This window comes from Hakea prostrata, chromosome 8, assembly GCF_041222555.1.
Source record: "Hakea prostrata isolate BN-2017 chromosome 8, UWA_Hpros_2, whole genome shotgun sequence".
Classification (NCBI taxonomy): domain Eukaryota; kingdom Viridiplantae; phylum Streptophyta; class Magnoliopsida; order Proteales; family Proteaceae; genus Hakea; species Hakea prostrata.
The window spans coordinates 17,150,622-17,222,710 of record NC_142607.1 but is presented as its reverse complement, the minus strand read 5'-3'; the positions used below and the strand labels follow the sequence as shown (position 1 = coordinate 17,222,710).

The 72,089-nt window shown below is 39.4% G+C and overlaps 2 protein-coding genes across 4 annotated transcripts; one reads left to right on the top strand and one right to left on the bottom strand.

The window, feature by feature from the left end:
* The first annotated feature begins 25,238 nt into the window (after window positions 1–25,238).
* LOC149007320 (uncharacterized) lies at window positions 25,239–36,191 on the top strand. Its single transcript, XM_089166267.1, has 4 exons — window positions 25,239–26,813; window positions 27,829–28,736; window positions 33,590–33,646; window positions 35,604–36,191. Exons 1-4 carry the CDS (start codon window positions 25,826–25,828, stop codon window positions 35,847–35,849), a joined length of 2,199 nt encoding a protein of 732 aa, XP_089022393.1. The 5' UTR covers window positions 25,239–25,825; the 3' UTR covers window positions 35,850–36,191.
* A 90-nt stretch (window positions 36,192–36,281) lies between these two features.
* Window positions 36,282–55,282, bottom strand: LOC149007319 (uncharacterized). Of its 3 annotated transcripts, none has more exons than XM_089166263.1 (5): window positions 55,009–55,282; window positions 52,176–54,905; window positions 49,600–51,411; window positions 37,428–37,677; window positions 36,282–37,311 (listed from the first exon to the last, which is right to left on the bottom strand). In XM_089166263.1, exons 2-5 carry the CDS (start codon window positions 54,750–54,752, stop codon window positions 36,740–36,742), a joined length of 5,211 nt encoding a protein of 1,736 aa, XP_089022389.1. In that variant the 5' UTR covers window positions 54,753–54,905; window positions 55,009–55,282; the 3' UTR covers window positions 36,282–36,739. The 3 variants fall into 3 exon arrangements, with proteins under 3 accessions (XP_089022389.1, XP_089022391.1, XP_089022392.1); XM_089166265.1 differs by having other exon boundaries at window positions 52,176–54,855; XM_089166266.1 differs by lacking the exon at window positions 55,009–55,282 and having other exon boundaries at window positions 52,176–55,002.
* Between the last annotated feature and the right edge of the window lie 16,807 nt (window positions 55,283–72,089).

The following is a 72,089-nucleotide window of genomic DNA, read 5'->3' as shown; positions in this document are numbered from 1 at the left end:
GGTATAATCAGATCCTTATGAATAAGGAGGATGAGAAGTATACGGCTTTCATGACTAATCGTGAAAGCTATTATTACAAGGTCATGCCTTTTGGCTGAAGAATGCGGGAGCAACATATCGAGAGGGCGTCAACAAGATTTTCAAAGAGCTGATAGGAAAGAATGTTGAAGCATATGTTGACGACATGCTTGTGAAAAGCTTTACAAAAGCAAACCACATTGCAGATTTGGTGAGGTTTTCTCGATCGAGGAAACATCAAATGAAGTTGAACCCAAAAATGTGCCTTTGGAGTCTCCTCGGGCAAATTCTTGGGTTTCATGGTATCACGAGAGGGAATTGAGGCAAATCCTGCCAAAATACAAGCTCTGGTTGATATGGAGGCTCCCAAAACCGTTGGGATGTACAATGTTTGATGAGGGAGAGTTCTTGCCTTAAATCGATTTATCTCCAAGTCGGAGAAAAATGTTTGCCTTTCTTCAAGGCACTTAAAGACTGAAGGGCGATAAGGAAGCAAAGTGGACTGAAGAGTGCCGAGAAAGCTTTTGAGGAATTAAAAGAAGCACTTGGACAACCACCGATCTGTCCGGACAGAGAAGGGGAAATATTACAGCTATATCTAGCGACATCCCTTTCGACGGTCGGTGCGGTACTTGTTCGGGAGAAAGATAAGAAACGTGGCGATTTACTATGTAAGCCGCGTGTTGCTAGATGCGGAGACGAGATATTCGCAGATTGAGAAGCGAGGCTCGGCTCTCATGATGGCCGCCGGGAAGCTAAGGCCATATTTTCGAGCTCATCCAATTGAGGTATTTACAACTTTTCCTCTTAGTAAAGTTCTTAACAAACTGATTTGTCGGAAGGATGGTATCTGGTCGGTTGAGCTAAGTGAGTTCCAAGTGAGTTTTAAGCCCGGAACCGCAATCAAGGCTCGGGCATTAGCCGACTTTGTAGTAGAAACTACTGCACCAGTGGAACATCATTGAGGATCCCATTAACCAACCACTGGGAGGTATATGTGGATGGTTGAGTAATAAAGATGGGGGTGGAATTTTATAAAAGTAGGGTTTATTATTGATATGCTTTAAGATCGCATGATGCAAGTAATCGGCGGAATAGAGGGATAGGGGACCGGTTGTCAAAGGCATTAGCTATTGCAGATGTTACTATTTATAGTGACTCTCGGCATAGTCAACCAAGTCCAGGGAGTATGGCATTAAGGAACCACGCTTGCAAAATATCGGAGATAGTGGGGCATTGAACAATGAATTTGAAGATATCTCGATTTCGAGGAATGAAAATTCGGTGGCGGATGAGCTATGCTAGCAAGCAAGGAAAAGAATCTAGACCCTGGTCTACATTGAAAGTAACTTTTCCAAGTTATCATGAGAAAGAAATTTCTTATATTGAAGCGAACGCTGGATGGATCCAATAATCGAATATCTAAGAGATGACAAGTTCCCGGGATCAGTAGAGGCAAGGTTGATCAAGATTCGATCAACTAGATTTGTCATTGAATGGGAGATATACAAAAGATCTTACTGGACCCCTTATGAGATGTATAGAGAAGGAGCAAAATCAGCTTTGGCGAGTTCATGAAGGAATTTGTGGGCTCACATGGGTGGGAGAGCACAAAACTAAGGCTTGGGTTATATTGGCCTAAGATCAAGAGGTGCTATGGACACGTCGGATGTAGGCGCAAATTCATGCAGAGTCGAGCGGGAAATTAGACTTCAATCTAAACCTATTCCCTTTGCAATGTGGGGAATTGATATCATGGGCAAACACCAAGGCATCGGGCGACGGGAATATCGATAGTAGCAATTGATTACTTCACAAATGGGTAGAAGCCGAGGACAACGAGAAAAAGTGGAGAAATTTGTGCTTGAATCAATCATAATCGCTTGGGATTCCAAAGATAATGTCTGACCATGGTACCGGTCAGCACAATTTGAGCAACGGGAACATATATGATCGAGCATCGATGTCCTCGGTAGCATACCCAAAGAAGGAGGTAGAGGTTACTAACGAAGCTCTTGGAAGGAATAAAGAGAAGACTGAAGGTGACAAAGCTTCTTGGGTGAAGAACACAAATGTCGTGGGCTTATAGAACTACGGTTGAACACCACGGAGAAACTCCATTCAGGTTGGATATGGATCGAAGCATTGGCCTGTGGAGATAATGGCGGGGACGTTACGGGATCGTGAGTTGAGGAAAAAGCAAATGAACAAGCTGTTGATAGTCTTGATTTGTTGGACGAAGTTCGGGCAAAGGAAAGCACGAACTCAACATTATCAAAGAAGGATAGCGTCTCATATAATACCGAGTGAAGAATCGTCGGTACTAGCGGAGATTTGGTGTTGAGAACACAGAGGCACAAAGAAAGTTGGACCTTCTGGGAAGGATTATATGATTGTGAAACCGGTCGGTTAGGAGCTTACAGGTGAAGAACATTGATTCGAAAGAGTTGGATCGTTCGTGGAATGCTAGGCATCTCAAAAAGTTTTATCCTTGAGGATGATTTCGATTTTGTTAGTGATGTAATCATTTCAACCAATCAATGCAATTTTGGTTTTCAACAAACTATCTTTTGATTGGGGGCACAACACCACATCAAGAACAAGATCAACTATAAGGCATGGATGAAAATCGTTGGGTCCTTAACACTTCAACGCTTATGGAAAATTTTGAACTTTCTTAAGTCGGGCATGGATGAAAATCCAGTGAGTTCCTTTGAGGGTCGGTTTGATATCCGAGTGAGTTCCTTGAGACTTATTGAATTTTTGAATTATCCTTAAGTATAAGGCATGGTTTAAAAAGTGAGTTCCTTCTGGACTTATTGTATTTCTAAATCCAAGTATAAGGCAGGTTTAAAGAGTGAGTTCCTTCTGGACTTATTGTATTTCTCCGGAAATCCTAAGTATAAGGCACGGTTTAAAACCGTGAGTTCCTTCTGGACTTATTGTATTTCTGGAAATCCTTAAGTAAAGGCATTGTTTCGGACAACTAAGACCTAATGCACGGCGATTCAAGTGGCTAGCAAAGTTCAAAGATAAAGTAATTTCTTATTTCTTGAAGATCCAAAGAGGCAGTATCAAAATAATTACAAGAGCTGGATACAATCTTTGATCAAAGAAGAAAGTCAAAGTAGTAACAAGTTATACAAGATCGAGACTTTGTAGAACAACATATGAGTCAACCATTGGTGGGGAGTCAAAAAAGAAGAGAAGAAATGAGGATTACAAAAATATTTGATATTAGAAAATCTAATTCAACCTGTCGCGCAGGAGAAGAATGGTCGACCAAACGGGACAGCGCATATGACTTCTTGCGGAGAATAACAGGAGAATCTTCGGATATTGCATAATATCTGGATCGGAAGGTGGAGGATCAATCTTATCCTTGGTCCGGTGGAGGAGAAATACGGTGGTAAAACTCGGGATGGCAAAAGCAGGGAGTGTATCAAAATGAGGATCTTTCCTTAATATTGATTCACCGTTCTCACCATCCCGCCGCAAGTTATAAGCATTCAGCATATCAACAAAGGCTCGTGTAAATAGAAGAGGCTCGGAACATCGTTGAAGGGATTCGGCAAAGGAAGACTTGCCTTTGGGTAATGTTTGAGATCCTTTAGCTCGACTTTCAGGTCGCTCAGGGGATCTTCTCGGCATCATCCAAACCACCAAGCGACAATCATGAATTCTTTTCTACCTCCAGCTAGATGAAGCGAGCAACTCAACATCTTTAGCTTGGAGATTTCGAAGCCTAGAAACTTCATTGCTCAACCCTGAGTCTAGTACGCTTCCACTTGGTTGTGGAAGTTACAGAAGACTGAAACAACTTTCGAGTTAGCGAGGAGCAGAAAAGTAATTTTTCAAAATCGAGAGGATAATGAAGAAAGACTTACATCACAGTGACTTCGTCTCATCGGAAGTTTGGAAAGAACTACGCTCTCGAAGTCATTGAGCGGGACACCACAAGCGTCAAACTCGTTGACACTAATTCAGCAAAGGATGAGAAGGATGAACTACACCAAGCAGGTGAGCTTCATCACTTGTCACCCCGGTTCGGTGGCAAAATCTCACTCAGGAAGAGGAGGATGCCAAACAAGCACTAGAGTTAGAAATAGGAGAGCACGGGGACCACACTTCATCACGCCAACATAGTTGCCTGGATAAGAGTCTTCTTCGGGGTGACAAGAGCTCACGAAGATTGCGGAGCACCATCGGCACGGGTGATCAAGATTTCCGGGAAAGAGTCACGCAAAGGAGGCGCGGGACGCATCAACGAAGCTGCGGAATCGACTTGAAGATTCACGGCGCGCCTTACGCTTGGAGGATTCACTAGCTGAAACCAGAACCACCAGCGGAACGCTATTCTTACGAGATTTTGCTCGATAAAGTTCGGGTTGATCTTGGGAGCCACTATGCAAAAAACAAAAAACAGCCGTATCGGATAGAAATAAACGGAACAATGGGGAAACCTAGTTTTCTAAAGCCGACGGACCACAAACTAAACCCCAAGTATAACTCGTGTTACTTTGGGGGGAAGGGGAAAGAGATGAGAAATCAAAAAACTCACTTGTTCGGAAATGGATAGAGCGTCGTTGGAGTACGAGGAATACGGAGGCGGGCCGAAGGACGAAAGGTTGCTTTGGCACTTTAGCAAATCTATCTTGCGAAGTCGGGATAGATGGAGAGTACCCACGAAGGCTTTAAATAGCCTCGGGTATAAGACGACGGTTGAAGGCTAAGGACAACCGACGACCAGATTGAAACGACGCTTCGAAATCCGCAAAAAGCAAGATCAACGGTCGAAGGGATGCCACATGGAAACATGTGGAAGCGAGCACCTGATGCAAAGAAACCTCCAATCGTCGCATTGCCATTAAAATAATGGATGTATTTCCGATTCATTGGAAACGAGTGAATGGTACACAAAAGCGGAAAACGTTTGAACTTCGCAGAAGGGAAATGTGCGGACTTTGCAATAAATGAAGTAGTGGGGAAGATTAACGTATCTTCCCGAAACGCATCTTCACAATATTTCTATAAGATCATTATTCGGCGAGGAATGAAAAGTTAAGTGATAAGTTTTATCATTAATACTTTGATATTCAAGGCAATACTTCGCAGGAGACGGGGAAATTTTGAGGCCAACATGAATAAAGAAATGTCTATTCATTATATTGAGGGTACATCTTTACAAAAGAACAACTCCCTAAGCCTTTTTTTCATTGTTGCCCGAGGGGGCCCCGGTCGGGAGGACTTTTCTCGGGACCATGAGAAGAGCCTTCCTCAAGAGTGGCATCGGCTGAATCCTCTACAACAACAACTTGAGACTCAGCTTGTGATTTCTCCTCTGGAAGTGCCGGCTCGTCATCTAGATATGCCTCATATTGAGGGTCAGCTGGAAAAGGATCATCTACTCCCCGAGCCCGGCCGGAAGATCCATACCAACTTTCCCGAAGACCTCCGGGTGGCATACCTCACGAAAAGGAGCAAGTGTCGAAGTCGGGATCGTTCCAAGGATCTGCTCCCAAACGTCGTTACGCCCCATGCGATAAGCCCTGAATGTTGTAAAAACCTAGCAATTCGGAGAAAGGTACGCGTCGGGTATTTCCGAATGCACTCCTTCCGAAGGTCCGGCTTTATATGCTCGGGCTTGCTAGGGATTGCCAACCGGATGTTCTTGAGCTCCCTACTTTTGATTTCAAGGCGTCACCAAACAACGTGGCAGTGCCTTTGCTTCCCGGCCTCGTGCTCGGCAGCGAGACACGAATTCTCGAAGCTTCAAGAGTTTCCTTGAGGGAGATCACTTCTTCCTCATGCTCTGCAGCTCCACGGTAGCGCGCAGACTGGTCTATTTGAATTGGCCTTGGCCAATTTCTCTTCACAAGTTTCAAGAAGCAGGTGCGACCAACCCGGCTCAATGCTTCCATGTGTTGATAAAAGCTCAACATAGCATTCCCGGGAAGACGGAAGATATCGAAGAAGTCATAAGAAATTATGAAAACATAAGTAAGCAAGAAGACCGTTACCTTGTAGATTGACTAACAAGGGAGGTGTCATCCAGGGCTTCAAACTCCGGCGATCGAAGGAGCAAGACTAAGGGAGCTCCACTGCAGCTTCTCGGATCCCGAGTGACCCCGTCGGTCATCTTCGTGGTCCACCGGGGGATGAAGACTTCCTCACCATCCGTCGAAGCTTTAGATTTTTTGTTGGAGGGAGCATCAATTGTGTCATGCCTCCTCTTGGTTCGGACGGAGGAGGAGACGTTAGCCCTCTCCACCATTGGTTTCTTCCCTTTACCCGAAGCATCGGCTATAGGCCTGATATTCCCGATACCCCCGTAAGAGGGGTCGGGAGAGGGAAGAGAAGCCTCTTGATCTGCAGCAAGACCCCGGGCGATCGTTGCTCGGGTCACAACAGCCCTAGTGGCCTCACCCGAGCTTTCGTGGTCGTTCGGGGAGGCACCGCAAAGAAGAAGGACAAGAATCGAATTCAAGACATATCACTTTAGTCAAATCAAAGGATGATGGTTAGAAGCTCACAATGAGCCAAGCCCCATCAAGGATGGAGTTATACTCCATTCATACCATGTATCTCTTGATACCACGGAATGAATTCCATCTTCCCGATGGCCGCCTCGCTTCTCTGGATAAGGGAAGGCCCCGGTTACTTGGACGAAGAAGTAAACTTCCTCCAAGTGGTCGGGAAGTTAAGATCTGATGGAGGCGCCGACGGAAAAAGTATCGTTCGTGCCATCTTTTGTGATTAGAAGGGCAAGTTCCTTTGACAAGGATGCTGCCCCTCCAATCAAGTTCACCTTATTGCGTTTGAAAAGAAAGACCCATCCGGGAGGATGGGAGATAGAAAGAACATGAAAATGTACAAAAAGAGAAAGAGATGGCATGATGCCAAGCTCAAAACACAAACCCAGAAGCCGACGATGAGACGCCAGCTATTGGGGAGGAGCATTCCGGGACAAATGTTCCAGTGATTCAAAACTGCGGAGAATAAAGGATTAAAAAGGGAAAGCGAACCCCGCTTCCGGTGCATCTATGTACAGAGAAAATTCACCCGAAAGGGATGAATCAACCCTCTCATCGGGGTGGGGAGCCCTAACCGATATGAGGAAGGAAGGTCAAAATCTTGGACAGCTGAAAGAAGGGTTTCTCCATTATAAATGGAAGGAACAGAGCCGGCCCACCATTGGACCCGGAGGTTTGAGGCTGCCTAGAAGACTCGACGATCTTGGAAGACCCGGATCGACAAGGACAGGGGAAGTTTTGGTTTTTCTTTCAAAACCTTTTTGAGAAACCAGCGAACTCCCCGCAGAGGACGGTTAGGGTTTTGTTATCACTATCCGACTGTTCGGGAGCAGGAGAAGCAAAAACATCACGCTATCACCAACATGGGGTACTAAAGAAGCCCTATTGTCCGCCATTACTCGTTTCATAAACTACAAAAAGAAAAGACCAAGAAACTTACCGATTCGGTGAGACGGAAGCTTGAGAGCGGGAAGGCGCAAGGCAGACAACAAAGGTTCAAATTCCAGACGGGAAGAATGAAACCTACGAAGACAACGAACCGTTTAAAACTCCCGCACGAGTGTTCGGGAATCGAACGATCGAGATTGATTCAAAATCAATGATCATGATTCGAGACGTTTTGAAAGTTTGAACTCACGAATCCGAAATAGACGTTCGGAAACCGTCGCTTGGATGACGTGAGCCACGCGGATCAACCGCAACGAAGACATGTGGCCTTACACTCACAACGCTCGAGGAAAAGTGACCACCGCATTAAATGTGATATGACATTTAATGAAGCACGCCGAGATCATCACCGACGACGAACCCAATTAAAAACCAAGCCCTCGGGATCGACCGAACGCTGGTCCGGGGGCTCGTGATATGGAGAGTTTATGATCTCGACCGGGTTCATACCTGGTCCGACCCTCGACCCCGGTCGAGACGGAGAAACCGAATCGCTCCCGAGCGAGCCGGAGCGGAAGATGGCTTGTGAAGAAGAAAGATTATTCTGCGCAAGCGTGCCTAATCTTACTTATGGATTAGGGTAATCACCCCGATGACAAGCAGACTCAAACCGACGGCTGCGGATAATCATCATCAAAGGGATAACTATCGCATAACCTAACGGTTATCTCGAGAGTCCTCTACTGGTCCAAACTAGTAGAAGTCTATCGCTCAACGGATCTTATTGATGAGATCCAACGACTACCCGAAGAAGGCTCGAGTGCATCCAACGAAGGAGATTCGAAGGTACACTCTATATAAACCTCACTACCATACAAGGTGAGGGACGGATCAATCGATCAAAAAGAATACTATCTGAGACTCAGGTTCAGATACATACTGATAGATCCAAACTATCAACGTCCTGCTATCTAGATCACCTTTCCCGTTTCTTCATTCATTAGCTCGTGCTTCTAGCGAGCCGTTTGTGATTAAGTTCATCAACCGACTTAGCCTTCGGAGGTGGACTCCCGACCCCAGCGGTCGGGCCACATCTGACGCTTTTGTTTTGCAGGACATCACGTGGAGATCTAAGGGCTGAGCAGATTTTGGACGCATCAATTACAATAACAATGGTCCTAGTGGTGGTGGAGGAGTATAGAAGCGATTACATGTTCCATTATCAGAGACATCATCTCTTAGAGATATACAATGGAGAGACTCAGTACACACATGCCACCCAAGATGACGATCATGGTGGTGAGCTTCATCATGGTCATCCTATGAGCTACACTCTACCAAGGAGGGCGGGAGGGCCATAGGGGGGACCAGAAGCACATGCATGGCTATGATTATAGTGACGATATTCGATCTATGGCTCATATGACCATTTCGATCCGACGGACAGCTTGTCATGAGCAATGGGGTCCACAAGCTTGGAGGAGTCCGTAGGCTCCACATCTACTTATGGTTATGGTCTCTCCTGCTCATGGACACAATGGTTCATACCCATCTTCCAGGAGTTTGCACTACTATGGGTACAATGATGGACCATCCACGAGCTTGGATGACTCTAAAGGCTCCACATGGACCATACCTACTTATGGGGGATAGGATGGTTGGGGTCATCATCATCAAAGTGTCCCAATTATCCCTTCCGGTGGCTAGAGGACAACAGGTATTTTGGAGGCAGTATATGAATATGGTATGCCACCAGACCCACCATTATATGCACCACCACCACCACACCTAGCAGGGTCTCTTGACTCTCTTCTATATCTCTATTCTCATTTCCCTCTTGATGGGAGTAGTTTTCTAACAATAGATGATGCCAATTATAGACATCTCATTTATCTGTATCTCGATAACCATTAGCATGAAATGTCATGGAGTGACTTAAAAAATATGGAGAAGCTCATAGCTGCAACCATTGGGCATTTTGACTTGGCACATGAGTCACAGGACTCATGACAGATGGATCCATCGAGGCATAATACTTGGTATTGACGTTTACAGGTGGTGCCAACACAGGTATATACTTGGTTGTATTTGTGTACTAATATTTTACACTGAAATTTATTGTTCTTGTGCATATTTATTTTCTTTTAATTGTACAGTCGGATATGTTTCGATCAAGAACATCAATTTAGGTGAGGTTTTAGAGGAAACCAGCAATTCTAGTGTATTTATTGGCATCAAATTAAGGTAGACACCAGATTTGAGCTCAAAATGACCTAAAATATCCCTCAAAATGGGGGTCGAAATCTGGCCTAAATTTGGCCATATTTCGGCCGAAACTTCGGCTAATTTCACCAGTTCACCGGGTTTGCCAGAGGGCAAACAGGAAAAAATCGCCAAAGTTTTTGCACTATGTTTACCAACACATTATAGGCAAAATGATAATTTCAATTCTAAATTAATAGAAAAGTTAACAATGGGTGATTTGGAATTTTGAAAAAAAGTGAACTATGGGCAATTTGGAATTTTCTCACTTAAGTGGGCAGTTAAGAATTTAGGCTCAACTTAAGTGAGCACTATGAAAAAAACTCTTTCTTTTTTCATTTTTTTCCTTTTCCATTCTTTATAGAATTTTTTTATTTTTAATTTAAACAAACTCACTCTCCTATACTTGGACTCTATTTATTCAAACTCCCTTACTCAAATATTTACATTTGATGCCCACAAAATCCAAACTCTGACATCTCCTTCTCCCTTAATGTTTTTAAGTACCTTAGTTTCCACACTATTTTTTAAACCTAGTCAAGTTCTCTATTTCGAATTGAGTTGGTTCACTTTATTTGGTTTAAACTTATTACTTGAAAACTAAAAAGGTTCGAAAGGGATTGACCAAAATACCTTCAATTAAAATAAAGACAAATAAAATTACCAGTGCACCCTTACTCATCTATTGAAAATTACAATTATAACCTCATACGGTATTTTCAAAGAGCCACATAGATGAGTCATGGGGAATCCCTTCACACGACTAGGGGTAAAGCTACAATTATACCCCTATATCCTATTTGTTAAAATGATTCAAATGCCCCTTAATTTAGATTCTAGTTGCAAAGTTAATCCTAAACTCTAAAATTATAGTTGTACCCCCATGTTCTCTTCTCAAATAACCATACAAGTGGTTTCTGGCAATGGGGTGGTGGTGGGTGATTTCAACAAGGTGAAAGGGGAATCCCTTAACCCACCTATATGTTTATTTAAGAATAGAATGTGGGGGTATAATTGTAATTTTAGACTTTGAGGCTAACTTTGAAAATAGAATCTAAATAAGGGGCATTTGAGTCATTTTAACATAAAGGATATGGGGTATAATTGTAGTTTTACCCCTAGTTGGGTGAAGGGATTTCCCTTGACCCTCCTATGTGGCTCTTCGAAAATAGGGTAATATTCATAGAGTCCAGATTGTCTCTCTCAACTGAAGCACCACTCTATGCTCCCCTGACAACTGTTGATCACAAATTATAAGGGGGCTCACAAGGTTAGGATGATGGGGTTTATTTTTTTAATGTTTTATTATTTTTCACTTGTGAGCCCCACATAATTTGTGGTTGTAATGCCATCAGGGGAGGTTTGTGCTCCCATGAGGAGAGATGATCCCCACTCATATAAGTAAGGGTGCACTAGGACATTTTTGTATTTCAATTGAGGGTATTATGGTCATTTCTCCTATGATGTTAAATGTGAAATCCCCAAGATTTCTAACCCGTTAGCCCATGATTTCAGGACCGCAAACTCGGGCCTCGAGTCGGCAACAACTGTGGACCATTCGAGTCGAGCCCGAAGGTTCGGAAGAGGACCTAATGATCATGGATGAACCTAGTGATGATTTGATAACTCTTGTGGAGTTTAAAAAAAAAAGAGAAGATTAATCACGATGGTGTTAAAATGTTATTTTGGCACGTCCATAGATTGGCGATGAAGAATCCAATTGACGCAAATAAGGTATCAAATCGAAGATCGTCGAAAGACCTTCCCAACAAGCCAAAAATCACCGAATTCAAAGTCTGTTTGGGGGGTCCAACCATGGGTCGGTCGGTTGGGCCAGTTGGGTGAACCAACCCCCCACCCCATTTTCTATTTAGGGGCAAAAACGGAATTCGAGTTTTTAAGCTCTAATTTATGTTTTAACTCACCCGTAACCGCTTTTCTTTATGCAAGAACAAGTTTGAGGCTGTGGGAAGAGGAGAAACCAAGGAGAAGAGCGGTTCACATCCTTCAGAAGGTGTTTTATGATACAAATCTTCACGAAAACATTAAGAAATGTGAGATTTATTTAATCCTTCTCTTAGACACAAATATGTGGACAACTCTCTTCTCTTTATTCGTGGAATTGTGGTAGTGGGAGTATGTTAAGGTTATTGTTACCTTTGTTTTCTTGTTTTATTATCCCTTTCTAGTATAAGAGTTAATTGTGCAATCCCTTACTAAGCTTGATGCATTTTGACTCTTTAGGTCACCCACGAGTGATTTCGGAGAGCTAATTTGGGGCTTTTTAATCTAGATTAAATTGGACCAAATTAAGGACACCCTTATGATCTCTTTACTGCCAATTAGATTTCCACAAGGTTTCGTTTCATTTTGACTTCAATTCAAGGGCGAAATTATAACTTTTAGCCGATTTAGGTTAAAAAGGAGAGTTAAAACCTAGTTTTTTGTTTGGGTTTTAATGGGAATATTTTGAGATATTTTTCTAAACTCAAATTAACTTCTATTTTATTTTTGTTAATTCTCTTGCATGATTAGGGTAAATTATCCTTTTGTTATTTTCTTGTGGGAAGAAATTACTGATCTTTGAATAAATGAATCTAGTTGGAAGGTAAAGAATAACTAACCACATTATATTTAATTAATTGTTGTTATTTTATGTCTTCTATTAAATACATAAATTGCTGTAATTTCTGTTTATCTTACTATAATTGTTTGTGACTTTGCACAAAAGGAAGGTAAAACTATTATTTATGATGTTGCTCTTTGCCTTTAAATCTATTATTGTTGTTATGAAATGGAATGTAAATGTATGTGAAGGGAGAGGGAGAATATTATTATTCTTTCTACCTTGTATTTTCCACTAGAGTTGTGGGTTCACCCATTACCCTAGTAACCTTATGTGGTGTCATTAAACCCAATTGCATGATTTATAGGTGTCTAGAAGTGTTGGGCTAGGAATCCTTATAAGTACTATTACCCTTCCGGTAGGGGTATTGAAGCTGGTTAACCTATGATGTTAGTAGTTGGGACTTGTATATCGAGCAGACTCACTATCATCATAGAGAGGTAGGGTTGCATATAATAGATAAGGGCTCTTGAGCGCTCAAGATCAGTAACCAACCCGTGAGAAGACATGGAGAGCATCTTGTCCATTTGGTGTGGATGACTGCAGGAATGATATCCAACATATGTCTCCCGTTGAGAATTCCATTCATAGGTGGGAAAGTATTGAACCAATAGAGAACTAGGTGTGAGGGGAGATATCCAGACCATATGTAGTATGAGACTGTATGATTTTGCACTGGGCTTAAGTTTATCCCTGACACACTCCAGATCTTATACCAATGGTGATGTGAGAGAGTGGTGACTTGATCACAACCATGGCTCGATGAGACTTTACCCAACAGTCACGGAGAACCCAACAATCGTGCTTTGGTGCCATGAGGGAAGAGTGATGAGACCGCCCAAAGAAGATTAGTGTATGACTTAATGCGTGTCTACTTTAGGGATTACATTATAGAGTTAGGAACCTCATATCATCACCACGCATTTGTTTATTTATATTATTGAATACATGATTATCTTATGAATTATGATATGGAATATGGATGAATATATGATGTGAATGTTAATTACCTCACTGAGTTCTATGAACCCATTCATTTATTTTTGTTTGCTCTTTAGACTGCTCTATAGGTTATGAGGACCCCACTATCATTGAAGATCCTTTGTCAGGTGATTATTAGGATGGAGTATTTGGAGAAGAAGTTGAGGCACATGACGCTTCTTGTTCGTACCAAGTATGCTCTTATGGAGTTTCTTTTCCTTAGAGTTTCCTTAAGTTATTTCTGCTGTAAACTTTGAACATTCTTTCTTTTATTTAAACTCTGATGTTTAGTTTTTGAAATGAAGTTTTGGATATTGTAATATTTTTCTTTTTTTTTTTCATTCTTGATTATTAAATACTTGAACTGGTTTATTTCTTGTCTATTTAATTTTACTTTATCATGTATTGTATGGAATTGTTATTGAACTTAGATCTTGCAATGTATTACCTCTACGGCTATTCAGATATGACCGGATCCGACTGGGTAGGATGTGACATTAAACCCTTTAAAATCATGCTAGTTTTGAAGTAATAATGTTTACTGTATTTTGATAAAAGATAGAGGAAGAAGAAAGAAAATATAAAATATTAAAAAAATCTCAATATGGATTTTTCAAAGAGGGAGAAAAGGGGGAAAACATAATAAAAATAATTAAAAAATTACTAAAATGGATTAAAGAGATAAAAACAAATGATAATTTATCCATTTTTAAATATCAAAGGGAGAAGAAATGGTAAAAGTTTACTTTTTTAGAATAAAACTTTTGATACGAGAGCAAAATAGTCTCAATAGTCTTCCCAATGCTCTCCTAAGCCATATTCAAGATGATGCAAATGAAAGATTGTAATCTATTTATATCCTCTATACCATATAGTATACAAGTTTCTTGTGCAGAAAAAAAAAAATAAAGACTAAACAGAAAAAGGATATAGAAATTTTTGCAATAAAAAACACAAGCCAAATAAGAACACAACAGCTGTAATGATGGTTGGCCAGGCTGGCTAGCTCTAATAAAGATTTCATAATCTAAGTGTCACTTGCATTTTTTTTTTAAATCTATTCTATTGGGAGAATGCTAAAGCCAAAATCTATTATATATATATATATATATATATATATATATATATATATATATATAGTAAAAAGTAAACTCTAATACATGCTTAGTGTTTAGTAAAACAGTCGTTAACATTCTTTTTTCAAAATTTTTGGAGGTTGAGAAGTTCGAAAAATAACGACTTGGGAAATGGATCCACTTGGCTATGGAATCTTATCCAGAGTACCTGATATTTTATGTGTCAGAAAAAGTCAAGCTCATAATAAAATTAGGTTAAATTAAAAATATTATCCTCCTCTTCTTTTTCGTCGTTATCATTATTATATTATGGATTAGATATCGATTATCGAATAGATAAATATGTGATTCAAAACGCACGCCTAGTTGTACCATCCGGGATTCTTGTGAATCCAATTTTGGAAAACAATTCTTACAAAAAGAAATTCTGAAAGGTAAGAGAACTTGATGAATTGAGCAAGAGGGATTACATTTGGACTAGAACCGTTATGGAATTTGAATTATCTTATTAGGAACTACAAGTAACCCATCAAATGCCTTGTTGGGGGTGTATTTAGGCCGGACAGAATCCAAAGACAAATCTCGATTCGGGAATGAGAAACCCGGGTGTAAACAGATCAAAACGAACACCACAAAAACAGAACGAGGTTAGGGAGGGGTGAAACCGAGATTGAGCCCGCACACCACAAACAGCGTCAAATAGTTTAGGATGTCCAAATCCACAACCAAACATATAATAATTAACCCAAGATTTGAAATTTATAGATTTGAAATCTCTAGATATTTGAAATCTCTAGATATTTGAAATCTCCAGACTCATGTAACCAAACGGGCCCTTAAATAATGGGTAATTTTCATCTGGACCCCCGAGGTTTGATCTATTTCATTTTTAGTCCAAATAATCGGACACTTTGCATCTTCCTCCCCTGAAGTATCCAACAAGATTAATTAAAGACAAATTATAATTTTTATGACTAAAATACCCTTATACATATTCTTTCTTTACCATGTTCTTCTACTCCGATGATCAATTGGAAAAATCCGTTCAAGACCCTTCGTTCCAAACCCTAATCCAAACCTAGATTCAATACCAATGAACAGAACATTTTTACTCCCTGTTACTATATACCTAAAAAGAGAACCTAATGCTTGATAGGAACATCTCTTGGGGTAGTAGTTAAAGCTCTTTGGCTTCAATGTATCATAAGAAGATCAAGAGGTAGATTCAATCAAACCAAGATCGAACTCACTGGAATCCGGCGTTTTTCCAACCAGATTATTAATGACTACTGTTCCTTTCATAGTTAACCGAACGATTTTCCGGTCAACAAGCTGAGTCTGTAAACGGCAGAGCAGCTATTGAACGGTTTATCAACTGGTCATGAGCAGAGTACAATCGGCCGGTCGTGAAATAGGCTTTCAAAAACATTAGGGAGTTGCTCTGCTTTGGGATTTTCTCGATGGTTGAGGTAAATTATAGGTTAGCCGGTTCTTTCGGAGATGTAAAGAAGGGTTTGATCTTTGTCGAACTGAACTTGCCATTGAAGTTGATGGAGAAACCATCGGTGTGAAATAGGCTTTCAGAAACAATAGGGAGTTGCTCTGCTTTGGGATTTTATTGATGGTTGAGGTAAATTAGGCTTTCGAAACAGTAAGGGAGATGCTTTGCTTTGGGATTTTCTCGATGGTTGAGATAAATTCTAGGTTAGACGGTTCTTTCGGAGATGTAAAGAAGGGTTTGATCTTTGTTGAAATAGGCTTTCAGAAACAATAGGGAGTTGCTCTGCTTTGGGATTTTATCGATGGTTGAGGTAAATTAGGCTTTCAGAAACAGTAGGGAGTTGCTCTGCTTTGGGAATTTCTCGATGGTTGAGATAAATTCTAGGTTAGCCGAAGGGTTTGATCTTCGTCGAACTGAACTGGCCATTGAAGTTGATGGAGAAACCATTGGTGAGACGATTCTCTATTCATTGAGTCAATTTATGAGTTTAGAAGGTATAGCGGTGGAGAAGAAGACATCGAAGCCGTAGTACGGCCTGCCAACGGTGGTGAAGACGATGGTTCCTCTGGGCATCATCGTGTTCCTTTGGGCGTCATCAAAATCAATAAATTGTTTTTCCCTTCATCAGGTGGTGCCGGAAGAACACCAGCAACCTTAACGTACGCCGGAGGGGAAGTAATTGGTTTTGGAGAAGCATGGAGTGGATCTCATCATTCGCCGGTGCAAGTTCGAGTTGGACAGCAATGCAGAAAGCTATGATTTGGGAATTTCAGATTGTGGGGTAAAAATGTTCTGCTCATTAGTATTGAATCTAGGTTTGGATTAGGGTCTTCAACGGATTTTTCCAATTGATCACCGGAGTAGAAGAACATGGTAAAGGAATAATATGTATAAGGGTATTTTAGTCATAAAAATTATAATTTGTCCTTAATTAATCTTATTGGATACTTCAGGGGAGGCAGATGCAAAGTGTTCGATTATTTGGACTAAAAGTGAAATAGATCAAACCTCAGGGGGTCCAGATGAAAATTACCCTTAAATAATCCTAGTGAATTGTTATTAGGTCAAATTTAGTCCAAGTGATCGCTACAATGGAATTGATACAACCAGTGGATACATGATCAATATAAGTATGACCGAAGGTTTAGGGGTATCAACGGTGCAGTTTGGAGCGGTTTCAAGATAGGCTTAATTGTTTCGAGCTGAGAAACCCCCAGCCCAAACCGGCCCATTTAAAAGATAACGGTTTCATTAATACGGTTTCAGTGCTGTTTCGGTTTAGTGTGGTTTGGGTTCGGGTTGACTAACGGTTTGGACTAATGGTTTGGATTCGGTTTGGCTAACAATTTGGACTAAATTAAAAATCGATATTGAAATGGGCTGGATTTGATTAGGACTTAGGACCCACATAATGCAATTTCATGTCTCATCCAAATTGAGCTCTTGAATTTTTTATTTTATTTTTTTAATTATCTTCTCCACTTCATTATGGAGATCTCTTGAGAATCCAACACAGCCTCGTGAATCTTTTGAAAATGAAAGGAGTGGAAGAGGAATTAGAGGGTGAAGGGAGTGTTAACAGATGTATGCATATATCAAACTATCAAAGATGTGCTTTTGAACATAACACACGAAAAGGCCAAAACCAAAATATATAAGACCCACATAGAAAACAATCAAAACATCAATGAAGTTTTCAAAATCGTTAGAAGTAAAGTAGCAAACCATCACACTCAGATTCTCAGTGAACGACACAAACAGAATTATGAGTTAATATGAAAACTAAAATTCATGTTTTCTATTTAAGGTTTATGACCCTCAAGGCAACATCGACACACAGAAGTTCCCAATTTCCCATGATGGGTTGTGAATCTATGAGCGTTTGCAAGAAGAACCTTACCTAGAATAGCCGAAGAGATGAAGAGCGAGAGAAAATATGTTGAAGACTGAAGAGTAATCAAGCACAATCGTCGCTGCTATAGAATCGCAGTTAATGGACAAGGAGATGAAGGGCGAGCAAACATAAATCAAGAAGATGCAGACTACCAAAGCAATTGAGCAAAGTTGTCGGCGCTGCTTGCTTGCTGCTGTTGCTGGAGTTGTCGTTGCCGAGAAGATGAACATGAGAGAAGTAAAAGAAACAGGGAAAGTGAAACACCCAGTGAAAGTTGAAACCCTGATTTCATTTAATGAAAAGTGAAATAATGAAACTAAAACACCCCATTAAGAGTTAAGAGTTAAGACTTTAAAATAATAAAATTAAATGAAATTTGAAACTTAAAACTAAAAAACGTGTTAAACATTCAAAGTCTCAAACACTGACTGAACTCTGAAGTGACCTGTTGCATTAAATTCAATGAGTCATTAATTTTATTTAATGTTTTAATTTAATTTATGTAAAAGGCTAACGAGTTGTAGTTCAGGCATATTGGTTTAAGCTAGTGGGCCACACATGGGCTGGCCTGGCCCAACCCGAAACCATTCAAGCTAAGAACCATCAGCCCAATTACGGCCCATTAAGGATTGGTTCGGGCTGGTGGGCTATAACATGCCGGTTCAGTCCGGTTTTAACAGTTCGGGTTGAAAATTGACACCCCTAGAAGGCTGACCTAGAAGTGAATATGATGTGCCAACTAATGGATTGAACCCCACTCCCAAGCATATCGTAGGATCTTACTCAAGTCGGGGATCCTTCTCCCAATGGAGTCGGGAGCCAAATAAAGAAAGGGATCCACCATCCAAAGTAGGAAAGAAAAGTCCAATCGACTCCCCAAGGGCACCAAACTCAATACCTAAATCTGAAAAATGATGAAGAAGCTAGCTTGCCTAATCCGACGATCACCCCTTAGAGGTAACATCTATAAATACCCTATGTCCAGATAATCCCTAGGTAATTCAATTCTTCTCAAGCTCAGTATTGAGACTTTGTCCACTATTAGAGTCTCCTAGTGTTGCTTAGCTACTGATTGATTGTCGGAGACATCTTTCTGACCATCTAGGGTCGGCTCGCATTTAACACTGTTTTGCAAGTTGCCCAATTTCAAGTAGTTGAGTATGATCCAGATGCATCAAATGCATATTTGACTTCTCTCTTTAGAGAGAATCTCTCACCCAATGAGTTATAGGATTCAATCACATGTAATATTCTAGTTCAAACACATTCAGTGAATTTATGCCTTTTCTTTTAATTAAAATATTACCTATAACTAAATCCTACAATTTAGTGGACACCCATTTGAAAATCCCTTCTAAAAAGAGGATCCAAACTCTTGTCGATCCAAAAACACACTTCTGTGCAACTTACAAAGATTAAACATTGCAAAAATATATTGAAAAATAAAAATTTGAAGTGTAGACATTATGATTAATTAATTGGAGCCAGTAAAAACTAGAGAAAAAAAAAAGAGACAAAATTAATAGTTAACAATTTTAGGTCTCAAATTTGGAATCGATATGCTTGTTAGTTTGAAACCGCTCTCAATACCATGGACCTTGACCATTAAAAAACCGGCCAATAGCCCAAAGCCCGACCAATTAACACCCCTTAGATTGTACTCTTCAACATTTCCTCATCATATGGGGGAATTTCAAGAATACATCAAGATAATTAATGAGAAAAGTTAGAATTTCGTTTGAGAGAGAATTCTTCCACACTCGGATTGGTGAGTGGGAGATGTATATTAATATTATATGAATTACAATTCAAATATTTGAGTTTAAACTACAACTTGTTTACAATCAAACTCTACAAGTTGTTGATACTTTAACTATAACTCAAAACTCTTCTTGACCAATTGGAGATAAGATCAATCAAGGATAGAGCTGGTTAAGGTGGATTTGAATTTGAATTTGAATTTAGAGACTTATCCTTTACACTCCCCCCACAAGGTCATTGGTTGAGAACAAACAATGAGGTTGGACTTTAAAATTTTGAATCTTGGAGCAGATAAGCCTTTGGTGAGAATGTGCGATTTGGTCTCCTGTGGGAACGAATCGGATTGAAAGATTTTTTGTGGCGACTTGTTCACTAACAAAATGATAGTCAATCTCGATGTGTTTGGTTCGTGCATGAAAGACCGGATTGGCAGCAAGGTAAGTAGCTCCAATATTATCGTAGTATAGAGTTGGTGCAGAAGTGATAACCCCAAGTTCAAGCAGTAGCTGACGTAACCATATCAGCTCAATGGTAGCATTAGCAACCCCTTTGTACTCTGATTCTGTAGAGGAGCGGGCCACAGTGGGTTGTTTCTTGGAACTCCAAGAGATCAAGTTAGGGCCCAAGTAGACACAATAACCACTTGTAGATCGTCGATCAATAGTTGAACCAGCCTAGTCTGCATCACTAAAGGCAGTGAGAGAAAGATTAGTTGTTGGCCGAAATAGAATTCCATGGGATGGGGTCTCTTTTAGATAACGAAGAATTCGCTTAACTGCAGCCCAATCATCAATTGTAGGGCAATGCATATATTGACAAACCCTATTGACAGCAAATGCTATATCAGGGCGTGTGAGAGTCAAATATCGAAGGGCACCCATTGTACTTCTATATTGGGATGGATCATCATAGAGGGGAGGTTCCTCAGTTGTTGCTTTGGTGATGGAGGTCGGGGTTGCCACTGATTTTGCTTCATGCATATTGGTCCTTCGCAAAAGATCTGAAGAATATTTTGACTGGCAAAGATGTAAACCCTGAGATGAGCGAGTGACCTCGACCCCTAAAAAGTAGTTTAAGTCACCAAGATCTTTGATGGCGAATTCCTTGCCAATGGCCATAATGACAAAATTAACCTCAGAAGAACTAGATCCAGTGAGGACAATGTCGTCCACATATACTAGAAGATAGATTGTTTGATGTGCTGAAGTACGAAAATATAGTGCCGTATCAGATGAGGACTGTGAGAATCCCAAAGTGAATAAATAACTGCCAAGTCGATGAGACCATGCCCTAGGGGCCTGTTTTAAACCATATAAAGCTTTCTGAAGGTGACATACATAAGTAGGTCTCTCTGGATCAATGAAACCCTGTGGTTGAACCATGTAAACCTCTTCAGATAATTCACCATTTAAAAATGCATTTTGAACATTCAATTGGCGAAGAGTCCATCCTTGGGCAACTGCTAGCGATAGAATCAAGCGTATGGTAGTAGGTTTGACAACGGCACTAAAAGTGTCAAAATAATCAATTCCTTCACGTTGATGAAATCCCTTGGCAACCAAACGAGCCTTATAACGTGAAATAGAGCCATCACTGTTTCGTTTGATTTTGTAAACTCATTTATTTCCAATCAAATTCATGTGGGGCTGATGAGGAACTAGACTCCAAGTACCATTACGTAAGAGAGCATCAAATTCGTCACTCATAGCAAGCCTCCACTTGGGGTCTTTACTGGCAGTGGTGTATGAGGTGGGTTCTGTTTCAGGATTATCAACAAAAGAGGTGACTAGGAGGTTAAGTTTAGAGATGGGTTTAGGATGACCCGTTTTGGATCGGGTTTGCACATGGTAAGGTTGAGTTGGTTGGGATGGTGCAAATGAGTTATGGGCTAGGGTTTCGGGTGGGCTATGGGCTAAGGTTTCAGGTGCAGGGAGAGGTTGTGATAGAGTTTCCAAAATTTCAAAAGTTGAATTTGAATTTGAATTTTGACTGGGAAAATTCAAAATTTGAATTTGAATTGGAATTTCGGGTGGGATGGGAGATTTCAAATTTTGAATTTGAATTTGAAAAGAGATTATCAGCTGTAATTATGGTGGGAGTGGAGTGAGAGTGGGAAGGGTGGTTAAGAGGTTGAGTTGCAAAGGAGATTTGGTTTCCTCAAAAACTACATGTCTAGAGATGTAGGATCGGCCAAGAGTTGGATCATAACATACATACCCCTTGTGTGAGTTGTTGTATCCAAGAAAAATGCATTGCCTGGAGCGATATTGCAGCTTGTTTTTGTTATAAGGTCATAACCAAGGAAAACATGCACATCCGAATATTCTGTGAAATGAAAGATCTGGATCTTTGTGATATAATACTTGAAATGGAGATTTATTCCCAAGTACCGATGTAGACATTCTGTTGATTAAGAAGACAGCCGTTTCAAAAGCGGCTAGCCAGAAAATAAGGGGGACTTAAAGCACGAGCCATAAGAGCAAGGCCTGTTTCTACCATATGTCTATGCTTCCGTTCCGCTCTCCCATTCTATTCAAAAGTGTGTGGGCATGAATACTGATGAAATATACCATTCTCTTTACAAAAATTATCAAAATATTCATATTCCTTGGTACCATCAGATTGAAAAACTTGAATCTTGGAATTAAAGATATTGGCTTAATAATAGAATTGCTTGAATACTAAAATTGCATCAGAACGACGCACAAGTGGAAAGATCCATGTAAATCTGTTGTAATCATCCAAGAAAAGAAATATAATAACTATAACCTTGCGTAGATGGTGACGGAGAGGGGCCCCAAATATCAGAGTGCAATAATTGGAATGGAGATATTGCCCTTGATTTATTCAACTTGAAAGGCAATTTATGCGATTTTCCCATCTGGCATGGGACACACAAAACTGGTGAAATAGATGAAGGTTGGTGCAGACCAGAACTGCGAAAGAGAGAGTCCAAAGTTCTCTTCGACGGATGCCCTAATCGATCATGCCACACTTCTTGAGACACACGTTCGCTGAGATGAACAGAGGGAGATGCGGATGGTGGATGGAAGCGATAGAGGCCAGCTTCAATTGATCCTTGAAGTAGAACAGTCCTTGTTTTGAGATCCTTCACAAAGCACGAACTTGGATGAAATTCCATATAAACATCATTATCATGTGTAAATTTACTCACAGAGACACAAATACCCCAAATTGTTCCACATAGGAGGTCAGAGTTCGAATCCCCTCAAGGCCAGGGCGAAGCCCCGCTTATATTAATTATATAAAAGCTCCCCTAAGGATATAGTCGTGATGCGCGCAAGACCCGGATGAACCTTGGATCAAAAACAAAACAAAAAACTGTGCCAAATTGGTGATGATAGTTAAAGAATGTTTTACACCATAGTACACTTTGTTGGAGTATATTTCGTTATAAGGAAAAGAAAAATGGAGGGCAAAAAGGAGGAGAAATGAATATTCAACCACCACGTGTAATAGTCTAATTCAAAGACATTCAATGAATTTATACGTTTTCTTTAATCAAAATATTGCACATGGCTGAATCCACAATTTAGTGGACACCCATTTGAAAACCCTTCCGAAAAGAGGATCCAAACTCTGGTCGATCCAAAAACACACTTCTTTGCAACTTACAAAAGGTAAATATTACAAAAATAAATTGAAAAATAATAATTTGAATTATACAAATTATGAGTAATTAATTGGAGGGAGCCAGTAAAGTCAGTAACCATCTCAAAACTCAAATCAGCTCAGAGATTTGAGGACACCCATCAAAATCAGAATTGAATGAAAGGTCGATCAACCTTTTAGACCTAGATTTAGAGTTAGTGGGGATGATGGCTTTAAGTATTCGATCGATCTTCAATTTGCAAAGATATCTCTGTTTTGCTACTATTATGGGATTGTTAGACATGAAGCTCGTCAATGCCTAGTGAAGGATCTTATCAGAAAATGAGGCTTTCCAATTTTCTCACAACTTTTCGAAAGAACTGCAATTCAAATCTGCAATGCCGATTTCAGTTATTGGATGAAGTTTGGAAGCAATTCAAGTAGGCTTCCAAGAGAGCAATTGCAAAAACTTCTTGCTAAATATATTTTGATCAAATCCAAGCTGTTTTTGCCAGCATCTGCGAACTGACACATTACTCTTCCTTCGCACATCCATAAGCTTGTGTCTGATCTCATTGCACTGCCGGAGAGGATACTGATTGGAGATTTGGGGTTCGTGAGATGCATGTCCTTGACGCCACTACTGGATGAAACCCTAATGTTGCACCCATCTTTTCCATGTCAGCCTTTTGACGACAATGCCACTTCTGCCCTATTCATCCAGTCATTGCCCAAATCAGCATCCAGGTATGTTAAGGTCCATTTGGGAACAGAATAATAGACAAGACCAAGAAGGCAACCCTTTAAGCCCAACCCACTCTGTTACTGGGCCAGTAAAATTAACTGAGGAAGCTTGAACTCTATTAAAAATAGTGATCTTATTATGGATGTTGAAAAAGGCCAAATCTCTTACCCATTAAGAAAAATAAAAGGAAAGGAAAAACTAGGCTTGGGACTCGTTGGTTCGTTCTTGATTTGGGTCTGATTCTTGAGACCAAATCAATGGTGAGAGTGGGCCGCCTCTGGGGACGGGGAGCCACCTCCAATGATTAAGTCAGTTTAGGTAGGAAAACTAGATACTCCCCTTGAAGAATAAATGTCAAAGGAAATGAAGAAGATAATGTTCTTCAAGAGTTAATGCAGGAGAATAATGGCTGGAGTATTCCCCTTGTCTTACCGTTACTCGTGTGTAGTGATGTTATATATATAGCTGGTCCATACCTGAATTGATGATGGATCCATTGTAGCCCTTTCGATGAGGATGACTTAGATGAATGGTGGAGATGGCCTACATAACACTCGAGACAGGCTTTGGGCGAATGAGAAGCTTCTGGGCTGTCGATGCTCATTTAATGAAATTCAGTGCATTCAATGCTGAATTAAATGCTAGAGTTTGACATATGGATAAGGATACGTTGAATCTGTTGCTAGCGCTACTTCTACCGAGAAGTGACAGTTGTGTGTTACAATTATACATGATTCTTGGCTTCTCAGCTGATATCTCCTTCGAGAAGCCCCATAATTGAGAACCATAGCGTCAATTAAAATGTTTTGGACCAACCTTGAGCCCTTGGTTTGATTCAAGTGATCTGCTCCGGTTCAGGAATTTGTACCGTAATGACTATATAACAGTTATTTTTATCATTACAGAGTGAAGTTTACTCACCTAGGAAGTTCAAGGCGTGAAGGCGTTCGCTCACTCAATCTCAAGGGCACACCAAATTCTGACATAATTTTAAAGTATTTATATTTTGTCAATTATCTCAGGGTGTTTTAAAAAGTTTTATTCATTTTTTCTGATGCGTGTTTATGTACTTTTGAGTAGTAAATGTTGAATTTTAAATTAAGATTAAATTTTGAACCATTGGATCAGCATATTTTGACACAACTTTCAAGTTACAAGTGTCTAGGTAGGAGAACTCCCTGTCGGATCGGATTCGGTGAGCGACACCGCCCTGCTACAGCGTTCAAAACTTCAAATAGCTGTTCTGCACCTAAGTGCGCACGTTAATAATTATTTTTTGGTAACTATAGGTGCGCACGTTAATAATAACCTTCTTGGTTTTTTTTTCGTTTTGTTGGGACTTGGGAAAGAGTTCAAGTAACTGCTAGTCTATCCACCATGCTCAGAGTCTCAGACACTCACAGAGGGTTCTCTAGTTATGATTTCTTGCTTCGAGACACTGCTCAGATCTATTACTCTGATCTATTAGATTCTCAAATTTGTTAAAGATCGAAGTAATTTGATTCCTTTCTCAGCTGAGTTTTGCTGATCAGCTGTGCTTCCTTACTTGGAATTCTCGAGGAATTAAAGAACCTAAAGAACTGCGGCTGAGTAAGTTTCCATTGCAATTATGATTTTGTGTGTGATCTGCATCGCTTCACTGTTCTTAATCAAGAATGTGAAGAATCTATGTTACAGTGACTTGTTCTGATTTAGTTTTCCGAGTTCATTAATTCAAGTCAGGAGTGCTTTTTGCTGTGGATCCTTTTGAGTTTTCTCATTTAATTAGTCGTTGGTTGCGACATTGATCTTGATTCTGTAGCCAGAAGATTGCTTGACCTTTTGCTTCGTTGGTTATGCGTAACACTTAGTGGCTACTTTTTCTGTGTTTTTGCTGGTTCGACTAACGAATTTGGTTGGATGAATGGTAATGCTAAGTCAATAAGCAAATGGAGGAAATTGACAACAGAGATTTTCAAGGAAATTTCAGTAGGCAAGCATCTTTACGTCAGACCGGGAGCTTGAAATCCACACTTTCAGGGAGATCAACTCCTAAAGGTTCTCCTAAAGGTTCTCCTTCGTTTAGAAGATTGCATTCCAGTCGAACTCCTCGAAGAGAAGCTCGTGTTAGTGGATGGTGTTCACGGTGGATCGGGAGTAACCGTGTGTTGTTGTGGCTATTGTTAATAACTCTCTGGACCTATCTAGGGTTCTATATTCAATCCACATGGGCTCACAATGATAATAGGGAAGGGTTAATAGGTTATAAAAGTAAACGAGGTGGCATTTTCAACATTAAGCGGGATCGTCAACCAGATTTGGTTACAAACAATAATTCTTTGACGGCTGAAAATGCTTCTACTGAGAATAAAGATGGAACAAATGATCTATCACATTTGAAGAGACTCAATGTGTCTTTGGCCAAAAATGGGAATCACCTTCCATCCCGTAGGAAGAGGAGGAGTAAGAAAAAAACTACTGATAGGAAGATGCGTAGTAAGACAACTGAAATACAAACCAACAGCTCGGCAGAACAGGTAGAGGAAATTCCTAAAAGAAATACTACATACGGATTATTTGTTGGTCCCTTTGGGTCAACAGAGGACAGAATATTGGGATGGAACCCTGAAAAACGAAGAGGCACTTGTGATAGGAAAGGGGAATTCGCACGTCTTGTCTGGTCTAGAAAATTTGTGTTGATATTTCATGAGCTTTCCATGACAGGGTCACCACTTTCAATGATGGAGTTGGCAACAGAACTTTTGAGCTGTGGAGCCACAGTGTCTTGTGTTGTTCTTAGCCAAAAGGGTGGATTGATGAAAGAGCTTGCTAGGCGAAAGATCAATGTGCTTGAAGACAAGGCAGAGCTAAGTTACAAAGCTGCCATGAAAGCAGATCTTATAATCGCAGGATCTGCTGTCTGTGCATCATGGATTGGTGAGAAATCCCTTCCCTGCACTTAACTGATATAACTTCAGCTTTAATGACAACTTCCAGGTTTAATGTCAAATTGGTTTTGTTGCTTTTTGTGGTATTTTTGAATGAAAATCTTTTATGACAAGCTTTCAAGAGATATGTTATTTTTGTGGCACTGAGGAGTGAGGATAATCCATCAAGTTACTTTCAAAGCTGAAATGGCTGGTAATTAATCAATTCCATGTCCTAATATAATTTGGATGGTGACATCGTCTCGTCGTGTTGTAATCCCCCGTAATTTACATAAATAAGTTAATGGTCTCATGGTATATATAATTTATAGGAGAACAGATAGCCTGATTCCTTCATGTACACACAGATTTACTTTTTCCGCTATAGCAGCAAACTCTTTATGCTGAACATTCTTGATTTTCTTCTGATTTAATGTTGGTTAGGACATGTCTTCTTTATCGTATAGTTCCATCTTGCAAGAGATCTGGATTCCTACCTGAGTTATCTTGGATGATTTTCCTAATATTCATGAGATAACCCCCCACATTTTAAACAAAAGATTCAACTGCTAAGATTTCTTATGCTCATCTTTAAAAATGTGCGGTTAGAACCATGTCTGCAGTACTATTGATGCATTTTAATGCATAGGGATGGTTTTGCTGGGTCTTCATTTATCTTTATTTCTTTATAGTTAGCATTGAACTCTATCAGCATAAAGTTGAGGAAACATAAAAGAGCAAGAATCTATTCAGTCCTTTCTTACTTGAATGCATCGATGTCATTTTTATATCCAATTAATGCTTATAATGGTAGCATGTGTAGTATTCAGATGCTTTTTGTGTTCATTGTAGAAGTAATTATTTCTTGTTTCTGCAATTGGTGTTTTCCTCTTACAGTGTTTTCTTTTATTATGTAATGTCACATCCAATAAGTGGGAGTCCAAGATTGAAATGAAATCATATTTGTCCTTTTTGCTATGCTTCCTTGTATTTAACCTGAAATGAAAATCTACATTTTGTTTCAGAGCAATACCTCAAACGATTTATAGCTGGATCTAATCAAATTGTTTGGTGGATCATGGAAAATCGACGGGAGTACTTTGATCGATCTAAGCTGATGCTCAACCGAGTAAAAATGTTAATGTTTCTTTCCGAATCACAATCTAAACAATGGCTAGCATGGTGTGAAGAAGAAGGTGTTAAGCTGAGGTCTCAACCTGCTTTAGTTCCACTATCAGTTAATGATGAACTGGCGTTTGTAGCAGGCATTCCTTGCTCCCTAAATACACCGTCATTCAGCTATGAAAAGATGAAGGAGAAAAGGCAGCTTCTAAGGGATGCAGTTAGAAAAGAGATGGGATTAACAGAGAATGATATGCTTGTGATGTCTCTTAGTAGCATCAACCCTGGAAAGGGCCAACTGCTGCTTCTTCAATCAGCAAGATTGATAGTAGAACAAGACCTTCCTCTTGTAATTTCAGGAAGCAATAATTTGACCGAAATAGGCCAAGACCGTTCTTCCTTGCCTGGAAAGAGAAGTTTTAGACGTTTATTTCAAAATAAGCACCAGATTGGTGTATCTTCAAATGGATTATTCAGCTCTGACAAATCCATTCTTTCTTCCGATGAAGCTGAGAGGAAAGGTTTGAGGTTACACAGTCTTCCTGTGGCCACTAATTGCACAGATACTCAAACTTCAGTTGATGAGAAAATGAGGAAACTTTTGTCTAACAAAGAGGTAGCTAAAAAGCAGGATCTAAGACTTCTAATTGGCTCTGTTGGATCCAAGAGTAATAAACCGCCATATGTCAAAGGGTTGCTCAGATTATTGTCTCAACACTCAAACGTGTCAAAGATAGTGTTGTGGACCCCAGCTACTACACGTGTTGCCTCACTCTATGCTGCTGCAGATGTCTACATTATTAACTCTCAGGTGATCATCACTTCCTAGTTGTCTACGACTTCATGCTGTTATACATTACCTGTTATCAGTCATATATCTTATTATATTTACATGAAAAGAATTGCTGATTACGGATTTGGAAATTGGGACATCATTACATGTTCTGTTTCTTATTGGCAGGGTTTGGTTAAATAACTGATGATGTCTATCACAACTAGGATATAGATTGTCTAGGATTGCTTAAACAATTTCTGATGGAAATCCTACTTGAGCAAAAGGTGGATTGATTTTTTGTGTTACTAAAGATCTTGCCTACACAGCAATCTGTACACTGCCGAAAGCTCACATAGAGTTTGTATTTGTATGGTGTAGCATCCCTATAATAAATTTTAAATAAGAAAATTTGAAAAGCATCATTCCCTCATTCATTTCAAGATCTGCAGAGTTTGTAACCTTTTTAAACACTTAACAAATCACAAATTGAAGAAGATTTTACCATAATGAGAGGATGACAGGATACACCTCAAGTACTTGAAGTAACCAAATGATCGGGACCTAGGAAAATTTTAAGGAGAGATGGATGACTTCCCCCATCCCTACACACATACAAATACAATTCAGTAGATAACAAGTTACCAACCTCAATGTTAATCTATGTGCCTCCAATTCTCTTTGAGTATTATTATCACTGTCAATACTGTCTACTCTTTTGAGCCTACTAATTATTTAGCAGGAAAATCTGGCCTGGTTCAAGCTACTTGGGACTTTATTTGATAGGTTAACTTTTTTATTTGAGATGTAGGTCTCAGCATTTGTTGTTGTCGAATACTAAACCTTAAGTTATTTTCTTTGGCAATAGAGTCCATAGTTATCCATGAAAAAGGTTTTTAAGCAATAGGTACCTGTTTGAGACATTCAATGAAAAGGTGCACATTGAGTATATTCCTATCAGATCTTTGAATGAATGATGGTTTTATATCTTGCATGGTGAGCAGATTGTTTCATGGAGTTCTAAGGTTGATTGATGTAAGGGAAACGCTAGAAACTAGGGGACCTACAAAGTGGCTACTAGACTCTTATAATGAGACACCTATCCTTGACAGGTAGTAAAAGAAAAGGGAATTGCAGCACCTGAATTCTGATTAAGCATGCATATAAGACAGTTAAAGCAGAGAAAGAAACACAATAAGTCCTAACTAATGAACACAACTACACAAGAATCAATAGGGAACAAGGGGATGGGGATATTGGCACCATAACTCTAAATTGAATGCTAGAATATCAAGAAATCTAAAGAAAATAGTACTGTGCTAGTCAAAATCAGGTTTCTAACAATGAATTCAGCAATTAACAATGCAAAGGAATCTGTGGAAGTTTAGTTTTAAAGAAACTACTGCAAAGGAAGAAAGATAAAATTAAAAAATATTCAAAAAGAGACTTAATAAAGTTACCTGCTGGTTTTGGCTGCAAAACAGGGGTTAGAAAACATCTAGGAACATAAATAATAGAAAGAAAATATTTCTAAGCAATGATGAAACTCAAGAATGGACAGTAGGGTTAGAATGGAGAACCATAGCAAGACTGTTGTACTAGATGATAATAGAGAAGGAGAGAAAAAAATGAAGAAATAAAATAAAAAAAGGCACGACAGAAAAGAAAGAAAATTCTGACGGACAGAATAGTAGGGAAAGAGGAACAAAGAGAGGAGGAAAGAGGGGGGAAAAAGAAAAAAAGAAAAGGGAAAAAAAAAAAGGAGAGAAGAAAAGAACAGGAGAGAAAGCTGATTCACACAAGAGATAAAGTAGAAGAAGAGAAGAGGAACTTACCCGAGAAAGAGAAGAATCCACGCCAAGAAAGAGACTTGCGCAAGAGAGAGAGAAATCTTTTAAAATTTCAATAATTCATGTTGCCAAAAAGCGAGTCCCATACAAAATTTAAATAATAGAATTAATCCCTCCCAACCCTACATGCTTATTTTCCAAAATAATCCCAACTTGAGTAACAAATATAACCCAAACTCAAACTAATTCAAAATTGAGCCAAAATATACTCTAGGCCCAGCCCACAAAGACTCAAACATAAAAATAAAAAATAAAAACCAATAGCCAGCTAATATCCAACCCACTTAGACTAAAGAAAATATCATGACAAACTGCCTATGAACAATGCTCCTTATCGAACCATAGAACCCTAGCAGTCCAATAGCCTCCGAACTCATCGTCCATTCACATAAATACTGTCATGGGATGATCTCTATGCTGGCATCGCTGGTAAACTCAAATTTGTCCACTAATGTCCTCGTCATTGATTCAACCTTTGATCCATAGATTTACAAAGGAAGTTTTGCACTACTTCAAGTATTCTGTTGCTTCACCAGAGTTTTTGTTTAGTGTGACTATTTCTGCACTAACTTGCTTTTCTGGTTGTGGTCAATCTGGGGCTTTTCCAATCGGTTGGACCATGTATCACCTGATCACTGCAATATCTAACTTCTACCCACAGGATCAGCTGCTTCTTTGTGTAAATCAGCTTATCTTATCTGATCTGAATTATTATCATGGAGAAATGATACGAAATCCAATAACAGTCTTTGAATCTTTGCCTCTGAACCAAACCTTGGATGCCCTTTGAAACCTAAAACAGGGGACCGCAGCACTGTCCTTAGTTTGGTTACTGAGTTCCCCCAAGCTTTAGGCTGCATTAGTTAGGAAAAGAAACTCTAAAGGAATCTGCTGGCAGAGAGTGCCTGCCTCCCACATTGTATTGAGATGTTAAGCCTGTACCCAAGGCTTTAGCATAGATTTTGAAAGAATCCATCTGACAACATTCAATCAATCCCCTTCACTGACACTCTCTCAACATTGTATGAGTGAGAAACAGGATGTGAAAATCCAAAAAATCTGCTAATTTGAGTTTGACTGACTTAGCTGTTGTGTTCAGCCCTAAGGGAAGCATGAGGTCCTGAGTTCAATTCATCATACCCTTAAGGAAACTCAAATTAGGGGTGTTTAGTTCTCTAACTGTTTTCAATGAAAGTTGAGTGGTTCGCATTCAACCCCAATATGACCCAATTCATGCGGTTGTGGGGTCAATGTAGACCTGCATGACTAATTAGTTTGAAGACTTGGAAACCCATGTCCAAAAGAGAGAAGGAAAAAAAAAATTCTTAGCCCTTCAAGTTGGTGCTGGCCTAGAATATTTTATTTTATTTTATTTTCCTTTTTTCCTTCCTTTGGGGGGGTGGGGGTGGGGGGGTGAGGAGGGTTGCAGTAGTTCAAGTGCAGGCAATGAAGACATGTTCACCATAAATAGACATGGCTATGCAAAGGTGAACGAAAGTGTTATCCTCGGTCCTTGTATGTGAAAATCAACCTAGAGGGGGGGGGGGGGGGAACAGATTGAGACTAGTGAAACATGCTTGTCTACTCCAGGTAAGAGTCTTCTACAGAATCTTTGCTTTTGGGCAAGAGTACCCAATAATAAAAACTAATAAAAATAAATACAAAGCAATCACTTACAAATACCTCAAGGGTGGCACTCCCTAGTATGAAATGAATGCAATGAATGTTCAGCCTCAACTTTCCAATCCCTACCTTGAGATCAACACTTCCACCTTCCCTGAGAAGAGAGAATGAATCTCTAAAGGGATTTGAATATTAAGGAGGCTAAACGGCTAACATATTGGCACAATAATGAGGGTTTTTTTGCTCCTTGGAATTCATGCTTTAGAATGTCATAATGACTTCTATTTACAGCCAAAAGGTGGGGTTAAAGTGGGTCCCAACAGATATAAAACAGTCATATTCTATTAATCTCATGGTTGACTAACTCAATTTAGCCATTGTAGACTAGCTGTTCTAAGCCAGCTGTTCCTCAAGTTTGACTAATGCTCAACCATGAAGTTCTCACAATTCATGCCATGAGCCTTTTGGAAAGGTGACGTTAGATCATGCTTATTTAGCTCATGGTCAACCAGCACACAGACAGTGGACTCTTTTATGGCTTTCCAAAAATAGTTTGCAAAATCTTTTTGCACCCCTAAAGACTGACCAATAATCCTCGTTTCCTAATCCATACATATGGTCTTCAAGATGGGTCTTTTCGTCATTCTTGAGTCTTTGAGCTTGTATTTGCACATTAGAATGTCCATTCCTTGATCTTTCACACCTTGAGTTCTCACCCTTAAGATCAGTCTTTTCGTAATGCTTAGATGGCTTCCACGTAACATACACCTCTGCTTGAGTGTTTGGTTTTGCATATGAGTGTCTATCTTAACCACATAAGTTCACAATTGTATGTGTTTATGATCATCAAAACATTTCAAGTTAGTGGGTTCAATTCCCAAATAGTTTCCCCTAGGGTAGTTAGGTCAATTTCCTAACAGTGTGTAAATGTGGAAGCATATCTTTTTTTGCGCTTTCTGATCCTTTATCTGCTGTAACACTCTTTTGCTAGTGAAGAAACTCTTGGTCTTTAACTAGATATTTGCTTTGAACATAATGATGTGAAACAACTGCAGAGCTGCAACTAGAGAGCTTTGGTTAGAATTCCTAGAGCCAACTTTGTTAATTTATTTTCCTTTTCCTGGGGTTTAGGTTATGAAGAAGTGGTTCACTTTTTCTGAAACACAAGGGTACCTGGTAAAATATGATGCACCTGTTTTTCCAATTCAATCTGATTTTCGGGATCCCAATCTAAACCTTGTATTGTCTTTTTTTCTCTGTCTTTTTATTTATATGAAATATAGTTCTACCAAATGAAAAATTTTCAGGTATTTACATTCCATGAAAAATGATTGTCTTCCCAAGATTTATCATATATGGTTGTTTATGGTTACTTAAATTTATTATGTAAACATTTATTTTGTTCCTAACTGATGACAGGGGCTTGGAGAAACATTTGGAAGAGTGACTATCGAAGCTATGGCATTTGGCATTCCGGTAACCACTATCCTGTAAACCTGTGTCTTTGTTTCCTTCTATTGAGGCAAAAAGCATATTCAAACTGATTACTATTGGTGTTAGTCTGCTAGTTTGGTTCTTCCACATTCTCACAGGAATATTTTATAAACATAATGTGCATAATCTTCGAATATTGTTGAAGAGGAATTCTAACACTAGTGGCCCTCCTTATCCATTTTCTGAAGGGGTCAGCTCTACTAATCTTTCATTCCAAAATGCCCTTTGTCCACTAAGAACCCGGTTACCGTCCCTATATCAACGTGGCATCCAACTAATTTCCTTGATTGTCTGCAAAACAAATTCAGTTGGCTACTTCACATTTTCCCACCCCTAAGTTTGCGACCATTAGTTACATTGCCAAAGTCATAGCCTTGTGTTTGGCATTTGGAAGAGTGACCATCGAAGCTATAGCCTTGATATTGTGTAAAAGCGTCCAAGTCTTGTCTCATTTGCCCTGAATCTAATGGTTTATATTCTAACTCAGAAGAATAAATTGGAAACGTGCACTTTTTCCTTTGTTCACTTAGAGAATTACTGCAAAACCAAAACCAGAGAAGAGGAAGAACAAGAAGAGGAGAAGAGATGGAGAAGACAGAAGGAGAAGGGAGAGTGGTGCAAGATGCAGCTCTCCCCCTCGTGATAGCTTTATTAATAATGCTAAAACAGATGCATAAAAGGAAAGAAACAAAACAGAATATTTGCCCATGATAGAGTACTTGCACATCAAAGTTCCACTTTCTAGGAGTAAATAGGGAAACCTATACTAATGTGTACATGGGTAAAGTGTACCCCCATGGTAATACATAGGCCACTGTGTCCTTATCATAAATTTTATTTCTGGTTAAAACTTTTCTTTTATCCACAATATGCAAATCTGATTAATTTAGCCGAGGCCATTTAGTTTGGATAAGCTAAGTCATAAAAGATTGAAAATCTGAATTCATTCCCCTTTTGAATGAATATCAAGGGCACCAACGCAGAGATTCCTCAGGACTTTATACACTTCTTACAGTCTTGAGAGCATCATCACTCATCAAAATTTTAGCTCACCTCCTTGAATCATGTCCTTAGTCTTCCCTTGATTCCCTCTCCCTTTAAAGACTCTGACCTGCAGCACTGTGATGTTGTCATTGTGCCAGAACTCTCTTTTCATTTTGCCTACTGCTGGAATTATTTTTAGATCAATCAAAGAAACCCATACAAGCACATTTTTCACTTGAAAGGACGTACAAATGTACTAACAGATCTCTTGAAAAATAGTAAATGCATCTATATGTTTTGCTAGTATACATTAGATAATGTTTAGTAGTGTTCAGGTATTCTTAATTCCCCTTGACTATCCTTCATGTAATGCAGACACTTTCAGTTTTCCATTTTTCACTTTCCTCATTTTTTTTCCTTTCTGTCATCTTGTATTTTTGTGTGGTGGCCATTTTATCTACGTTGTTTTGAAAGTATCCATGTGGCCAACCCCATTTAGTTGGGATAAGATTTTATTCTTGTTGGCTATGGCTAATGATAGAAAAATGCCCTTTGTTATGAGGGTCCCAACAGTTAGTCGTGGCTATATGATGATATCATGAGTTTTAGTTCACTATATTCACTAGTTAGCTTTGCATGAAAGCATAAAAGTTGTAGCATCTAGTAAGCTTATCCAATTACTAATAATAAAAATATTGATTGGTAAGGCTAACTGAAAGTTTGCCAAACAGATTCATCTCAATAAGCAGTAAATAGATAGTTATAATAATCATTTGTTGCCTTTGCCATTCAGTAGTTTGTATGGAATTGATCATTTTTATTAATTTTTTTTGGGTAAAAGATATGGAATCATTGATTAATTGTTGGTTGGACGGAACCAATAGTTGACATAATTGTTGTGCATGATTTTTTACTAACTGAAAACCAACAGTAACAAATATCGTATTGGCTGCAGGTTCTAGGAACAGATGCTGGTGGGACAAAAGAGATTGTAGATCACAATGTAACTGGTCTTCTTCATCCTGTTGGGAATCCAGGCTCTGAAATCCTGGCCAAAAACATTCAATATTTGCTTCAGAACCCAATTGCAAGAGAACAAATGGGAATTAATGGGAGAAAGAAAGTGAGGAGGATGTATTTGAAGCATAACATGTACAAGAAACTTGCGGAGGTTTTACTCAAGTGCATGAGAATCAAATAGAAGCTAAGCTCCTGTAATTTGCTGTTGAGAAGTTGCGCAAGGCTGAGAGTACAGTTTTGCCATTCTGATAGGCCAATTTTAATCGGCTCATACGAACAAAGAGGGAAAGGTTTTCTTGATTTAATCGACTCTTTCAACCTCTTTAGCTGAAAGGCCTGAGCTTGTAAGAACACATTTTCTTTTTTCAGAAAAGAACGTTTTCAAAACTCCACTTGCATGCTCTTTGATTATGTCAACTAGCATCCGTGAAATCTTACTACGATGCCAGCAGGGATGATAATGATTCTTATCTCTGTGAACATGTTATACAAATGAATACTTACAGGCTTACATCCTTTTTTTTCTAAAATTGAGCAAAACAGTTGCTATGCTTGGCAGCTAATATTCTCCAGGAAGGATTTGAGGCACCACGTAGACTCCAGGAATCACAAACTCTTGTAACCCAAAGGCAGTATAAGTATAGTATTATTTGGGCCATCTTCTCCACCTTCGACAAATACCTGACTGAATTGAGTAATGGACAAGAAGAGGGACGAGGAGTCCCCAAAAAGGGGAAGGAAAAAAGAAAGAAAAAGAAATTTCTGTACAAAGAACCAGCAGGATTCTACACAACCCTCCCCACCTCCCCACCTTCTACCCCCAGACCGTCAAGACGTAACTCGGTAAGGTGAGCGCCAAAACTGTCTTAATGACGATTTCCAGCAGTCACCAGGTAAAACTTATCCTCAGTTCAACAGCCACAACTACCCATGCGAGATAGCCAATGCAACCTCGGTCAACACTATCTCCATGGATAAATGTCTGGCTTTGGAACAGTCAATATGCCTTCAAGGCAATCAAAGTCGCTTTTTCCAAAAAATCCACCTAATCGCAGATTCATTTGGGACTTACTACCCATCTTCTGTGCATTCCTCAGATGCTCTTATAGCCTCTGCGGTCATAAGGGCAATCACAGCCTTGTGAATGGCAAGATCTGCCTTGTAATACAATCTTTGAGCTTTTTCCCGCTTTAGTTTTGCCATGTTGGATGCATGCTGAGCCGCACCTGATGCATCCCTCAACCTAAACTCGTCAAGATCTGAACAAGCCAACTGATCAGCTCTCGGCCTATGGGGACCTTCTGGCTGGTAATGCCTTTGGCTAGGCCACTCAGGCAAGCCCATATTCCAACGACAGGCCCCATCTCTCCTGCTTGTCAATCCCCTGTTGTACGGCAGACCCACTGTTTTTGAATCATAGGGGAATAGAAATGTCCCCATCTTCTTTGACTTGTTTCTATTGAGTTTTGGATACAGATTCCTCTCCCCACCGTCACTGCTCATCGACATATAACCTGACGCAGCTGCATCTCGTGGTGATAATACCCCTGTTGATGTCTGGAGCCAAGTGGAAGCATCTGATTCATGGTTATGACCCATTAATGATCGCTCCTCCCCAAACACATATCCATTTAATTTTCTTCCTGATACAGCAGAACAATATAGATGAGCATTACAAGCTCACAACATATAACAACAAACAGTTAATTAGACAAGAACAGAAGAAAGAATGCCATAAGTACAGGAAATGTGAACTTACCAAAAACCTGTACACCATCCTGATCTCTAGAGAAAGCATTACTGTGCCCGCTCGCTGCACACTTCCTGTGTGACCTATTTTTGGGGCCCTTGTTTGGCACTTCTAAACCCCGTGGTTTCAAACAAAAAGCAAACATAGGTGGCTTCTCAATCTTAGCCTTCTCCTTGCATCCATTGGGGAAATTGTTGCCTTGGTTAACTGCCAACTCCCACTCTCTCACCTGTTGCTGGTACCTTTCCCACAAAGGAGGCTGCAGCAAAAGTCCAAGGTTGATGAGGCGTACATAACAAATTGTGACAGAAAGGGAAGTACAAATAAATCCTAGGGAGAATTATGCAAAATGAAGAATGCTACAAAAGAAGGATTGATCAATTAACTTCTGTTAACTTTCAGGTAACATAATCTGAATGGATGAAAAGAAAAGACCGATTTCATCACAGTCCTCATTTATTAAAAGACCAACTCTATAGGTACCACAACAATTGGAGGATCCCTAAGGAAATCTAAATCGAAAAATAAATTAAAACCTTTAAGCTTATGCCATCAAATAAATAACATGGTCAGAACAGCTATTTATTTTCATTTATCAACTTTAAAATACATAGGCTAGCCATCTCAAGCTACCAATACAAGTGGCATTCTTATTGTCGGAGGAAGTTCTAACCCTATTTGTAGCACAGGTGGTTGGGGGCAGATTTTATTTCCATTGTTGTCAAGGCACTAGGCAATTCAAAGCGTTTGAGGTCCTTTCCATGGTGGGAGATCTCGCGAGATATCTCGCTTTTTTTCAATAGCGAGACAAGATCTCTGGCGAGATCTGCGATCTCACAGATCTCGCTAACAGGTCTTTTTTCCAACACTTTAGGGGCTTTTTAAAGCCCTTGTCTCGCCTCTCTCTCTCCTCTATCTCGCTGGAAGCCCAAATTTGGCCGGAAAACTCGATTTTTGGCCGCAATTTGTTGGGGATTCAACATAGCAACATCATCAACAACAAATTCAAGCATATTTCAAGTGATTCAAGCCTATTTCAAGTGATCTTCAAGAAAAATGTAAGATTTTCCCCCAAATTTGATTTTTTTCAAATACAAGGTTCTACAATGATTGTATGAGTGTGGTATAAATATATGTTGATGATCATACACTTTCATGCTGAGTGATACTCAGACAGTCATACTCTTAGTCTTAGTCTTATAAGTTGTAAGTTGTAATTTTGACATTCTTAGTCTTAGACTCTTAGTCTTGTAAGTTGTAAGTTATAATCTTCTTAATTCTTATGGTTGTAAAATTTTGAAGACATTTAAGTATTTAACAATTTATTACTTTGAATCTTTGATAGTTGAACTTTGATCACTTGTTGACTTGAATACTTGATGTGTAATGTTATTGTATTTGATACTTGATAGTTGATAAATGATAACTCATTAACTTGAATTACTTGATATCTTTACATTACAATATTACATGTTGTCTCTGTCTCTCTGACTCTCTAAGACTCTAAGAGACTAAAATTCTAAGTCTCTAACCTTGCATTTCACAGAATTTCAATTTTACACATACGGTCGACTTAGGAGACATAGTTAGGGTTATTTTCTCACAAATCTAAGGCCACCAATGTGTTCAAAAAACCTTAAATAGGCTAAATACCAAGTTTCAGCCCAACCAGAGCCCTAAAACCCACCGAGATGGGCCACCGAGACTACCGCCATTTTTTTGGTAGATCTTGGTCGAGATCTCGCTCGAGATCTCCCACCATGGTCCTTTCTAAGCGCTTAGGTAGTGCCTAGGTGGTCTAGTATATCAATTACATAACCTATCTTTACTTCTAAAAGTCAAATGCTTTAACAAATTGACATTTTTATAAGATACCAAAGGAATAATAAACACAAAATCACATAACTGCATTACAGAACCAAGGAATTGAAAAATAGTGTAACAGTGAATCATATAATCACAAAATTACACGACAGAATTATGGTCGAATATTGCATAACTAAATATAAACCCGTAATGCATAATTACTATACTAACAAATGCACAGTTATACACTGAATTAAGGAATCTTAGCAACAGAAAAAATTGAACAATGAATCAAAGCATGGATAGCAAAGTGTCACCAAGGCATTTTAGGAGGCCCAAGGCAATGGCCCACTTTTTATGCTACAATTTAGTTTCAGAATTGAATTCAAGTCTAGGGTTTCGGAAGATTAGGGTTTCTTAAAAATCTAAGGTTTGGGCTAGGTGATCTATTAGAAAACTAAATTGCAGAAATTTTAAGGTATATAGGGAAGGAGGAAGGCTGAAAAACTAAAATCAAGGTCTGAAGGCTCATTTATAACCTACTGAAAGAAATTAGACTAGGATTTAACTTCAAAAAAGAAATCAAAGTAGGACTCTACTTGAATTTCAAATCAAACTAAAACTCCTAAGACTTTTAACTCACACAAGAAACCTTCATAACTTCTCTAAAGGATTCCAATTTGAATTCTAGATTCCTTGCAAAGTGTAGGATAACTCTAACGGACTTCTACGCAAACTAGGAATCCCACTCTAACCAGCACTCTTTAATCAATTGTAAAATAAGGACTCAAGTTCAAAATGGAAGTAGATCTAGGGTCCCACAAACACATTTGACCCATTTATAACCTAACTTGGACTCAAGGAAAGTTAGCAAAATGACCAAAATACCTGGAATTAGGGGTAGTAGGGTTTGGGGAAGCAACCCAAGGCCCCGTGCTGTCCCTGGAAATGGTTTACATCAGGTGGTACTTTGTCACCATCAAACAAGAAGCATGAGATCATTTCAAGACAAAAAAAAACAAGGCCATCTCTAGAATACTTTCAAATAAACCATAACCATTTGTTATTCTGCTATATTTATGTGTCATTATGATGAGATGAACTTCTGCTTGCTCTTTTTCTTTTTTACGATTATCCAGCATTATTTGTTTAGCTTATTAGTAGAATTATATATGTTTAAAAAGGCTACTTATGCCACAAAAAGTGGCCATACAAAAAAATGTACACTAGGATCACCAAGGAGATGCCATATTCCTGCCTGGTCACCATGACACTTACGAGAGCCCTCAAACATCATATTCACTTTGCCTCTTTGATAACTACGAATCAAAGAATTACAGCAGCCATCCGGGCTTACATAAATCATAGAGAATCAGTATTAGGTATCACACCAGTAAAGCTGATTTTAAAAAAGAACATATCAAGTAAAAAATATAACAAGATACATAAAAACATATGTAAGAGAATACATTTCTGGAGGAAAAAAACAGTACAAATAAGCCCCTCAAAAAAAATTCTGCCTTTCATTTTCTTTAATTTATTTTCTGAGTCAAGAAAATTGGGAATAAAGATAAATAAAAAGTATTGCAAGAATTACAGTTCATAGATCTACATATAACTTTCTCAAAAGAGCATGGCTTGCTTTTTGCAATTCTTTTCAAACAAAATCTCAAGAATTAAGCACAAATGACAAAACCATGCAAATATCAAAAGGAGATATGTCCTCATTATGATCCCATGCATCAACATGAGTTAGGTTTTCATTTGGAAGAGGGTCTTGATGACCCAGTGCCTGTTCTCTCAGTATGTGATGGAAATGAATAGCAGCAATATAAATGTTTTCTTCAACAATATATTACTGTCAAAATCAACTCTTAAGTTTAAAGAAAATGCTATTCAATAGTCTACCATAGGAAAGGCTCATGTTTGATGGCTATGCAGCAAATTCCATGTACCGCAGAATGATGTAAGGGAGGTTGAGAAGAGTAATGCTATGGACAAATGGGTCACATAAGCCTGGAAAGAATGCACATATCAAGGTAAACCCATGGTGTGTGTTTTTGTTTGGGGGGGGGGGGGGGGGTTGTTGTGTGGGGTGATGTGGTTGATAAGCAAGAGGGTTTAGGTCTCACTAATGGATTTTGCTCAAACCAGTATACTCGATCATAACATCACTATAGGTGGTGTCATCAAACTAGTATACTCGATCATAACATCCCTATTAGGTGGTGTCGACATCAATCAAATGGCTGAATTGGCTTTAGGGGTCCAAAATACTAAGAGATCCTTGGAATGAAACCCCAAGCAATATGGCAAGGTCTTGGTTTTGAATACCTAATTCAAAACGAACTTCCTTAACATAGGGTATAGCTCTAAAGGTTTTCTCCAACCACTGAAATATATTTGCACTGAACATCTTTACAAGTTTGGGATAACATTTGGATTGAAAACCTAAAATTGATGCCCAACCCATGTCTTCAAACCATCCTTTAGACCTATATAGTCAAAGGAATAGGTATCAACAACCCTTCCTTGTTCTAGGGGACGATTTTGAGGCATTTCCACCACACTCTAGAAAACTCACATGGAAACATGAACAGCAGTTGTTTAAAGGTTGGGAAGGTTTCTTGCCTTATTAATGTGACCTAGGACTTTCTTGAGACCTTGGTGCCATGGTGATATCATGTGGTCGAAATAGAAGGAATTTGAAAGGAGAGAAGAGGTTTGCAAGACAAGGGAACATTAGTACATGTAATAAAACAAAATCTAAAACTGAGACTTTTCAAAAAATAACACTTTCTTTTTGACATAATTTTGACGTACACAACTAACAAGGTTAGACCTGTGACAAATGTTTTTAGCTAGGTTCTTTTTTACCTGATATAAATTTAGACAATTTAAAATCCAGTCAAATTTTAGGTATGTTTAATGTGATTTTTTACATAAATATTTATCCAGTTCTATCCTATCCTTGAATAAGGTAATTTTCAGAATAAGTCTTTGTTCTCCCATTCAAATCTAAGAAATTTGGTGGCAAAGGTTCCATCAAAGTTTAATATTCATCAATTCAACCTTACCCAATAATGGGGGAGGGGTGGGCTTTTATAGCCTTACAACCTAAGCAATTTGCCCAAGACTCAACTAGGACTTAGAAACTAATTCTACTAGGGTTTCCTTTAGGGTTAAATTAAATAATAGCCACATAAATAAAAGAAGTTAACTTAAAATGAAAGACCTAATTATCCATAAAGAGTCCTACTTAAAAGGAAGACTCCCTATGACAGTAGAACTCAACTAACTCAAACTAAGACTTCAAGATAGAATTGGACTCAGAAAGGTAAAACAAAACTTCGGAAAATAAAATAAGCAATTAAGTAGGACTGGAAAATCACCAAATTCCCCCTGCAGGGGTTCGGCCAGCCCTAGGTGTGCCATGTGCCATAGGTTTCAGCCAGGGGGAGGGCCCCTGTTTACATCAAAATAACAGTTTTAGCTTCTGTTTCCTTAAATGTACTAACTTAACCACAGTTTTTAAGTCATTTTCCACAAAATCGTGAGGCTGCCCAGAGAAGTCAACTCCATAAGATCACCCCTTGTCTTCCAAATCTCTTCTATTTCAACTTCATAACATCAATATGGCACTAGGGGCTCATAAAAGACTGAGGTCATACTCAACACTAAGGAACCTGCCCAACCTTCAAACTCCAGTAGATGACTCCAAGGTGAGTTTTCTAGAATGAGGTGGGAATACCTCAAAGATCATCCTGTAGAGCAAGGCAGGATCAGTGACACCAATTCCTTCAATTATACGGATCTAGGGGATACGTTTGACACATGGGTTGGGCATCAATTTTAGATTTGAATTCAAATGTTATCTAAACTTTGTCAAGATGTTCTCCACAAATATATTTTTCACTTGGTCAGGGTAAACCATTAAATGCTATATCCTATGTCAAGGGAGTCCATATTGAATTAGGTATTCAAGACCTTGCCATATTGCTTGGGGTATTTTCAACTCCTAAGGCCAAATTCAACCATTTGATTGACACCCTATAATGATAGTATGGTCGAGCACAATCCATTTAGGTTGTGCTGCTGGTCAGTAACCATAGGTGTCGGGCTGCAATCTAGGGGCTTCTCTTGGCCTTGGCCATCCACTAGTTCTGGGTCTTGGCTCCCCTGCATCACCTACTTTATTGGTCATTTAATCTATTACAGATGGAGTTCAACCCTACAAAGTCTGACCAAGCAATCATGTGGATACACAAATAACAAAAACCAAAAAAGAAACCCAGACTAATAACCGACAGGAAATAGATACTCAGGCTCAAAAAATTGTGACCACAATTGGACACCTAAAATGGACAAAAATAGAAAACGAGGAAATAAAGACCACAATACACAAAGAACCAATCAGCAGTTAACCAGCAATCACAGTAATGCAATCCCAGCAACAAAAGCTGCTGCGGATTGTGTGATCCTTCTAGAATTATAGATAAGAATTTAGAGGTGAAACTGAACAAATGGTACTTCTGGATCTTCTACGACGGGACAGAGCCAGTTCAGCGGCAGGATAGTAATTAATTAAGGAAAAGTTCTGGTACCTGTAACGAAATAATGAATCAGCAAATGTAAAATTAAGAAAAGAGTAACTCGGGAAAAACAAGAACTATGCCTCTAATGGGAAATAAAAAGAGGCTTTCTTCTTCCTCATGACAAAGATTAAAAACCAGTGCCAACCCGGTTTGCTTCCAGATCTCACTCACATTACGCTCAATCAAGATGAAATCTCCTACTCCTTCCAATATGGTGAACATAGAAATAGAGGGAGAAATTTATAGAGCCTTAGATGGCAAAACAGAGAAGAAGCTACGAGATCACAGGAGAAGAAGAAAAGAAAGCAATTTAGAACTGTCTGGGGCGAGGGAAAGCAGAGAAAGAGAGTGATGTCAAGCTGATTCTTGGGTTAGGGTTTCTTGGAAAGATTCCCTAGAATTAAGGAGTCACCCAGAAAATTCCAGCAAATAATCTAATAATTTTAGAGGAACCAAAGGGTAGATGGGAATTGGAAGGAAGATAAAGAAACACAATTGGGATCTTAAGGTTTGTCAAGGGTTTAATAAAAATCTCTATGAAATGATTCTTGATATATCCAATATTTACCCTAAGGTGGATGGAAAGAGGAATGAGGTAATCTGGATGATTGGTCAGGTCTGGAGAAAATTGAGGGGATGATTCCAAGGATGAGAAAATTCCAGGCTTTGGGGAATGGATCTTGGGCAACCTCTCTTGAATCTTTTTCTTTCTTTCTTTTTCTGCTCTTTTATGGTTGCCGCAAGTCAGATAGGGGGTGGGAGGGGTGCCACTGGGTTTGAGGGTAGAGGAGAGGGGTCCTACAGTGATTGCAGGGGAAGAGGGCTTTTGAATGGTTCGCAAGAGTGGCAGAGGGGCTGAGATTATCGTCTCTTTTATTTATTAATTATTATTATTATTTTTTTTTTTTTTTGGGTGGGGGGGGCTTGGTCTGCTTGCTGTCAGGCTGCAACAGCAGGGGAATGGGGTGGGGGACTCCGCAGGACAGGAGAGGGGCCAGCTGACTTGCGAGGGGTCTAGGGGAGGGCTAAAGTGCTGCTGTAATTACAAGGGAAGGGGTGTGATGGAGGTAGGATGCAGGGGAAGGGGCTGGGCTGTGTATACTTATTTAAATGCTGGAGATGAGAGAGAGCTGCTGATTTGTTGAAGAGTGTCTACTGCAATTGAATCAAGAAGCTAAAAATCCAATGAGGCCCTCCCAAAGAGAACCCCGACTTGTTTCCCACAAGCAATATTCAATCTTTATTCAATGCGGACAAAGTTTATACTCATAGGCTGACTTATTTACAGCCTCACATAAAAAAAAAAGAACTTAACTCAAACTGGGAGACTCTATCTTGATTCAACTAAGACATAGAGACCAACTTAACCTGGGTTTCCTTTATAAGTTAGGATACCCTTTTACAATTAGTTAACCACCACCTAAATAAAAGAATTCTTTTTGAAATGAAAGACTTAACTTATCTATAAGTCCCCTTTAATGAAAGACTCCTACCTAGGTAAACCACAGCCACACCAATAAAGACAAATTCCGATGAAAAATTATTAACTCCTAAAAGACAGGAACTTTTCTTGTAAAAAGAGTCTTAACTTAACTAATGAAACAAACTCAATCGCAACTCAAATAAAGAATTTAAAATGGACTGGGACTCTACTAGACTTCTGAATTTAGATTCCAGCGGTGAAATAGGGCCTACAATGCCCAAAATACAGGGTTCAGCCAGCTTGCTTGGATGTGCTTGGATGGGCCTTGGGGCCCACTTTAGGTTTCGGCCAGGATCTGGGTTTGAGAGCCAACCAAATCCTCTTTCTTTTTTTTTTTTTTTTTGGGGTGGGGGGGGTGGGGGTGGGGATACAAAATTCCACTCTGATCAATTAGTGGGGAAACTTAATCCTCCACTATACCATGAGCCATTTTGGGTAGAGGACTCTTACTTATCCTATGAGCCATAGTTTAAAAAAATCGACAAAATTCGGAGTACTTTGGGATCGTCAAAACAAAATACCACTTCAAAATTAAAAGACACCACATTTTTATAAAATTTTCGGAAATTTTGGTAATGGAGTGTGACCCCAATCAATGGGGCGTACTGAATCGTCCTTTGTGGATGACTACTCCTACCAACCGAACACCAATAGATGCAATCAACTGCATCATATGAATCATATCCAAGGATAGGCTATTTTCAATATGTTTTGATGATGCAATGTACATGTCAATTGTGGAGGATTATACTCGTTCCTACTCGCAAGCTATAATGTGACAACAATGTGAGACAGCTTCACTAGACTCCTGGTGGGAATGATCCTAGAGGCATAGTGTAGTTCATTAGTAGTACTAAGTTACATCGTGACTTAAGGAGGGTACTATTGTGATGATGTCCTTGAAAATTATGTACTTAATTATTATGAATGTTTGATATGTTTGGGTGATTTAACTGCTTGAATTGCTTATTGATTATGTACTATAATATGGGTAAATGTGTAATTATACATTAGGAGCACATACTACCAATCAAATGTGTATTACCAAAAATAACTATGTTAGACCACTAATTAAAAGGGTATATGCCCATGAGAGAAGAACGGGCCCACAGGCCTGAGGTGTGAATGACACATGAGAGAGCAGTTGAGGGAGACTGGGAAGGGGGCAAGCAGTTATACCAGAGAATTCGGTTGCAGGGGAGGGACAGTGAGAGGGGAGGTCATTCAGAAGTGTTGAGTCAAGAGTTGGGCCGCCAGGGTTTTTGTTGGAGAGGGAGAACTCACACCAGATCACCTATGAATTCTAATGCTTCCTTCTTTCTATTTCCAGTATTCATAATTAATTCCAATCAAATCTGCAATATTACTCCAATTCACAGAACAGTAGTACTTTTCTATTAGAACTTTGGGTTCCCATCAAACTAATTTAGATAACCATGTTTGCAATATGATCTTTGGGTTTCCATGAAGTTTTAGGCATTTAGTTGGCCTAAAGCCATCAAAATACCCACTAACACAATGCAGAAAAATATCACATTGTGGCAAAATTTTGATTTTAACCTAGGGTAGACTTAAGAGATGGGTAGCTACTGTGAGGATAATGTCCTAACTAAGAACTAACAGGCTCCTTACACATCCAATCCGAATGAAACAACTAAATTTGTGCTCCCACTATAGTCCTAAAGTTTGTGCTGTATGACTGGGCGGGCTCATTACAACTTTAGATATTTCACCAAAAGCCTTAACCCACAAGAAAATATTATTAAGAACACCAGCATACCATAAACTGTATTTTTCCCTGTAATTCACGAAAACTTGGTCTTAAGTTGTAAAATTGGTATAGGTTATTTCAGGAGCTCCTTTTCCACTTGAAGGGACTAAGCCTCTGCAATAAGATAAGGTCTTTTTTCTTTTCTTTTCTTACCCTCCCCACACCACCCCCCAACCCCCCGGCAGGTTTGAGATGGGGGTTTGGGTTTTTAACTGGGGGAGGGGGTTCATATTGTTCGAACTCTTTCGTCTCCTTTCGAGGCTGTAAAAATAGTTGATCATGGCATCTAGGACACACGGGGTTGGAAAGGGATTAGAAGCAAGATGACAGTGCCTAGGTCACCACTGGCATCCAAGGGACATACATGTGATGAAAACCGAGGATGGGATTCTCGCAGTACAAAACCTTCACTCTCTAGAACACTTTTAGGGTATTGGTAATGGGTTTGATAGGCCATGGAATTCTCTAATTGGTTTGATTTTGAGTTGTTTAATGGTTTAGGGGTGGTTTGGGTTAACAAAACCTTGACGGCTTCAGAACGAAATGTTATCAAATTGGGATGGAATTGGGAAAGGGTTAAAAAATTAAGGGAATAGGCTTAGGGAAGTTTGTGGCAATGGTAAGGCGTAAATATCTTGGACAACCTTTATTCTTTTCTTTTCTTTTTCTTCTTTTCTAGGTAGCACAGGAATGGGGGCTGTCCTGGGAGTTCAAAGGTGGGACAGGGGCTAGAGATGCTGGGCGAAGGGTTGTGGGGGCCTAAGGGACTGATTTATGGAGGTTCTTGGACTGGGGAATAAGGACAGCAAGGATCTTGAAGATTTCTTGATCTGAAATTGCAGAATCTTGCTGCCGCAGGGCAGAGGCAGAAAAGGAGAAGAGAAAAAAGTTAGGGCAGGGTCTGGGGAGGGGTTTATACTCACTCAATTGCAGTTTCTCGATGGAGGAATAGGATAGAATGACTTGCTGATCAGATCACAGGCTCTTGGGAGATTTGTTGGACCACCGCAGGGTCCATCTCAAAAGGACCTGCTCAATACCCCCCTTAACTGTAACTCTTCATCCTTTATTCATCAAAAGTGGTTTGCTACAACTGTACGCATGAGAATTTATAGCCTTAAAAAATATTCCAAATAAGACTATACAAAAAGCCTAACTTAGCTTCTTCTTGAACTCCTGATTAGACTAGACAACTACAACTGAAATAAAAGACTAATTGGGATTCTGTAACTGATTAGAAACCCAACAAAAATACATAGCAAAATAAAAGAGAAGCCCAAAAGGGGGGGGGGGGGAATGCCTCTAGGGAGCTGTGCATGCCGCTAGGCAGCTGCTGGGGACCTTCATGTTGTTCACATCAACATGCCTGTAAGGCGCCTTCACAACAATGGACTACACCGTTGATTCTCCCTCAATTGGCTTTACAAAGCATTCATGTTGCATCTCTTTCGAGTTTGGTCCAGGGTGCCTAAACAATAGGTGACGAAGCCCCCCCCCCCCCAATTCTAGAATTATTTAGTACGCTATAGTATATACCTTATATCATCAACAAACAACACTAAGCCACATCAAATCACCAGACAACAACGCTATAGTTACATCAAATAACCAAGTCTATTAAGCCACAAGAAGTAATAAAAAATCAACAAAGAACTAGAGAAAAGCAGAGCTGAGAAGCAAGCAATTGTCTCTTCTTGGAATTGGTCTTTTTCCTAGTACATCTACTCTCTCATTTGGTTTAAACCTTGGAAGGTTTACAGACCTAGGGGGATAGATTGCTTTTGTTTTATACTACAACATGACTACCTCATGAAGCCTTACAGCCAAATTTTCTGCCTTTTTCCTTCAGCAGGCGCCCCGGGGGAGGGGGGGAGACTAGAAGAATCTATATACTATTCATAATCATGATTCTATTTCTAATATTCTAATTCATTAGTACAAAAATCCAAACAAACTGGGGCTACATGGGATCTCCAACTATAAAAGAAAAGAGCAAGGGTGGAGAGAACGAGATCAAAATTAGGATTTTAGGGTGAGGGTCAGCATCTTCTTCACTTTCTAGGTTCCTAAGACATGTCCAGCACAAGACTACAACCCCGGGCTAATAGTGTTCCCAATTAAAATGCCGATGCATCATGTATAATTTTTTTCCTTTCTTTGTTGTGTCTTTCTGACAACTTGAGGTGGCTTAATGTTAGTTTTTAATGACATAAGGTATGATGTATTTATGTTAGAAAGATGGGGGTGGGGGATGTACACTAAAACCACCTGAAAATTTTCTACAATACAAGTCAAGGAAAGAAAATAAATTCTTGACTATGCATCTTATAATAAAGTGTATCAAGCTGTTCTTGCTTATCACGTGTCTTATATAAAGAAAAGCAAGCTATTCTAAGAACCAGGTAGTTAGAACTACTTTATTTGAAAATGAGAAACCAAAGAAAATAAAAATTGAGAGTAGGAAATAGCAACTAAAACACAAAAAGAAAATGAATCATCAACGTCAAACAGGTAGGCAAAAGTTACCTGGAATTGCCTGATCAAAGGCATTCCTTTCCTCTGTCTTTTCTGCAGCCAATATTCATGAATTGCCTTAATTACACTATTTGGACCTAGTCCAACAATAAGCTCCTCTAGTTCATCACTAGTGAAGTCAACCCGACGCTGGGAATATGCAACTTTCTCCAACATGTCCATTGTCCTCTCAAACATCTCCTCAGAAATTATCAGCAGCTTATTTTCATGATTATTATTAGAAGCATGAAATCTTGATATCCAGTCATCATCTTCACTATCCATGTCATATAGAACATGTGATGGATTCAACGCCATTTCTACTTCATTCTCAACCTGTCGAAAGTACTTAGGCGAACTACGAATAAATGGCGCTTGCATTAGATGATGATCACTCTCCTCAACTAAGCGAACCCCAGGGATAGGAATATTCTTAACAGTAGCAGCTCGAATATTCCGATTGTAACACTCTTCATGCATCTCCCTGAAAATCGCCCATTGGCTCCTGTCAGGAAATTCCAACGTCCAATCTTTTCCTCCTTTCCACATCATAGCATGGGTATAACGATTAGTGGTTCCAGGCTGCAGAAACTGATGTGCTTTAAATGAATACTTCATAGCACCAGAAACTTTTACCAGGAGTCTCCAGTCTTTATGATCAACAAATTCTAGCACAAGCTGTGCCCCACATTCTCTCCAACCCCTGTCCCCAGCAGTAATTAGGAGATTTGCTTCACATGATAACTCTATGTGCCTCGAAGGACTTCTAGAACCATACTTAACCATCTTTTCATCATCACTCCTTTTTCTTTTGTGAGAACGTGCTTTCCGGAGGTGGCTTCTGGGCTTTGAGCTCATATCATAACCCCCAAATGGTGCGACATGAGAGATCTGAGTTCTTGGTTTTCTGGAGCCATTCCCAAAGTCATTTGGTTTAAAATAATGCCCTTCATTCATCCACATTTTTGACCGCCCAAATGATGAAGAGCCCACACTATTTCTGTTCCGATGCCAAACACTTCTGGGTGCAGTAGGGTTTGGGCTACGTATGTTAAAGTCATTCATGTTCCAAGGCAAATCAAACATAGACTGCTGGCTATTTGGTGTTTCCACATCACAAGACTGACTGTCACCTTGGCCATGAGGAGGAATCTGAACACTGACACCATTAAAACAAGAAATGGACCCAGTTTCGGACCTGTCGGGAGAAGAATGGTTTTCAGAAATAGAAGGCCAAGACTTCTCCCCAGATTGCTCTGAAACTGTATGTTGGCAAGGGTGCCTCTGTGATAGCACAACACTATCAATCTCCTTCCCTGACCGTTGGGAGCCTACTGAAGTTCCAGTTACATTAAGCTCACCATCAAGGTCTTTCTGAGTGGACTTTGTCCAAACACCAGAACTGCTTATAAAGGGAGTGTCAGTCTCTTCCTTGGGTTTGGCAGAAGAAACAAGTGAAGAACCAGCCCCATCTCTTAAAGCAACACCCACACTGTTCTCAAGGGTACCTTCTTGAACCTGGTAAGATAAATCCACAGTAGGAGGGCAGTCAACATCCATCAGACTACCACAGTTTTCTGGACATTCTAGTAGAGACACTGAATTATGCTTCTGAAAGCTCAAAGAAGCAACGTTATTATCCATTAATAGCTTCAGATGCAGGCTTAGAAAGAAGGATGGTGCAGCAGCAAAAGAAAGAACAAAGGGAGGAAGTCTCCAGCACTTCTCATTGAAACTTGAAGATGAACTGTTTGTGTCAATATAAACTGATTCTTTAGATACTCCCATGTGCACAATTCCCTGCCTAGACTTTCTGCATAAACCCTGGTTGGATAGCCATGAAAACACATGAATAACACAAGGTGAAAAATCTGAAATTCAGGCAAAGCATAGAGTAAAAAAATCCAGATATGATGACATTGGAAGATTAAATCTACAAAAAACTAATCCATCCAACCTACAAAGACTATATCATCTGAAACCCTTCTCCCACCCCCACCCCCACCCCTAAAAAAAAACCATGAATGTACTATTGAATCAACATACAATTTGTAATCAAAGAAATAATTCAGATAGGGAGATATCATTAACTAGTAAGAAAAATCCACATGCAGTCACACTACCCATATTTTAGGCCCATTAAAGTGGTCTACGAAAAATTTAGAAGACAATAGAACGAGGGCCCGACATGTATAGAACCCAACCCTATGCCTATCCCTAATTAAAAAGAAAACCCTTTTGGTTATGTATCTGCATCACAGATTCTAAGATAATCGTAATTAATAAAGCAACCAACCACTAAATCAAACCCTTTTCCCAAGATTAATGCTGTCAGTTTGGCAAACCTGATGGCTAGTAGAAAGGAGGGTGGGATTATCATATGTGAATCAAAGTGGCCATTGAGGAAATTCAAAGGACAAACACTTGTGAGGCAATGAAGGTAGGGGGGGGGGGGAACCAACCCACCCTCAAACATGACAATTTCATGGTAAACAAGAAGTAATAAAATATGATTATGTTCACCAAGAAGAGAAAAGTAAAAAAGATAAACTTAATCAACAGAATAAAATAAAGGAAAAAGAAGGTACCCTATGCATTATAGGCTTCTCCGGAACAAGAGGAACCAACCAATCGCAGCCGTTTTGAAGCAACTTAATATTATCATATGTGCATTCAGCAAGAGGTAGCTGCTTGGTGACAGAACAATGCTTCTTTAGTTTACAATCCAAGTGGAGCCACTTTGAATTTTTCACCTCCAGAAAGTTGTATACCACAAAGATAAACTGCTTTCCAATGTCCCGAAATCCAGTCAGTTTAAACCTGATTGAAGTAACTGGCAACTGTAGATCCACCAACTTTCCATGTTCATTAGGCTGATGAAATGCACTAAGAACAAGACAGACAAAAGCTACCGCCTGAATCAAGGATCCCTCGAACAACATAAATCTCAACCCAACAACATTATCAACAAAAAGCATCTCTAGCTGAACCTTTGGCCACACAGCCACCATCTTACCAAACTGAAGGAACAATAATGTTTGATAAAGCCAAAAAAATTCAGCATTATGTACATAACTATATACAAACCGATGAAGCGGAAAGTCAATCTTCAATTTCCCTTCTTTTAACTTCATCAGCGAAAAGGTTGACTTGAAAATTCCAGAATTCTCAACAGACCACAGAAAAGTCTTTCCATCGAAAATTGTCAAAGCATTGTGACCAGATCCCTGGAGAGTAATATCATGCTCTTCTGAAGTCCCCACCCCATCAAAAACAAAACTTTTGCATCCTGAATGCTCCTTGAAGTGGCTACCCAATCCCTGCCTTCTCTTGTGAAATCGCCTCCTGACATAAACAAAGGGTGTCTTTCTGTCATCTGGATATGAGGTGCTTGCCATTGTAGATTTTTCAGTAACCTCTTCTGGAGCTGACCTACCTTTCAACAAAACAGAATTGCTAGGTGATGCATCAGTTCCAACTGACTCCACAACCAAGCACTCTCTTGGGGGATGATCATCAAAAGATATGGGTTTCACAGATTTCTCGACCTGAAAAGAAGTTTTCTGTTTCTTCATGCTACCAAGTGGTGAAGACTTGCCTCGATTTGTAGATCTAGCCAACCATGAGATGATAGGTTCCGAGTCCATAAAACTAGAGGTACAGTTACTATCCCCAATGTTAATGTCTTCATCTTGGTCTTCCACCTTTTTAAAACCCTGCTGAGATTTTTCTGGACCAAACTTACCAGGAACCTCACTTGGAAGTAACAAGAGCTTGAATCTCTCATTGTGGAGGTTAATCCATTCCTCGTCGCGGTCATCATATTTGACGTGATGCAAATTCCTTTCAGGATCATAATCAGTAACTAGACCAAAATACCAACTCTGATCTAAAGGCCAGAATACTTTGATCCTCCTGTTAAGAACCCAGTAAGCATCCAAATGCCCAGAGAATATCTCATAGAAGTGGCGCCTCTTCCTCACAAGGCCCTTTTTCTCTTCGTGTTGTTTCCTAGGCCGCAACACTCTACTGGCGACATCAGCAGAGGTGGACTCAGAACCAGCAGAATTATCCAACCCCTGACAAATTGGCACAAGAGAAGGCCCATTCATAGATAAAGAACTCGGCGAGGCATTGTTGTTTCCGGTAAACCCAGTACAACTTGGATCAAATCGAGATGACAGCATTCTTGCAGCATTCTGTTCAAGATTTTCCTCATCATCTTCTTGCAATACTCCATTAGCCTTGGCAGATTTATCAACCAAACTCTCAATCACATCATCTGGGCTTTTCTTCTTGGACGTAGATTCCCGTCTCTTTCCTCTGTTTCTGTGAACATTTCTTGAGTTTGGATCAACACTATATCTGACAGAGCCACCATCTTCATCCATATCAGCTGGGTTTTGTTTCTTGGATGAAGAGTCAAGCCTCTTCTCTCTGTTTCTATGAACATTTTTAACTGTTAGATCACTGTCCCTGTCAGAGCCACCATCAGCCTTCAAGGGTGGAGTTGATTTAGTACTACTGAAACTATTCTCCTTGAAATCATTAGAAACCTTCTTCTCTTTACCTTCGGAAGATGCTTTTGAGGTGACAGAATCATTGGCTAACTTATTTATCTCAGCAGAGCTGACCTTGCTACTGGAAGTCCCCACCTGCTCTGGGCTGTGATTACTCTGGGATTTCTTTCGCCTTGATAAGCCTCGAGGACGCTTTGGGATGTTATCATCCAAATTGACAGAAATAACACTTAAACCACTAGAATTTTGCAAATTCCCATTCCCCAGGGGGTGGCCACTCTTCTTTTTCCCCTGAGCCTTTTGGTGTAAAACGAATCGGCTTAGCTTCAATGCTGGATTATTGAATACAGATGATCCCAAATTCAAACCACTGCCACCTACCGCATTTGAACTCTTCTTACTCTTGTTAGCCGGTTCTAAACTACTAAGAGAAACCTCTTTCTTATTCCTTTTCTTCCTCTCTTGCAGCAAACCTGACCCCCCGTTCTCTGAAGGAGACTTCCTTTTCCTCTTCAGGAGCTTATCTTCTACCTCTCCTTTACCAATCGAATCCTTGGACTTCTCAACATAGAGACTTTGAAGATCCAAAGATCTCGGTTTCTTTGAAATTCCAGAGAGATCAGGTTCTTCTAAGCTCCTGTCCATCTACAAACACTCAATCGACAAAAGAAAAACTGATACCCCCAATTCTCATCTTCCATCATACATGTTCATTAATTTTTCTTTGTTTGGACATCCAGCACCAGATCTGGTGATGAAATAACAACGCAATCATCAGATAGACCCCGAAATGAAATCCTAAAACGCATGCAAACTGATCAATACCCAATTCCCACCAAGATCTGAACAGGAAACGTACGAGAATTCATTATTAAACCAGTAAAGCTACAGAAACACATACCTGAAACCAAAAGCGACATAAATTGAAACTCCACCGCCAATCGTTAAATATATTTACAGAAGACAACAATCTTCCATATGAATTCGAACTTTTGCCTCTGCGAATTCCGAGGGAACCGTCGTTCTTTCTTGAAAATTTCTTTTTACCGTGCGAAACGAAGAGTTAGGGTTTCTTCGGTTACACGAGAGTTAGGGTTTAGAACGAAAAACTCAAAAAATAAAAGGAATTAAAAATAAATCTCTTTCGAGCGTCTACTTCGAAATATTTCGACCGTAAGATCCATACCTGACGGTTCAGATTCTTCTTCCATGACTCTAACCATAACTGCATGTAATAGATCTCGACAATTTCGGGGCAAACGACGACAATCTGTACGGCAAAGATCATTCTCATGGATTAAAAGGACGGTTCAGATTCAATTTACTCTTGGAAGATGGTGGCTAGTTAAGCGACTGTAAAATGGCAATAAAGCATTTTCAACTTTTTCCTTTTATGATTAAGTTACAAAAAAGTCCCTATCTATTTATAGAATTTCTTAATTATCATTACCATTTGAAAATATAAACGGATCTCAGAACGCGCCACTAAGCCACGTAAATGTTGAACCGGAACTAATGACTGCAGTCAACAGCTATCAAAGAGAGAGAAATTTTTCTTTATTCCATTTGAGGTCCCCCCTTAACTTTCAAATTATAATATTATCTCAGGCGGACATCAGACAGACCCCGGTAATGGAAAACTTTACATATTTTTTTCCGCGGTCCCAAACGGTGACTTTGTCGACTAACGTGGTGTCTGGGTTTCGTGAAAAGAGGGTTGAAAAGAAAAAGATGGGAATAGAAACGACTGGTTGAAGTTTTTTTGCCTCACCGCTTCTTTCCACATCCCCACCTTGTTTGGTTGAGTGGAATTGTTAGGTTATTTTCCCAATTGCCATGGAATTCTCATCTTCCTTACACGGGATCTCTCTAGACCAGCAATATGAAATAAAAGAAGGCAAAGCTTCAGCTTTGATAGCATTGATGCTTGGTTAAGAATGAGAACAAGAGAGTTAAGAAAGAGTGTACAGCTCAAAGTGGGTAGGATCTGATATACCAACTAGGTTTTTTTTTCTTTTTTTGCTAGGAAATTTATTTATTGAGGAAAGATCAAGGCTGATAACAACAAAGGATACAAGCTAGGGAGTGGTAAACAGCGAATCAGTCAACACCAAAACAAACTGGGCCCACTGAGCTAGGTGATGGTCAAAACTATTGATCTGCTTAGGAATGTAAATGAGCCAATGGCTACAAAAAAGAACATATAACTACTAGGTTATTGTTGCCCTAGGACCCTGATTTATACGGTGAGTGGTGAAGTTCTTTGGATTAAAAATACTTTTTTTGGTAGAGGATCAAAAATATTTGTGAATCAACAAAATTTGTAATACAAAAATAGATCTTCAAAAATTTGATCCATCTGAAATCTTTAAGATACGGCCCCGGGGAAAGGGCCCAAAAACCCCCCCCCCCCCGGGGAAATGACTCTACCCCATTTTAAAAACCATATTAAAGCAATTTTACCCTACTTCTTTTGATTAAAAAATGGTTTCCACCTTCAAAACATAGTTATTTTGAATTAAAGAATTGAAAAAACAAAAAAGATTTGTTTCCCCCCTCCTCCTTGTTAGCATAGGGAGGAAACCAATTTTCTAGATTATGATTTCAAATTTGTATGACCACAAAATCTGCGAGAAGGATAGGGGACATTCGTCAATCTTCCCTCCTCTTTGGTTTCTTTTTATTTTTTCAATTTATTTCTTTTTTGGTGGTTTTTTCTCTTTTAAATAAACTTGACAAAGGTATAGTGAGAGTAAAAGGAGGCTATGGAGAGCACTGGAACAACGACACTAGGGGGCATTAGTATAAGACAGAAAGGTTGGTTAGTAATTGCAACGGGGACTGAATAAAACCCTCAAGTACAAGGGAATCAGAATGTTGATTAAAGAGAAGAGAGGGGACAAAATTTTTTTTTTGTGGTAAAAAAAAAACAAAAAAAAAAGGGGGAGAAAAACACAGGGCGAAACACACAACAAGAAAAAGAAAGGGGATTGGAAAGTGGCAAAAACATCCTCCCGAAACAGACGTGGCCTTCCTAGCTAGGCGGTCAATCACATTGTTACCTAACCTGGGAACATAAGAAAACTTACAGTCCACAATGGACATACCCAACTGGGTAATGTCCGATACAACCTCTCTTGCTACTACAGCTGTTGGCGTACCTACATTAATGGAATTTATGAGTTCCAAGTTATCAGACTCAACAACAATGTAATCAATCCCTTCACCAATGGCCAATATGAGACCCTCTCTCATCGCTAAGGCCTCCCCCAGCAAGACATCACCGGTCAGAAGCTGCAAGGCGAACCTCTCCTATATGGGCTCTAATGATGAACCCCATACCTAAACCATTAGAGTTAAGGCTCGCATCTGAGTTTAGCTTGAAGTAAGGTTCCACTGATGTCCTCCCCTTGGATCTCCGATCCACTTTCCTCTTCTGGACCACTTCATTTGGGCTTGAAGTGAGGTTGAGTTGTTTGGCCTGTAGGAAAGTCTCCCATTCCTTCACCGCTCTACATGCCGTCACATTAGGCTGCATTGATGACCCATCGAACATAAACCTGTTTCTATCCTTCCATATATTCCAGCACAAGTATGATGCCAAGCCCGCTAACTCATTAGAGCTCTTTTTCTCCTAACTAAAAGATCTCTAGCTTTCAATAAAACAATGGAGCTTTGGTTCATTTGGGGGGTGGTACCCGAGAGGGGAGGCGTGCCACGCTGCTCTAGCAAAATCACATTCAAATAAAATGTGATCAATAGATTCAAGGACTCCACCACAACATTGGCAACTGGGGTCAATATTGATCTGTCTACGAACCAAATTTTCAGCAGACGAGACACCACCCGCACATGCTCTCCACATAAAACTTGTCACCTTTGGTTCTGAATCACAACTCCAAATGTTTTTCCAAGTTTCTTTGCATACGTCATCTATCCTACTCACTAGAGTAGTATCCATCCGATTCTTGATCATATGGTATGCTGATTTAGAAGTAAACACCCCATTTCTTGTCTCTCCCCAAATCAAACTATCCTCTTTAAGGAACACATTTAATGGTATACTTAAGATAGCATCAACATCTTCTTGATGAAACATTGACCTGATCAATTCCTCCTTCCAACACCTTGTGCTAGCATCTATTAAATCAGCCACCCAAGTATATGCATCAGATTGATACTCCAAGTGTTTTATCCGCTTCTCAGAATGCGACAATATCCATTTATCTCTCCGAATATGAATTTTATCTCCTTTCCCAACCACCCAAACCAAGCCTTCCATCAGGTATTTTCTTCCTTCCAATATCCCTTTCCATGCCCAAGAAGCATTGGCGTTCTTTTTGCTTCCCAGAAAGGAGCTATTAGGGAAATAAAGACTCTCAAAGAATTCAGCCCAAAAGGAGGTGGGATTGTTCCACAATCTCCAAGCGAGCTTGGTTAGAAGAGCTTTATTTGTATAGTTGGGTCTCTGAAACCTAGGCCACCTTTCTCCTTAGATCTGTAGAGCTTATCCCAAGCTATCCAACACATTTTGTTCTTCTCTCCCTCCCCATTCCAAAAGAAGTGTGTGACTGCTTGTTTAATCTTTTCATGGTGAGAGCTAGGTAGTTTGAAATGTGAAGCTACATATGAGTTTAAGGAGACGGCCACAGACTTTATCAATACTTCTTTCCCCGCATGTGATAGTAGCTTATCCTTCCACCCTTGGATTGCATTGCATGTCTTCTCTCTTAGTTCTTTAAAAAGATCCGCCTTTGAGGTCCTTAACTGAATTGGCAAACCAAGAAATTTCTTCGGTCGATCGCCATAACTTTGTCTTTAATATACAGGAGAACCACCTTTTATTTTTGAATGCGTATTTGGACTAAAGTAAGGCAAGATTTCTCCAAGTTGATGCTTTGCCCACTTGCTTTTTAGTAGAAGTCCAAACAAGATTTGAGATTGTGGATCTCCTCCAATTTTACTTTAGAAAAAAATAGGCTATCATCTGCAAATAGAAGATGAGAGAGAGGTTTTGACTTGTTCCTAACCTTCATTCCTTTCACCAACCCAGCTTGTTCAGCTTTGAGAAGTATAGCCGAAAGTCCTTGAGAACAAAGGACAAAAATTGCTAGAGATAACGGGTCTCCTTGCCTGATGCCTCTAGATGGAATAATTATTTCATGAGGAGCTCCATTAATCAACACCTGATGTCTTATGATTGAAGACTTTGACGTCTTGACACAATCAGAAGGCGGCCAGTCCTTGCTTAAGATGGATGTAAGAATTAATTCACAAATCATAATTTTCTTCTCCTTATTCAAATACATAATAGCCTTTTAAATAGGCAAAATCAAATAAATATTTATATAGCTCCTAAAACTTCCTCAAAGCTTCCTAAAACTTCTCCTACAGAACTTATGTCTCAATAACTTACTAACATTCTACCCAAAAAAAAAAACTTACTAATATTTATTTTCCATAAAAATTTTAAATAATTAATATGATGTGCATAACATAATACTAGAGCTATTTGTTGCTTTAACATATGGTTCCAAATAAGTGCCTCGTGTCCTAATAGTCTTTGGAACATGGAGTATAAACTAATGACTAGTGATATGAATAAATCCTATTGAACCAGATGAATGAAGACCGATTAGGTTCACAATAGTTCAAATAAATCATGGTCAGGTCATTAATGAACCAGAGCTTAACTCGGGCCTAGTGGGGTTTGATTAACTCCCTAAATCTCTAGAAGAAATTTATAGTCAAATACAAAATGTCCAATAACTAGAACTGTAACATATTAGGGAATCAGCAAGGAGTCTTGCTCGAACTCTACAACCTCAACACAAGGAATACTCGTATCGGGTAAGATTCTTCAAAGTAAAGGACCTTTATAGAGTTGAAGTCAAACTTCATCGTGATACAACCGAGGTAACTGTTGCTTGTATCTCAAGATATCACGCAAGTATACGTATCGCAATCAAGTAATAAATGATAATTACAAAATCGATCCTACGGAGAATTATATCCTTAACTTTCAATGTAAAAGTAAAATTGATTTAAATGAAATTAACAAGGTTGATTGGTATTTGTCTAACTAATTAACCAAATGACAGGTAAAGAAAACTAAGGAACTAAAATGTAGATTTGAGCAATGGAAGAAACTTAATGAGTGACAAGTGTGTTAGGAATCAAGTTTCCCTTCCCCTAAATTTTAAAACACAAATACTAAAGCAATACTACAACCCCAAGATAAATCAAGAACTTGGAATGAATGGCAATATGGTATTTTCCAATACACATAAGCTAGCATCCTAAATCAACATCAGCATATTCCTATGAAGAATTGAATTAAGAATGCAATTTAAACCCAATCCAATCAATGGTAATGTGAGGTAATTGGGTATTCCTACCCAACCTACTAATTAACACAACCTAATTAAAGATGATGCTAACTCACACAATTCAACAAACACCTAGACTTCATTAATTTTCCAATTAATGAAATCATAACATTCATTCAAGAAAGATCATTCAAGAACTAAAATTAGTCAATATAACATGCTGAATTCATTAACAATAAAGTGGATTGCAATAAAACTAAAGAACACATGATTGATTACATATCAAAATTCAGGTTTAGGTACTACTATCATCCCAACACAGCTAAGATTTAGCCCATAACAGAATTCAAATGCATAAAACCAAGTATAGTTGACATGAGACTAGAAAATAAGAAGATAGAGTTATAAAAACAAGAATAAACTAAGGCTTCAATGCTTCCACATGAGCTCCAGCTTTCTTCTTCAGCAAATCAGCAACTCCAACAGCTCCTTGCTTCCACAAGAGCTCAAGCATTCGTTCTCTACCTCCTTCCTCTCAGCCAAGTCTCTCTTCCACACCTTGGTCGAATCTCCCCTCTTGTCCTCCTTGCCTCTCTTCTCTTTCTTCCATAAATGTCTTCAATCATTAGGTTAGATTTTGGCCATAGGATTAGAACTTTCCTCCTGAGATCAAGGCTGAAAACCATCATGTATTTACAAGAATTTAGTCCACTTAAGTTAGCCCTTTTTGGTCAATTCCATTTGAATTGGATCTGAGAATATTCTGCTCAGTTGTTGTAGCAATGCAGCAACAACTCTACAACAAAGTTAGAGGACATGTTCTTCTATTATGAATCTTCACCTACATGTTCAAGAGAAAGAGAAACAGTCAAATTCATCCATAAAAAGAAGGGAAATTCATGCAATGGTGACAAAAATGAACTAAACAAAATGCAACATGTTAAGACTAAATAAGACAACACCTAATGAATACTATCACTAAAACAAAGACAAAATACTCCTAAATCAAGCCATCTCAAGTATAAAAGTTATAAATCTTAACTCTATTTCATAGAGTTATCAGTAACCTCCTAAGCTATAAATACTCAGATCATCATCATTATCAGGTAGGCATTCTCAAGTTATACCCACTCGCATTGTGATCTACAACATACTTTCTTCAACCAAAGTCATGTTTCACTAACTTGATCACCGGAGGCGTAAATCAACAACCTGATCGAACATGTTTTTGCAAGTTCGTTCACTTGTACTGCTGAGTAGGATTTTGGAGCAACAATTGGGATCGTCTGTGAGAATTTGATCAAAAAGCCATCATGTGCACTAGATCAGGAACACTAGTGGGGGATGACTCGAAAGAAGACGGACTGGAGGTCAATAAAGAGGATGCACCCTGAGGAACAGAAGAAGAAGAAAAAAAAACTCCTCATAATGATGCCCTAGCAAGTTCATTCAACCAATTTGCCACCATTAATCAATTTAATGAATTGCAGAGACAACTGGTGGAGATGAACGAATTAATTAGAGCAAGCATCTGTCAACAGGTAATTCCTCCAGGAACTGGCCAACAAGCCAACCTTATAAATCTAGAAGGGGCACGGGGTAGTAGAGCAGCAAACAAAGAGATGGACGACCACCTCCGGCCAATCAATCTCCACGACCTTCTCAGCGAAATAAGGAAAAGGGCAAAGGAAAGGTAGGTGAAAAATCCCGACCATCATGCAAGGTAACGTCAAAGTACCCTCCCCCAGGAGATGATTATGATGATCAACAGAGTAGTTCTCCTTCGGTCGACCACCGAGAAGCAGATGACAACAATGAAGTTGCAGCCAAAAGAATAGACTATGATCAACGATTCGAAGAACTTGATGAAAAGTTTAAAAAGTTGAAGGATTCAGGTAAAGATGCCCTATATTCCGTACTAAAAGAAGATCCCTTTGTTCAGGCTATTTTGGAAGCAGATATGCCTGAAAATTTTCAAATGCCTAACGTTCACTTTGTTCGATGGGACCAAGTGCTCGAGATGTCATATTATACATTATAAGTCGGTAATGTCCTCATATAGACACAATCAAGCAGCTATGTGCAGGATTTTTTCAGCTTTGATGATCGAAGCAGCATCCAAATGGTTTTTAGGACTCAAGAATGGATCAATTTTAGATTTTGACCAACTTAGTTGAGTCTTATTATCGGTTCTAAAGTGGTGTTAATACAAAGAAAAGAGAGGACGTCCGGTTTTTTTTTCAAACAAGGTCATTTGGAATCAATTAGAGACTACCTCTGGAGATTCAACAATCTGATTATTCAGATTGAAAATCTAGATGAAAAGATCACCTTCCATGCTCTTTATCAAGGACTTAACCATGAAGGTCTGCTCAAAAGACTTATGTTAGACACGCCCAAAAATTATGCAGACTTGTTCGAACGATGCCACAGGCAAGCTGAGATATCAAAAACAATTGAGTACAGAAAAAGGGAATCGACCACAGAAATGAAAGTGAATAAAGACAAGCAACAAAATAGAAGCTCGAACCTAGTTCCAACCAAAGGTGGTCAGCCAAAGCCCAAGAAGTAGTCAGAAGAAACATACACTCCTCTGAATACTAGTCGATCAGAAATTCTCATGCAAATCAAAAGCCAAGGCTTGCTCAAGTGGCAAAGCAAGCTTGAATCCCATCTAGAGGAGTGTGACAAAAGTAAATACTATAAATTTTGTAAAGATTATGGCCATTGGTCTAATAATTCCAGGCAGTTAAAAGCCGAGATTGAAAAATTAATTTCCCAAGGAAATCTGAAGAAGTATTTTCGAACAAAGCAAGAAGCTCCTCAATCACCTACCAAAGATAGAAAATAGGCAAGGTTGACTAGCAGAGAAAGACGCAGAAGTCCTAGTAGAGGCCAGCCAAGAGATGGAGACGATAATCAAAAGAGAAGACAATCTCCAATTTATACAGTGCTCGGTGGTCCAACTGAAGAATCAGTCAGGCAAGCAAAGAGGAAGGCACAGTATGTAGGTAATGTTGAGTTGGAGAAACCAAACACTAGGGTTACCTCAAAACTTATTATTGTGAAATCCCCCAAAATCCTAACCCGAAAACCCTCATTGTAGGTTTGAAAACCTGGAGTGTGGGAAGAAAGCAACTGTGGGCCATCTAGGTAAAGACCATTGGATTGGATTTCAAACCAATAGAATTAGATGGACATGATGCTAAGCTGGGAATTTTGTCAAAATTTGGAAGGAGTTCTAACTCGGACGTTGACGGATTGGGTAGATGGATCAAGTATTTTGTGATGACATGTGTAGAAGGTCTCGAAAAATTAGGTAGGACTCTTCTATAGTAGGGAATAGGAACTAGGGTAGAGCTTGGGCTTTCAGGCCTTGGCTTTGCTCCTGAAACAAAGGTTCCAAGAGTTGGTTGACTACCTTGGTTACCCCAGGAGACCAGCCTAGTTCCGGGAGAAAAAGGGCAATTTTAGAAATTTGATTTTTGAAGCGCTATTTAATGTGTTTTCGTTCTAAGACGTATCATTATGATCTAAAGCCCTCAGAGAATGTCAGAGCTCATCAGAGAACACTCTTCATGGGCGAAAGACAGTGTGGAGAGTATTCATCAAGGTTTTTGAACAGCGATTTGCTTTCTTAAAGGCTAGTATTCATCTTCTTCGTTCTAGTTCTCTTTTATGATTGATTCCTCCTACTGCCAAGACCTAGTTGAAGGTTTCTAGTTATTGTATCAACCTACTTCTTCTACCCTCTTCACTCTAAAGTGAATTCTCGTTCACTCCATCAGATCCGTGAATCTTTCGGATTGATTTTGGAGAAGACCTAATATAGGATTCATTAGGTTTTCATTCTTTTTGCTTTGTTTGATGTCTAAACTATGACAGATCATGTTCTAGTATTATTTCATAATTTTCTAAGTATTTTTAAGTAGTTTAGAACCCTTTCGGAAAGCCATCTGTCAATCTAAGTAGATTTTGTCAGTACTCGTAGGGTGGTTGAATGCCCTAGTAGCCCCGGGCGACCCACCCAAGCGACCAAACTATGCCCTGGGGCAACTAGCTCGACCAACCACACCTGCAAGTGTTGGTCATTTGTTTCTCTTTTCAATGTCAGACCTCTAAGATTATTTCTAACTTTGAACCAACATGTTAATAGGATTTTTTAGGAAGCGTTAACTTACTCTTTGACTTATTTTACAAAGTTGCAAATAAATAGCAAGGTGAGGATGTTCACTTGCACATAACCATTGTTACTTTCTTGGTTGTTATGAAACTTGCTTATATATTTACGTGCTAATATTTTAGGGTTTAGGAATGATGATTATGACTCTGAAATTACAGTATATAAGTGATTAATGATGCTCTTGATATATGGATTCAATATATGACTTTATGGACTTAGATTTTGTCACATCCTCCCAGCCGGTACCCAATCTGGCATACCCGAGAGTGTGATCCACAGCCCGAAGATCAGGTATCGAGTAATCAACCTCCCACATAACCAATAACATAATCATGAACAATAATACTCGATGTGCGAAAGATAAACCATAGATCCAAATAAGGAAAGAATGAATCATATATAAATCAGAGTACTAAATATAATCAGAGTGTCTAAATCAGATAAGTAAAGTGAGGCGAAATCCCACTCTACAACCAGCGGAAAAGTAGTTCTAAAAGAGAAGAAACAGGATAGAATCTAATCCCAATAGCAGGTACAAAAGGTAACTAAATTGTTCTCAATCTTATAGACAATATCCCTATAAGTATGAATCTCATAAATGGCACAAGGGCGCTTCCACTCTATGGTCGGACTAAGCATTGTACGGAGCATAACCACTCGCGGGATCTTCAGTGTAATTGTCGTAACCGCAATCACCTTCCTGGAGATATGCCTCTTCTCCTTGCGCTTCTTCATACGAGCAGTCATGATATTCAGAACCTGTAGAATAGTCTAACAAACATAGTACAAAAAGGAGTGAGTTTCAAAGAAACTCAATAAGGCAGTTAAATCCATAATAACATAAATGGCAGGATTACAAAACAAACATAAATGCAATATGGTATGAGACAAACAATGAATGTATGAATCTAACTCTATATATGCTGGTCTCTATTGGCAGACATGCTTTAAGTCATAGCACCGTACTTCTTTAGGAAAGTCTCATTCACTAATCATCAGTTGGTAATGGGTCCGGCATCCCTCGGGACATTCCATGGCTAGGGGTATAGGTCACCACTCTCTCACATCACCATTGGTCTAAGTACCGGCGCATGTCAGGGTTAAGCCTAGCCAAATGCAAGTCTTCTACTTAGTTACATCAAGTCAGATCCAGATACGTCCATTCCTTGTCCCTGACGATCCTTTCCGGTATCCTTCACACTAGAGTCCTCATAGTCCCTGACTACGGACTTATCAACCCTATTGGTTATCCACATATGGTAAACGGGAAGCTCTCACGTCCCCTCACGGGTTGGTTACCGGTCTTGAGCGCCCGTGAGCCCAAGTCTATCCATATGCAACCCTACCAATAAATGGCCCCCACAATGTGATTCCTGTCCTCTCACGGGTTGGTTACCGGTCTTGAGCGCCCATGAATCCCTATTGCTACCACGGGTCGTTCGGTCTCAATACCCCTCCGATTAGGGTCTGACATAACGGGACATCCTAGCCAAACACTACTAGACCGTCCTAAATATGTCATCTAACAGTTTAGGAAGGTGTCCAGAGGGCATCTCCGGAAACATCCCATAATATTCCTGTAGTAGTCCAAGGACAGAAGTGTCAAAAGGACACCTCTCCTTTCCAAACCATACTTAAGCATACACAAGCATCAATTCATAACATCACATATATGGTAACTTCATATATGGAAAGAAATCAATAATTACAATCAACTTGTATATAATTGGTAAGTAAATCATACATGAGTCAATTCAATATAAATAAGTAATGCTACTGATATCAAGACAGTACCACAGTAGTCTAACATTATAAGAATCTAATTAAAGAAATACATTAACAATATTCAAATATAGAAACTAAGATATGCAATTTATGTTGTTAAAGAAGTAACCATCCTTACCTTTTATAACTTGCAAAGGAATCCTAAGAAATCAAGTAAGATCTTGACAAACTTGAGAAGAAGGTCCTAAACAAGTGTATACAACATATTAGGAAAGATCCTTGATATGGAGAGTTTATGATCAGACCGGGTTCATACCTGGTCCGACCCTCGACCCCGGTCGAGACGGAGAAAACCGAATCGCTCCCGAGCGAACTGGATCCAGAAGATGGCTTGCTGAAGAAGAAAGATTATTCGGCTGCAAGCGTGCCCTAATCTTACTTATGGATTAGGGTAATCACCCTGATGACAGCAGACTCAAACTGACGGTTGCGGATAATTATCATCATCAAAGGGATAACTATCGCATAACCTAACGGTTATCTGAGGAGTCCTCTACTAGCCCAAACTAGTAGAAGTCTATCGCTCAACGGATCTTATTGATAAAGATCTAACGACTACCCGAAGAAGGCTCGAGTGCATCCAACGAAGGAGATTCGAAGGTACACTCTATATAAACCTCACTACTATACAAGGTGAGGGACGGATCAATCGATCAAGGAGAATACTATCTGAAACTCAGGTTCAGATACATACTGATAGACCTAAACTATCAGCGTCCTGCTATCTAGATCACCTTTCCCGTTTCTTCATTCATTAGCTCTGTGCTTCTAGCAGAGCCGTTTGTGATTAAGTTCATCAACTGACTTAGCCTTCGGAGGTGGACTCCCGACCCCAGCGATCGGGCCACATCTGACGTTTTCGTTTTGCAGGACATCATGTGGAGATCCAAGGGCTGAGCAGATTTTGGACGCATCAATCCCTAACAGAAAAGATATCAAAACATCCAAAACAGACCAAATCTGGAGTTGCTGTACTCATTGGTCGATTGGATTGGTCTACTGCCCCAGTCGACCAATCAGTCGACCAATGAAGATAGTGGCCTACAAAATCAGAGTTTTAAGAAATAAGATCCGAATTTGGTGGTTCAAAAGGGTACTAAACAAGGGGTAAACTACATTAGTAGTATCCTAACATATAGAGGACCTCAAAACACTAATCGAATCAAGTCTTCAAATTAGGAAACAAAAAGTTACCATAATTAGATCAATCATGGTTCTTGAAGAATTCAAGATAGAAATCATAGACAAGAACAATAGGAGAATGAATCATTGATTCAGATAAAGATATCATGGAAGGCATACTTAGATCTTCAAGAAAATAGACCTAAGAGCATAAATCTAAATAAGGAAACAAAACCTGCCATAGATGTAACTGTCATGATTCATGAAGAAAGCATGGTATGGTAGAAGAGAAACAACTAGAGATTGATAGATCATGGATCATGTAAAGAAAACACAGCAATTGACTACTAATATGATCAATATAGTAGATCTAAGAAGATCAGAATTTAAATCAAAAGATGAACAAAGACAAGATCATGGTTTGATCATGATTCCTTCAAAAGCTTACAATGATCATGGTTAAGATCATAGCATTAGCCATTAATCCTTAGGAAGATCATGAGAGACAAGTCTAGAGATGTTTGCAACAGAGAATGCAGCATCTCCTCTACTGTCTCAACTCAAAAAGGAAAGAAAAACAGAGATGGAGGAGAAGAAGAGAGTGTAGACATACCTTTGATGCAAAAGGAAGAGTTTTGACGAAGATCCGTCAAGATAAACACCAAGGATGCAAGGGAGATGACTTGCAGAGGTCTTTGGTTCATTCCAAAGAGTTTGGAGGCAGAAAATACGAAGTAGACTCGAGATTGGACTTAAATAGAGCAAGCAAGACCTAATTACCAAAGACATAACCCATTGGTCGAGTGGATTGGTCGACTGGTCCAGTCGACCAATCAGTTCAGCAACTCCTAAACAGGGAATTGAAGGCCCAAATCAAATCCAATCCTAAAGGGGTTTTGCACACATATCAAGTGACTTACCTAATAGGTAGAAATGCCTTCAAACCATGATAGAGAGCACTCCAAGTCCATCAACTAATCCGATCTTCATCAAGATTCAGTTTCCATAAATAGAACCTCATCATCAACTCTCATGGATTCAAAGCCAGACACCAAGTCCTCCACTGGGATGGCCCAAAGCTGACTTCTTACTTTACTTTGGGTCACTGGACCTACAAATACAAAGTTTTCGGGTCAAGGTTAGGGCTGGGTTTCACAGATTTATTTATGAATTGAGAATGTGATTGAACCTTCTTGCTACGTGAATGTGAGTTGTAATTGTGAATTGAGGAATACTTATTTGAGTGTTTCTGTCTTGGGACATTAGTCGAGGTGGTATGGGACACAATCCTATGTTGCCCCTCGGCGCTTTTCACGATTACTAAATGCCATGACTAGGAACTCCAGTGGAGTTTGGTTAGAAACCATATCATATCACACCCTATTGGGTGGTGTATTGATGTCAAGTGACCCGTGGTAATAGTGTGGGGGTGGTGGGCGCTCAAGACCGGTAACCAACCCATGAGAGGACACAACTACATTAGGGGTCATTCATTGGTAGGGTTGCATATAATAGACTTGGGCTCATGAGAGAACATGAGAGCTTCCCGTCCATTATATATGGATGACCAATAGGATTAAGAGAAGGCGTAGTCCAAATTGGTTGGTGTCATAGGATACGTTGACTCTAGTAGGGGAGGATACTAAACCGAAAGTGTGAGATGCAAGAGGGGAGGTATCTGTACCTAGGTTGATGTGACTAAGTAGTTGACTTGCATTGGGCTAGGTAAAGCCCGACAAACACCAGTTGTAACAACCCCAATATTTCAAACCCAAGATTCGTATTGCAGGTCCAAGTACCCGAAGGTCTGACCGGAATAAGTTGTGGAGTATCCGGATTGAAGTCCATGATCCATACCCTGAGCCCATGGATCTGGATTCCACCTATGAAGAACATGCCTTACTGGGAATCCAAAGAAGAACCTGTAGAAACCCTGATGGACTGGGAAAGTGGATCACCAATCGGAGTTCAGGTGTGATTGAAGATATCTAAAATCAAGGTAAGATCACCCCCACATGTTGGTTAGGGTTAGGTTTGAGTTGGGGATCAACCCCTTGAGCAAAGCACCCAAGTAATGCAAAGTATTAGGGGGCGGTTGCTTAAGGCGGTTGATTGACCAATCAACCGCCCCAAGCAACTGCCAAGTTTGCTTGCGAGATTTTAAATACTATTTTGCCCCAGTCTTTTATATATATAGCCAATCTTGACCTTTTTACTCATTATTATATTTGGGATTACGGCTGAGGACGATTAGGAGGCAAAGAACACATGCTGGAAGGTGAGAGAAGTGTGATTGGTGAAGAAGATCCAATCCTTTGTTAGTTTAGCGTATCAATTGGAGGTAAGTTGATCTCACAACCTCTACATTCTTTCCTCATCTATTTGAATGGTGTGGATCCATCATCTTTAATGTGTTGGTAAGTTATTCATGATGGTTCTATTCTCCCATCAATGATCTTTATTGGATCTTGTATGAAAACAGATCCTTGCATCGGAATAAAGGATAGATTTGATTAAAGGAAATGATGTGAATATTGAATCATTAGAATTCTAGGGTTTTGGTTGTGCTTGTGTTGTGGGCTCCTTAAGTACGAATTTTGAATTTAGATAATCCCGAAATCAGATTAAATTTGGGAGATCAAAAGTCGGAATTTTGGACTTAGAAGTAGTCTGGAATAGTGGAGGTCGCTTGGCCAACCAACCGCCCCAAGCAACCGACTGGGTCACAGAACCCTAGTCAGTCCAATTGATGTTATGTTTTGGCTCTTGTCTTTAATGTATTTTTATAATTCTATTCTAGGTAATCTCTGAGGTTCTTTGGACTTCCTAATTGTGAGGTTTGATTGCAATTACACTAGTTCTTACATATCTACAAGTAAGGACACACTCTTATATATATATATATATATATATATATGTGTGTGTGTGTGTGTGTGTATATGTATATTTATATATATGCGATGATATGCTCTATGATGAACTGTTTGATTATGTACATATATTATTGTTCTTATAACTTGTTGTAGTAGTATAATTCAATGATAAATAGTCGAATATATATTGTAAATAATGTTTAGATGCATTTTCATTACTTTAAGACATAGAATGAATGGTTGTAAGAATGGTTGGTGATGTGATGTAACTATGGTGGAGGGTATCCATACTGGCTATCCATTGCTTGAGATATTAGGGGCTATGGAATGGGACACTGCTTATTGATGTCCCCAGCACTATCATGTTATTGGATAACATTCCTAAGGAGTCTAGATTGCATGGATAGGTGCCCACACATGCTACTACCCTTTCGATAGGGGAATTGAAGCCGAATGACCCATGATAACGGTGATGTGACTCTATCTCATACTACAGCGGTAGCCAGTCTATGAGGAGAATGAATGGTCCACTGTTGATCATGCATTGGTAGGGTTGCACATGTTAGGGTTTGGGTTCATGGACATCTAAGGAGCGGCCGGGAGTCGTGAGGAGTCATTAGAGCATCCACCCTAAGGGTATCAATCGGTACAGTTTCGGTACAGTACCAACATTGAATACCTAGAACTAGAACCGTATTGTACCGACTTTAAACGGTACGGTACGGTTTCGATATTTGCAAAAACGATCCGGTCCGGTTTCAGTATAAAATCGGTATGAATAAACGGTTTCTAACGTGGTCGGTACGGTTTCGTTATACAATCGCAGTTTTGCTACGCATATGATATGAGGTCCCTTTTTAGTTACTAAAAGAGAAAAAAATCTTTCTTATTTAGTTGGTTTAACCTGGATAGCTCTCCTGCTGTAGTATGGCTTCACATGAGCATCCATTATTGCAAAGGTATGCAGATGTGAGCTTCAATAAATTGTATTCAGATATATGAGACAGAGAACAGAAAGTCCAAGACTCCAGATGGGCATTTTCATGTCTGATAGAAAAGTGGAACGTGCAAAAGTAAAAAATGACTTGTGTAGGTCTTTAATCTGTGAAAAAACAGCTTAAGGAATCTATTGCAGCAGATTAATCTACAATTTCAGAAGTCTAAGCAATCAAAAAATGACTTCAGAAGTCTAAGCAATCAAAAAATGACTTCAAATTTCAGAAGTCTAAGACTCTAAGCAATCAAAAAACTATGCCATTTCCAAGTAGCTGAGGGGTTCGTTTCTCCCCTTAGCTCAATTTCAATCTTTGGTCTTCAAAAATCTCATTTTCTTTACCGGTAGAAAGTGGATAATGTCCAGCCTTCCAAGTCCTCTTGCTTGTGAAACACCAAGGCAATGAAGAAAGCACCTACATGGCTACATTATGTAAATAAAAAACATGAAACAAATATATTGACAAAGAATAAAATTTCATGAATTGACTGCACTTCCATTCATTAGCCCTTAACATTCACACTATCCCAAAGTGACCTGAAGATTTCTTCCTTGCCTAGTTTGGGATGATTAGAAATGAACATCTAGTAAATCTGTTCTAAAAATGAAGTCATTAAGTCATGAAGCATGAATAATAAAAAAACAGAATGGTAATGTCTAGTAAATCTGTTCTACCACCCTTGCTCCCTGAAAGCA

Bases quoted from the DNA above. Each gene is read 5' to 3' on its own strand.
- LOC149007320 (XM_089166267.1), top strand. From the start codon at position 25,826: ATGGAGGAAATTGACAACAGAGATTTTCAAGGAAATTTCAGTAGGCAA. The intron at 28,737-33,589 runs GTGATCATCACT...AACTGATGACAG, and splicing joins TCTACATTATTAACTCTCAG to GGGCTTGGAGAAACATTTGG. The intron at 33,647-35,603 runs GTAACCACTATC...TATTGGCTGCAG, and splicing joins CTATGGCATTTGGCATTCCG to GTTCTAGGAACAGATGCTGG.
- LOC149007319 (XM_089166263.1), bottom strand. From the start codon at position 54,752: ATGGACAGGAGCTTAGAAGAACCTGATCTCTCTGGAATTTCAAAGAAA. The intron at 51,412-52,175 runs GTACCTTCTTTT...CTATCCAACCAG, and splicing joins AGAAGCCTATAATGCATAGG to GGTTTATGCAGAAAGTCTAG. The intron at 37,312-37,427 runs GTAAGTTCACAT...CTGCTGTATCAG, and splicing joins GGATGGTGTACAGGTTTTTG to GAAGAAAATTAAATGGATAT.